The 72,089-nt window shown below is 33.0% G+C and overlaps 2 protein-coding genes and 1 long non-coding RNA gene across 3 annotated transcripts in view; 1 reads left to right on the plus strand and 2 right to left on the minus strand.

The window, feature by feature from the left end:
- The first annotated feature begins 8,826 nt into the window (after positions 1-8,826).
- Positions 8,827-10,741, plus strand: LOC127149310 (uncharacterized). The gene is made up of 2 exons (XR_007820753.1): positions 8,827-9,753; positions 10,389-10,741. It is a non-coding gene; the product is annotated as an uncharacterized LOC127149310 (long non-coding RNA).
- Positions 10,742-19,063: 8,322 nt separating this feature from the next.
- LOC103485917 (conserved oligomeric Golgi complex subunit 1) lies at positions 19,064-27,765 on the minus strand. Its single transcript, XM_008443702.3, has 6 exons — positions 25,378-27,765; positions 23,933-24,127; positions 22,776-23,056; positions 21,677-21,856; positions 20,762-20,939; positions 19,064-19,995 (listed from the first exon to the last, which is right to left on the minus strand). The coding sequence occupies exons 1-6, from the start codon at positions 27,541-27,543 to the stop codon at positions 19,822-19,824; spliced, it is 3,174 nt and encodes a 1,057-aa protein (XP_008441924.2). The 5' UTR covers positions 27,544-27,765; the 3' UTR covers positions 19,064-19,821.
- A 43,456-nt stretch (positions 27,766-71,221) lies between these two features.
- LOC103492006 (glycine--tRNA ligase, mitochondrial 1) overlaps positions 71,222-72,089 on the minus strand; it is a 4,020-nt gene continuing 3,152 nt past the window's right edge. Inside the window, exons 8-9 of the mRNA XM_008452162.3 lie at positions 71,774-72,089; positions 71,222-71,585 (exon numbers count right to left, since the gene is read on the minus strand). The exon at positions 71,774-72,089 is cut by the window's right edge and continues 90 nt beyond it. Of these exons, the coding sequence (XP_008450384.1) occupies positions 71,353-71,585; positions 71,774-72,089 (549 nt within the window). The 3' untranslated portion in view covers positions 71,222-71,352. The remainder of the gene's footprint in view (positions 71,586-71,773) is intronic.

Genomic DNA, 72,089 nt, shown 5'->3' on the forward strand with positions numbered 1-72,089 from the left:
TACATAAAGATAAAATTAAATAAAATCCTAACTCGTGCCCTATCTAGTTTTAAAGAAAAATAAATAAAATAAAATAAAATAAATGCATTTGATCAATGACATAAGAAGAAAGCAAAATGATCCTTATGGCTGGCCACGGTTACTTCTTGTCATTCACCAGCTTCCCTCTGCCCTTACCTCTACCTCTGCCTATAAGATTAAATAAGAAAGAGTGAGTATAAAAATATACTCAGTAAGAGACCCACTACTGCCTGTACCCAAAGGAAACACTAAGACAATCAAGCTGTGATTGAACCCCTCGAATCACTCATAATAATGTCTATGTCTATGCCATACTGGACTGGTGATCCTGTTAGACTACACAGTCATAAAAGGTGGTGATCTCGAGGGACATCTATGTGGGTACGACTCTAATAATTAAAGCTAACAACGCAACCTAACCATAACATGTAACATAACATACATCATCATAAATGGCATTAATGGCTTGGTCAAAGGAGGCTCGGCTCGACTGGAGGCAGAAAACAGCTTACGGATGTAGGGTGGCTCGGTAAGGATCGACTTGGCGGGTGAGAGATGGCTAGGCGTGAAGACACGCGCCCAGCTGAAAGGAAACGGCTGCGTGACTCGGCGACTTCGTGCGTGGCTTACAGAACGATTGGTGCGCGCGGCTAAAGGACGGCTAACAGAAAGCGACGAAACGTGACAGGGAGTTGTGGCGGACGACTGTAGAAACGCGAAGACGGCTTGACGACGTGGCTACTTGGCTGACGAAGCGGCGAAAGCGGCGAAAGCGGCTTGCAATGGCTGATGAAACATAAACGGCGACCAGCTGAGCTTCGACGGCAACGCACGAACGCTAAGGCGAGGACGGAGGAGAGGATTAGCTTCACGGACAACGCGGCAGAGACGGCTCTCGGCTAGGGTAGACGCGGGCGACTCAGGTCAGTGAAATGGCTGGCTTACAAAACCTGCAGTGTGGAGAACGGTCAGTCGGCTAGGTCATCTTGCAACGATCGGCGGAAGTCATGCGGCAGCGGTGGCGGCAGTTGAGATTAGGGTTTTTTTAGGGTTTCCTTGGGGTTGCTTGAGGAAGAAGATGAATAGTGCTCTTCCCAAGGAGCCTATTTAATGCATTAATAATAATAAATTATTATTATTATCATCTTTTCTTTTTCTCAAATAAAATCTCATACTCTCTCTCTTCATTTAAAACCCATCAAATCTTCTCTTTTAAATTCAAATTTCCCTCTCTCTCCAACCCAATCACCTTCATCTTTCAAAAATAAATAACCTTACCTAATTATATTATCCACATAATATAATTATTTTAACTTCAAAATCAATTAATTATACAATCAAATATATAATTAATCAAATTTTTTCAAATACAAAAAATTATATAATATCTAATAAGTCCCAATTTCTACCAATAAAATATTTCAATAATTAAATAACACCCACTGTCTGACTGATTATGCTCAGAGACTGGGCGTTAATTTCAGCTATATTTTGATGTGATTGCTGTAGACTGTTTAGAACGAACTGAAAGGTAATAGTTAGCTTTGTCTATGGGGTAGTGTACCTTGCAGGCACGATGTCCTACGGGATCACCACATGTTGTGTATCCTTCAAGATCACTAGATTGATATGTATATCCGACGGGATCACTAGACTGATATATGTATCCTTCAGGATCACTTGACTGATTGATGTGTGCATCTTATGGGACCACTAGACTGTTATGTGCAGGGTACCCCTTAATAGGAAGCTAATTGTTATTTCTCTAACGGGACCGGAAGTGGGTCCCTTACTGGGTATATTTTATACTCACCCTTTTATGTTTAAATTTTTCAGATAAAGGTAATGTACGAGGTAGACCGGCAAGGGGCGAGAAGGATGCGTGAAGGCCATATGGGAATGTCTAGTTTTAATACTTCCGCTCAATGTCTTTGTTGTTTTTTTTTTTTTTTTGAGGATTTTAAATTTAATTTTTGGTTAGAACATTTGTTTGTTTGTTTTGTTGGAAATTCTATAGACTAGGTTTTAAAACTTTTGAAATTGATTTGAAATAGGGCTCGAAGACCATTTTATTATATCTTGAAGTTTTAATGAATTTTGAACAGTGTCTTTATTGAGTTTTTATGTTGGATGTCATGTCTTAGCAATAAGTAATGACCTCAACTTTGACTAAAAGGTTGGGTCGTTACACTTAAGCAACTGTTAATTAAGTTATTGAACTTAGTATTTTTTTATCCTTACTGTTTAGGTTTTCTCTTGGAAAGCTTGACCTTACTGTTAGGATTATATTTTTTTTAGGTTAAGCTAATCTCCAGGTGAGAGATTCTTCTACTAGACCTTCGTACTGAAGTACGAGCTTGCATGTGATATTATGCATTGACTTAGCTAAAATGCATTATGTATGGTTGATAATAATGATATACTGATAGTTATGACAGAGTTTATGATGATGATTGATGATGTTAATGTTAATGAATGAAATATTAATCTCATGAATTAGAATGTTATGATTGATATTCATGTCATGCTTAAAGATATTATGTTATGCTACATGCTATAGATAGGGTGCTCAGTTAACTTTATCTATTAGAGTCCTACCCACACGGGTGTCCCTCGGGATCACCACCTTTTTATGACTGTGTAGTCCGACGGGATCACCACTCCAGTATAAGATATGTTTATGAGATGGGGTCACTCACAGCCTGATTGTCTTAGTGTTTCCTTTGGGTTCACTAAAGACCAGTTTGTTCTAGGTGTTTCTTTATGTTCACCGAAGACCAATTTTGTCTTAGGTGTTCCCTTAGGGTCACCGAAGACCAGAGATGTTCCTATGGGATCACAGTTTGTGCGTTTTTAGGAACGTGCCAGTTTAGGGGTACTACTTTATACGACTCTAATAGGAAGTTAACAGACACTTAGTGGAACTAGTAGTAGGTCCCTTAATGAGTATATTTCTATACTCACTCTTTAACGTTTAATTTTCCAGGTAAAGGTAGAGGTAAAGGTAGAGAAAAGCTGATGAATGACAATAAGTGACTGTGGCGTGCCATAGGGAAACGTTTTGCGTCCGTTGTTATGTTATCAGTTTGATTTCAATATTTTTCAGTATATTTTATTTTATTTTATTTATTTTATTACTCTTTTAAAACTAGATAGGTGAGCTAAGATTTTATTTTTTTTAGATATGTTTCTACATACATTAGTTATTTATAATTTTAATGAGTAGTCAAGGTTTTTAATTATGAAAAAAATAGTTATTTTCCATTTGGATTTAAGAAAGTTTTATTACCTTTTAAGTAGTAATGACCTCAGCTCAGTATAAAGAGTTGGGTCGTTATAGGTTGGGTTGTAGTTTCATCATGGAGTGAGTTTGAAGGGGGGGGGACTTAAACGTCACTTTCAAGGTTTCAATGGAATTGTTACGTTGGGTGACACGATGAAGTGAGTCTCCTGACGCACAAAGGTGTCGGAAGTTGTTACTCACGTCCAACGCTTCTAGTACTCATCGGGATAGACACACTCCCAATGTCGACCTAGAGCATTGGGAGTTCTTTACTCTCGATGCTCTAGGTACGACATCAAGAGTTAGGCACTCTTGATGCTGCTTCATGTCACTGTCGAGTAATTGTCTCCCGATGCATTTCTCCCAACCTATCTCCTGACGATCCTCTATGTGTCGGGAAATTCTTTCCCGATGCATTCTGATATAAATCCCAACGCTTTGATGCATCAAGTGAGCTACAATTTATTGTAGTGTATGTCTCTTCATACAATTCAAAATTCATCAAATAACTTTGGATATTTGTTTATTGGTTTTAGGTTATTAAGACAAAACTAATAATATAATTTATAACATTTTATTGGAATTATAATAATAATATTTTATTAGTAACAATTAATGAATTTCATTTACCATCAACAAGTTTTAGAACATAAGAGCCAACAAGGTCATCACTAGCTAAAGTGACAATTGAATCACCTATTTTTTTTTTTAGAATGAATTCATGGTTATATATGTAAACCCCTATTAGCCACCAAAGGAACCATTTAAGTATTTGTTGGTATTAATAGACACATTCAGCAAAATGGTCACACGTGTGCTTATTATCAAGTAGAAATATTGCATTAGATTACTTCCTCAAATAATTTAAGTTAAGGGCACAGTTTCCTGATTATATAATTAAGTTGGTTAATCTTTACATCATAAGCTTTTGATCAATATTGTATGCCAATTGGTATAAGGGTTGAACATTCCATAGTTCATGTTCATACATAAAATGGTTTAGTAGAATCATTTATAAAACGTCTGCAATTAATTGCTAGACCATTGATTATGATAGCTAAGCTTCCAACATCTGTATGGGGACATGCTATTTTGCATGTTGCATCACTTGTGCATATTAGGCCAACAATTTATCACAAGTACTCGCCATTACAATTACCATATAGCCATGAGTCAAATATTTCTCATCTGAGAAATTTTTGATGTGCAACATATATTCCAAATCCTCCAACACAACGTACTAAAATGGATACTCAAAAGAGCTTGGGAATATATGTCGAAATTGATTCCCTATCAATTATTAAATATCTTGAATCCCTAATGAGTTATGTATTTACTGGACAATTTGTTGATTGTCATTTTAATAAGATAAACTTTCCAAGATTATGGGAAGGAATTCAAAAGTTGGAAAAAGAAACTACATGAATCGTATCATTATTGTCTCATTTAGATCCTCATACAAATCAATATGAACTTGAATTTTAGAAAATAATTCATCTACAAAATATAGCAAAATAATTACCAGACGCATTTGTAGATACAAAGAAATTAACCAAGTTACATATAGAAATTGCAAATGTCTCGTAAAAAAATTGATATCCCAGCACAAGTTGTCATTGATGAATCTAGAACACACCAGAAACGTGGTAGACCAATGGATTCCAAAGATTAAAATCCTTGAAAAAGGAAGAGAGTTAATAACTCGATTAAGAATATCGATGCTTAAAAAAAATCCAAAATTTGACTCCTGACAATAATGTCAAAGAAGATAAAACAACTAAAGATAATAATGAGATTTCGATAAACTATGTCATGATAAGAAAACAATGGAGCCAAACTAATGTAGTTTTTACAACATTTTTGCATATAATGTTGCTCTTGATATTATATATGAAAATGAGGATTCTAAACCAAAATCTGTTAAAGAATGTTGACAAAGAAAAGATTGGTTTTTGTGGAAAGAAGAAATTGAGGCAGAATCAAACTTACTTTCAAAACGTCAAGCTTTTAAACCAGTAGTCAATACATCAGAAGGGGTCAAACCTGTGGGATATAAATGGGTATTTCTAAGAAAACGAAATAAAAATAATAAGATCGCAAGATATATGTAACGACCCAACTTTTTATACTAAGTTGAGGTCATTACTACCAAAAAGATGATAAAACTTTCTTAAATCCAAAAAGAAAAATAACAAATTTCTTAATTTAAAATCTCAAATATTCATCAAAATCATAAATTAGCTAAAGTAAGTAGAAATAAATGTAAAAGTAAGTTCCTAGCTCGAGCCCTATCTAGTTTTAGAAAAACGTAAAATAAATAAAAGTGCATAAATACTGAAATCAAAATCTAATAACATAAGGCGGAAGCAAAAGTGTTCCCCTGTGGTACACCACGATCACTTCTTGTCATTCGCCAGCTTCCCTCTGCTCTTACCTCTACCTCTGCCTAAAAAAATAAACATAAAAGAGTGAGTATAAAATATACTCAATAAGGGACCTACTACTAGTCCCGCTAGGTGACTATTAACTTCCTAATAGAGTCTTGTAAAGTGGTACCCTAAACTGGCACGTTTCCAAACATGCACACTTTGTAATCTCGTAGGAATATCTCTGGTCTTCGGTGAACCCAAAGAAACACCTAGGAAAAAACTGGTATTCGGTGAACACAAAAAACACCTAGGACAAACTGGTCTTTAGTGAACCTCGAAAGGAATACTAAGACAATCGGGCTGTGAGTGACCTCATTGAGGCACTCGTAACATATCATTTCATACTGGACTGGTGATTCCGTCAGACTACACAGTCATAAAAGGTAGTGATCCCAAGGGACACCCATGTGGGTATGACTATAATAGATAAAGCTAATAGTACAACCTATCCATAGCATGTATCATAATATAATATCGTAATCATGGCATGAATATTAACCACAACATTCTTAATCATGAGATTAATAATTCATGCATAACATCAACATCAACATCAACATCAACAGTCATCATCAATATAACTCATTCAGAACTAACAATTATCATAAGCATAGACTAGTGATGACCACCAATCATCATAAATCATAAACACATTATGCATATTAGCTACATTAGCGCATAATGGAAAAAGTTACATGCAAGCTCATACGTCAATTCGAAGATCTAGTAGAAGAATCTCTTACCTAGAAATTAGCTTAATCAAAAAATAATCCTGAAAGCAGTCAAGCTTCCCAAGAGTAAGTCCTAAACAGCAAGGGTAAATAGCTAAGTTCCATAACTAAATTAATAGTTGCTTAAAGATCCAAAAATCCAATTAATTCAACTTACCCAAAGTTGAGGTCAAATCCAATTTACCCTTAGTTGGAAAAATTCCACAACTCAACTCCTAGTTAAAATCTAACTAAATAAATAAAAAAAATTAAATATTTAGAATCCAAACTCAATATTTGTTGGGTATACCAAAAACCTAATTAAAACTTACCAAAAATATGTTAAATAGGAATAAAACTCAGTTGGCAGCTTGGCTTAAGAAAAACGGCTCGGGTGGTGGCTTGGAGGGGCGCACGCAGCTCACGGCTACAAGAGGAGAAGGCTTGGCTGGGTCCTTACATGTGGGGCTCGGATACTGGCTCGGGTTCACGCGGACAGCTCGGCAGCTTGCACAGGCACGCACGACTCAGACTTTGTGTGCGTGACTCGCGGCTGATGAATCGACGGAGGGTTGGATCGATGACTGACGCGGTTGGGCAGACGGCTTGATCTGACGTTTTTGGCAACGGCGGCTGCTTGGCAGACGACACGACATAAAACACCCAACTGCGATGGAGGGGACGAAACGGACGTGAAGCAAAAACAGAGAAGGTTCGACGAAGCTGCTTAAGATGTGACGGTCGGTGATCGACGAGGGAGGCTGGGGCTTCAAACGGACGAACAGCGACATGCGACAGTGGTAGGAGATGGCGGTGGCACGGCGTGCGTAAGGGGTGGCTAAAGCTTTCTTAAAGTTTGAGATTAGGGTTTTTCTTTTAGGGTTGCTTGAGGAAAGGGATGATGAATTGTAAAAGCACGCACTACGAGGCCTATTTAAACAAAATAATAATAATAAAATTATTATTATTTTCTTTTCTTTTCTTTTCTTTTCCCTAAATCTTTTCCAAATAACCAACTCCTTCTATCTCTTCATTTAAAACACATCAAAATCTTCTTTTCAAACTCTAATATTCCCTATCTCTCCAATCACAACACTTTATCTTCCCAAAAATAAATAAATATCCTTACATAATTATATTATCTATATAATATAATTATTTCACTTTCAACTTCAAATAATTACATAACTACAACTATAATTAATCAAAATTCATTTACAAACAATTCCACCAACACAAATAACTTAAAAACAAACAAATTCAATCATCAATTCCAAATTCAATTAATTAGATATTTTTCTAAAGTATCTAATTATTCTCATCTTTACAAATCAAAGATTTCCAACAACTAAATCAATTAACACCCAAAATAGTTCCATCATTAGTCAAAATTAAACTTAAGATAATTAAGAATAAATTACCTTAATTGTGGGTGTTAAATATAAAACTAGACTAGTTGCACAACATTTCACAAAGACCTAGTATTAATATGATGAGACATATTCTCCGTTGATAGATACAATCACATTAAGATTTTTAATTGGCCTGATTGTGTATGAAAATCTGAACATGCATCTTAAGTATGTAATCCAAACAAATTTATATGGATCTCTTGATAATGATATTTATATTAAAGTCCCATATGAATTTAAGATACCTAAAACATATAAATCAAGTTCTCGGGAACTATATTCAATAAAGTTATAGAGATCACTATATGAATTAAAACAATATGGACGGATGTGGTATAAGTGCCTAAGTGTATATTTTTTTAAAAGAAGAATATCAAAATAATTCAATATGTTCATGCATTTTTATAAAGAAATCACAGTTAAAATTTGTTATTATAATTGTATATGTTGATAATTTAAATATAATTGAAACACTTAAAGAGCCTTTAAAAAAGAATATGAGATCGAAAGATCTCTAAAAAATAAATTTTTCTTGGATTAAAAATTTGAGCATTTAACATATGGGATATTTTTCATCAGTCAACTTATACAAGAATTTTTTTGAAAAGATTGTATAAGAATGAAGCACATTCATTGAACACTTCATGTAAGTTCATTCTCTAAATGTAAAGATATATTTCAACCTCGAGATGATAACAAAGAATCTTTAGGTCCAAAAGTACTATATCTTAGTGCAATTGGTGCATTTATATATCTTGTCGATAATGTAAGACCAGATATTGCATTTTTAGTAAATTTATTAACTATATACAGTTCCTTTCCAACAAAAAGGCATTGGAATGGAATTAAGCATATACTCTCACTACAACAAATGTGCCTTTTAATAGCATCCAACCATAGCATATCCAATAACACACTATAAAAAATATAAGGAAAAATGTGGAAAATGAAAAATACTAAGCGCAAAAAAATATTTTTTTTTTAGGTTTTGCCCATGTTACTCTTTCCGGCCCCCAAATGCCCATTTTTCATTTTTTCAGACTCTCGATGAGATCTCTCCCTCAATTCGATCCTCATATCACACATTCACTCTTCGATTTCATTCATTCACACCCATTCACTCTCATCTCGCTATAGGTCTCAAAAATTTCTTCAATTTTGTTCACACCCAAGGTTAGAAAAATTCCTCCCTTGGTTTTCGTTCAAACTAAAGTCTCCAGCCTCTCTTGCTTTCGTTATAATCTCGCTTGCTGGTTTTCATTCGCGTTGAAGCCTTCCCCTCATGATTTGAGGTTCTAGAAAAGGAATTGAATTTTGATCCTCCTTTGTTGGCCAATAAGTGGCTTGGGCTAATAATTAGGGGATGCAATCTCCTGGTTCTTTAGCCTTTTGGGGCATATTAGTGATTTATGTGGAAAGGGGATGAATTCTGGTATGATAATAGACCAATTCAATCAAGGGATGAGAATCGAATAAAGGGTAAATTAATTCTTCTTTCTTAGCTCCCAGCAGGGGATAAGAGAGGGGAATAAGCAAGCCTTCAGTTGAATACTGGTCTTTTTCATGAGAGGAAAAGCCCCAGCCAAGTCACGTCACAGAGGATCGGAGGAAGTAGGTGCCTTACCTAAATTTGAATCTGACATTTGAGAGGCTTGACGAGTATCAGTCCCTGTTCTCGCTGAGTCGGTTGTTCATGAATCAAGCATAATGGCATGCTTCACTCTTACTCTTGGTTGTTTTTCCATATCTATTGATTCATATAAGTGTTGATTTGTGCGTTTTACTCTTCCTTTCATCATTTCTGATGGTGTCTCTAAAATCCAACACTTGTTTTCATATCTCTGAAAGTTTGAGCATATCGATTCAAGCATATGAAGCTCAAACATTCTGATTGTTAGGTAAATAGTTAGGTTTCTACTTTATCATTTATCGTTGGTTGCAATTTTATTTCCTATTTCGTCCTCCTATTGATATCAATCAAATGGTTATCTAAGTTTGATTGAAAAGAGTAATTGGTTTATTAAATTTTTAGATTTATTTTAACTACAAATTTCAAAATTTCATTGTCTCGTCAACTTGGGTTTAGATAGATTCAAATTAAAGTTCTTAGGAACTAGAGGTACACGAAGAAACACACTAACCAGATTGGAAAAAATGTTTATGAGGAACCGTAAACTAAAGTGCACCAAGTTTACAGTTTTTATGACTTATGGGTTCGAAAAGGCAACTTGGGTGTTGATGGGGGATAGAGGTATGATATGGGGGGGTCTCTCTATTAGTGGCTACAATTGTTCTTAACTTGTTGATTCACAGATTACATGGATTTGTTTTTATTCAGTTATTGTAACGTCTCCAAAATTAAGATAATTTTGAAGTTAATTATCTTAATCTTTTTTAATTAGATTTAATTTATTGAACGTTATTTTGAATTTATTTAATAAGAATTATTTAATTTAACCTGCAAAACGTCTTAAAGAGAGCGTGTTTTGCGACTCAACCATCTACTAACCTTGTTTCTGTTTTGCAATTTCAGTTCCAGTACCAATCTATCTTGCCATTGCTATTATGTTTTTTATGTACTAGTTTGCCAGATCTGAACGTGTCATGTGCTGAAGACCGAAGTGCAACAACATACATTTTTCTTCTTCCATTTCGTTCATTTTCATTTTAACTCGAGTGTGTTATCAAATAGGGTGTCTCATCATATTTTCTCCATTTGTCTTTTCATAAAATACAATCGTCATAAGAGTTGAAAATCTTGTGATAAGAGATAACAATGGGTGATTTCTTATTTTGTTACTTGTGTATGTCAAAGTATGTATAAATTGGACATGTTAGATATCATACTATTTAATGATATGGTGACATGTGGTATTCATGATTGAATATGTTGTTTGTACTAATTCATAAATTTAGTTACATGTTTATACTGTCATTTAACTTATTTTACGCTCCAATTTATCATACGTTAGCATTATTATTATAGATTGTGGTGTATAAATTTGTAAATTATTGTAAATATAATGATATATTATAAATGTAGATATTCATAACCTACGTAGGTTACAATTTTCATATAACTCTCACATTCAATTTCATATTGTAACATCCATCCCATTGAATTCCATAATGTAACCTATACCATAATATGTCCTATAAATAGAGGAGTGTGGTGCCTTTGTAAGACACACCACAATTGAGTTCAATTGTCTTCTTTTCTTCCTCTCTTCTCTATTCTTCTCTTTGTTTGTTTCATTATCCTTTATTTCATAACACGTTATCAGCACAACACTCTACAATTTTATTATTTGCAAAAGGTAGGTTATAATATTAGTTTGTTTTTGGTATTTGTGAATATTGCATGAAACAATCCATGTATACATCATGCATAGTTTAAATGTTTGAGAATGTAATATTTTATACCTATGCATGTTGTAATTTTACATATTACATTTACATGGTTATTGTTTGTTAAAAATATTTTTAGTTCATGATAAGATTATGTTTAGTTCATCTGTAATTTCTTTATGATTTATGTGATTGTTTATTTTTTGTTCTTATATCAATTATTTTAAGATCTATGTATAGTTTATGAGTTCTTTATAATTTGTGTTTATAATTTAGTTGTTTACTTTCTATTAGTATAAGTTTTGTAATTGCTTTTATGATCTAAATGCTTTTATCAATTTACTTAAGTATGTTGTAAAATTAACATTTTTGGTGTGTATTGTTGTTAATTTTCCATAGTATGTATATGTAATTTTTATTTGTAATTTTAATTATTGTACATTAACATGCATGTTTTGAATTATTATATATGGATCCCATTGATTTTTGTATCATGTGCATAATATGATATTTATCTAAGTTGTCTTAGAATGCATGTTTGACATGTTTATTAAATTTCTAATATAAGTTAGTTTATTTGTTCTTTATTATAGTTTTACCATGTCAAGTCTTACCAAATTAGAATTTCTAGCTCTTGATATCAATGATGATAATTATTAATCATGGGTGCTTGATGCTGAAATTCATTTGGATGCCATGAATCTTGGAGAAACGATTAAAGAAGGAAACACGACTTCAAGTCAAGAAAAGGCGAAAGCCATGATTTTTCTTCGACATCATCTTCATGAGGGACTAAAGATTGAATATCTTACGATAAAAGATCCCTATGAACTATGGCAAAGTTTAAAAGAAAGGTATGATCATAAAAAAAATGTGATTCTTCCTAAAGCTCGATATGATTGGATGCACTTAAGGTTGCAAGATTTTAAATCAGTAAGTGATTATAATTTCGCATTATTTAAAATTTGTTCAAAATTATTATTATGCGGAGAAAAAGTTACTGATGAAGATATGTTAGAGAAAACATTTTCAACATTTCATGTCTCGAATATGCTCCTGCAGCAGCAATATCGAGAAAGAGGTTTTAAAAAGTATTTCGAACTCATATCATGTCTTCTTGTGGCTGAACAAAATAATGAGTTATTAATGAAAAACCATGAATCTCGACCAACTGGAGCAACACCATTCCCTAAAGCGAATGTTGTATTTTTAAATAATATTAATGGTCGAGGTTGAGGTCGTGGTCGTAATCGTGGCCGAGGTCGTGACCGTGATAGAGGAAGAAGTAATTATACTTTACGTGGTAATAGTCATTTAGATTTTAAGAAAACCACAAATGATGATCATAGAAGGAGGACTCCACAAAATAAGAAAATTAAAAGTGGTGAAAATCAATGCTTTTGTTGTGGTATGAATGGTCATTGGACTCGTACTTGCCGTACGTCCAAGCACTTAGTCGACCTTTATCAAGCCTGATTGAAGGAAAAAGGGAAGAATGTGGAAGTAAACTTTACCTATCAAGATGATGTATTTGACCCTTCCAACATGATCCATTTGGATGTGGCGGACTTCTTTGAGTCTCCTGAAGAGAAAAATGATGTTAATGAAGGAGTAACAACTACTTCCTTTAATTATGATAATGTCCAAAACTAATATTTGCATTATGTTTTCTCTATTTAACATTTACCAGTTTATTTACATTATTTACATTTCAAGGTTAGTTTTTTTTTCTTTTACCAAGAGACTTATTGTAATCGTTTTTTTTTAATGAAGAGTTATGGACATTTCTCATATTTTGGTTGACTCGAAGATGAATAATGAAGACTTATGTTTGGCAGATAGTGCAACTATGCACACAATACTTAAAAGTAAAAAATATTTTTCTACATTGACAATGCTTGAAGCAAATACCAATACAATATCAGGTCTCACAAACTTGATTGAAGGTTCTGGTAGAGCAGTGCCTAAAGGAACAAAATTCACAATTAATAATGCTTTGTTCTCTAGTAAGTAAAAAAGAAACTTATTAAGTTTCAAAGATATACGTCAAAATGGTTATCATGTTGAAACTAACAATAAAAATAATATAGAATATCTTTATATTACATTTATTGTTTCACATGAGAAGCGTATATTGGAAACATTGCCTGCCTTTTCTTCTGGATTATATTATACTCATATACGAGTAATTGAAACATATGCCACCATGAACCCGAAGTTCATGAATTTAAATATGTTTACTGTTTGGCATGATCGATTGGGTCATCCCGGGTCAATAATGATGAGAAGAATTATTGAAAATTCTCACGGACATCCACGAAAGAACCAGAAGATTTTTCAATCCAATGAATTATCATGTATTGCTTGCTCTCAAGGAAAATTAATTATTAGGCCATCACCAGCCAAAGTGGGAGTTGAGTCACCTACATTTTTAGAACGAATTCATGGTGACATATGTGGACCAATCAATCCACCAAGTGGACCATTTAGATATTTCATTGTTTTAATTGATGCATCAAGTAGATGGTCACATGTGTGTTTATTATCAAGTCGAAACCTTGCATTTGCACGATTAATTGCTCAAATAATCAAATTAAGAGCACAGTTTCCTGATTATATAATAAAAAACATTTGGCTTGATAATGCTGGTGAATTTACATTCTAAACATTTAATAATTATTGCATGTCAACTGGGATAAATATTGAACATCCTGTAGCTCATGTTCATACACAAAATGGTTTGGCAGAATCATTTATCAAGCATTTACAATTGATTGCCAGACCATTACTTATGAGAGCAAAACCTCCATTATCTATATGAGGTCATGCTATTTTGCATGCAGCGTCACTTATACACATAAGACCGACATCTTATCATAAGTATTCCCCAACACAATTAGCTTATGGCCAGGAACTAAATATTTCTCATTTGCGAATTTTTGGTTGTGCAGTATATGTTCCAATTTCCCCACCACAACGTACTAAAATGGGACTTCAAAGAAGGTTAGGAATATATATCGGATTTGAATCCCCATCAATTATTAGATATCTTGAACCCTTGACGGGAGATGTATTTACTGCACGATTCGCTGATTATCATTTTAATGAGACAAATTTTTCAACATTAGAGGGAGGAATTAAGAAGTTGGAAAATGAAATTGCATGGAATGTATCGTTATTGTCTCATTTAGATCCTCGTACAAAGCAATGTGAACTAGAAGTTCAAAAAATAATTCATTTACAAAGTGTAGCAAACCAAATGCCAGATGCATTTACAGATACTAAGAAAGTGACTAAGTCATAATTCCAGCTGCAAATGCTCCATCTAGAATTGAAATCCCAACTCAGCAAGTTGATACAATTAATGAATCAGCGTTGCGCCAAAAGCGTGGTAGACTGATGGGTTCAAAGGATAAAAATCCTCAAAAAAGAAAAGTGACCAATAGTCGAAATGACTTAATTGACAATAGAAACATTCAAGAGAAAGTCATAGACACGACTAGTGGTAAAAATGTATAAGAGACTCAAGTATATGAAGATAATAATGAGATCTCGATAAATTATACCATGACAGGAAAAATGTGGAATAGAATTAATGTAGTTGTGGACAACATTTTTGCGTATAATGTTGCACATAATATCATTCATGAAAATGAGGATTATGAACCTAAATCTGTTGACGAATGTCGTAATAGAAAGGATTGGCCCAAATAGAAAGAAGCCATCCAAGCAGAACTAAACTCACTCACGAAACGTGAAGTTTTTGAACCTGTAGTTTATACACCTAAAGGTGTAAAATCTGTGGGATTTAAATGGGTATTTGTGCATAAAAGAAATGAAAATAATGAGGTCACTAGATATAAAGCACGACTTGTTGCACAAGGATTTTCTCAAAGATCAGACATTGATTATGAGGAAACATATTCTTCTGTGGTGGATGCTATTACATTAAGATATTTAATTAGTCTGATTGTATATGAAAATCTTGATATGCATCTTATGGATGTAGTTACAGCATACTTGTATGGATCTTCGGAAAATGAAATCTATATGAAAATCCCTGAAGGATTTAAGATACCTGAATCATATAATTCAAACTCTATTATGTTCAATCAAATTACAAAGATCATTATATGGATTGAAACAATCAGGACGAATGTGGTACAATCGCTTAAGTGAATATTTATTGAAAGAAGGTTATCAAAACAATCCAATTTATCCATGTGTTTTTATTAAGAAATCACGGTCAGGATTTGCGATTATAGCTGTATATGTTGATGATTTAAATATAATTGGAACTCCTAAAGAGCTTTCAAAGGCAATAGAATATCTCAAAAAGGAATTTGAAATGAAAGATCTTGGTAAGACAAAATTTTGCCTTGGCTTACAAATCGAGCATTTAGCCGATAGAATTTTTATTCATCAATCGACATATACAGAAAAGATTTTAAAAAGATTCTACATGGACAAAGCACACCCATTGAACATTCTAATGGTGGTTCGATCACTAGATGTAAAAAATGATATCTTTCGACCTCGAGAAGATAATGAAGAATTACTTGGTCCTGAAGTACCGTACCTTAGTGCAATAGGTGCACTAATGTATCTCGCTAATAACACAAGACCAGATATAGCATTTTCAGTAAATTTGTTAACAAGATATAGTTCTTCTCCAACAAAAAGACATTGGAATGGAGTTAAGCATGTACTTTGTTATCTTCGAGGGACAATTGATATGGGGTTTGTTTTATTCAAATAAATCAAACTTTGATCTAGTTGGTTATGCGGATGCTGGATATTTATCTGATCCTCACAAAGCAAGATCTCAAACAGGTTATCTGTTTACATGTGGAGGATCTGCTATATCTTGGCGGTCTGTAAAGCAAACCATGTCGGCCACTTCATCGAATCATGCAGAAATTCTTGCAATTCATGAAGCTAGTAGAGAATGTGTATGGTTGAGGTCAATGACTCATCATATTCGAGAAACATGTAGTTTGTCTTTCAGTAAAAATTTACTAACAATATTATTTGAAGATAATATCGCATGTATAGCACAAATCAAATGAGGGTATATAAAAGGAGATAGAACAAAACATATCTCACCAAAACTCTTCTATACGCATGACCTTGAAGAAAATGGTGACATCAGTGTTCAACAAATTTCTTCAAAAGACAACTTGGCGGACTTATTCACAAAAGCATTACCCACATCAACATTTGAAAAGCTAGTGCACAACATTGGAATGCGACGACTCAGAGAACTTAAGTGATGTATCCATAAGGGGAGTAGAAATATTGTCCTCAAGGAATGGGAGTACTGCACTTTTTTCCTTGACTATGATTTTTCTCATTGAATTTTCTTATCACGATTTTTAATAAGACATTTATTAATGTATAAAAATTATGTACTCTTTTTCCTTCACTAGGATTTTTTTCCCATCGGGTTTTTTCTAGTAAGGTTTTAACGAGACATTTATTTTTATATAATATGGATATCTAATGGGGAGTATTGTAAATATAATGATATATTATAAATGTAGATATCCATAACCTACATAGGTTACAATTTTCATATAACTCTCACATTCAATTCCATATTGTAACATCCATCCCATTGAATTCCATAATGTAACCTATACCATAATATGTCCTATAAATAGAGGAGTGTGGTGCCTTTGTAAGACACCACAATTGAGTTCAATTGTCTTCTCTTCTTCCTCTCTTCTCTTTGTTTGTTTCATTATCCTTTATTCCATAACATAAATAACTAAATATATTGTTTTAGCATATATATATTATGTAACTTAATTACCTAAAATTTGTATACATTTGAAATGAAACTTGTATATAGACATGAAAATGAAATACATATAAAACACATGCATATGTTGGAATATACGATCTATATTTTTTTAAGTGCACAAAAAGTCAGTCCACTATACCATATCTTATATAACACTACATCTTACACACAAGATGATGTATTCAATATATATTTGTATTTTCAAAAAATATACTACGGTATATTTTCAAGGGAAACTTTTATAAATATAATAAATTATTTAAATATTTACGATCCGGGTAACAAAATCCATAAAATTAACCATTTTTTAAATATTCTAGGTTTGACTTTCCATCTTTCTTCTCCACGAATCGTCTTTCTTCCTTTACTGTTCATTTTTTTCCACTGCAAATCGTCTTTCTTCTTTTCCTCTCTTCTTTTACGTCCCAAATCTTTTCTTTTTCTTTCTCTTTTTTCGCTACGTGCATCGTCTTTCTTTTTTTTTTTTCTCTTCTTATGTCATTTTTGGGTAACTAAATCTGATTTCTTCCTATCATCTTTTTTTTTTCTGCGTTCATTCGGGGTAACCAAATCTATAAAGAGAATATTGAAAAAAATTGTTCCAAGAGAATTGAAAAAAATTGTTCCAAGAGAATTAAAAAAAATCATTTAGTCAAATCTATCGTGTACCAAAGAATGTTGAAAAAATTAAACGATCATGTAAATAAATGTAAACATTCGTGTACCAAATTAAAAAAAAAAATCGCTTAGATTTAGGGTAGCCAGATCACGATCGTGTAACCTAATTAAATGACTGTGTAACCAAATTAAACGATAGAATTGAAAAAAATAAGTCATTTAGATTTTGTTATCCAAATCTAAATGATCGTATATCAAACAATAATCAAATCTAAACGATCATGTACTAAATATATTACGCACGTTGTTATGGGGTAATTTTGGTATTTTCCATTGTAGGCCTAATTTTGGTATTTTTCATTGTAGGCTTATAGACTTTTTTTGTTTTTGAAACTGTTCTATACAGTATAAATATTTTGTCGCTTTGTTATATTTGTTAAAACACTCCTATTTGTGAAGTGCATGAACATGAGAATTTTACACTATATAATCTTATAATACAAAATAATATATAAAATGTATATTTCCATTTTCCAATAAATTTATTAACGCACAAATATAAATCAACATATATTTTAAGAAAAAAAACTATAAATCTAGAGAAAAAATGAAAAATGGTAAAATGTGAATACAGATGTACAAGCCTCGAACGACATTAACACATGGAAATGAAAGAAAAAAAATGAGAAAATTTCATATGAAAAATCACACAAACAATGACACGCACGATGAAAATAAATGAAATTTAGAGGTGACAGAAAAAATAAGCCAGATGCCTACAATTAAAAATAAATAAATGTGTAAATCTCTTATGATTAATTAAATGCATTTGCATTACAACTAAAATGAATAATACCACAGTCAAATTCGTAATTAGGAAATTATTTCCATTCTTTTTTTACACATTGTGCCATTACGTATTTCTACTTTTCAAAATAAAATGGCTAAAAATTAATAGGAGTGTTACAGACTTTTAGGCTTGATTTTTAAATAAAATTGTAACTTACTAAGTTATTCATGAAAATAATCGTAGATTGCAACTTGTAATTTGACCTATTTTATCAAAATCGAATATAGCTTAATTAGCATAAGAACATATTAATATTCTTGAGATTTGTACCTCAAATCCCCTGTCCTACTGGAAAAGGACAATAAAAGAAAAAACAAAAGAAAAAATAAAACATGAGATCAATCATATAATTTCACATAAAGAAAGGAGGATGGCAGATGGTGTTTGTGTGAGTGTGCGTGCAGCTAGGGTGGCCCCCATATTGCTAATGCTATAGGTTGAACACAGAAATAGGTCTCGTGGGAGAGCTTTTAAATGACAGTGGACCCATACTTACCTTGTTCAGATCCCCTATCAGACTTTTTTTTTTTTTTTTCCTTTCTGATAGTGAAAAAAGTACAAGATAGAAGATCGAACAGAAGGAAGATTGTGCTAATAACCATTAGGTTAAATTCACAGACCTTTGGAATACACCATTAACTTTAAAACAACATATAAGAGTTGGCTAAACATAAAAACAAATTACACATACTTTCTTTAGAAGAAATGAATAAAAGAAAGAGAGAGAGCAAGAAATAGAGAAGATTTTTTACCTATACATATGGAACGAATCCAAAACAAATAAGAAACCACACTCCAACAATGTTCTTCACCTTCCAATCCAAACGCCAAAAAGCCTGGCCTTTGCCTCTGTGAACTGCCAGAAAGAAAATTTGCATGTACAATACATATTTCAAAGTACTCCCTTCCTATAGACATTATTCTTTTATCCCACATATAATTGATCTTTGGCAAAATTTGTTCAGAAAGGATCCATCAATCTTATCCACACTACATATGGTACACTTATTTGTAAGAGAACACTCAGAAAAATATAACTCGGAAGATCTTGCTGGAGACTTGGTACCTGTAATTTGCCTCTCACTGGGCAATAGACAAATGTCGTAGTGTACTTCTTATCAATTTTGTCTCTGTCGGTGGTCAATCAAAGTTTGGTTTCGTAACACCGGAAAAAAGCTTGTCTGCAGGCTCTACAGTCCTAATTCCTCATCTAGATTCTGGAGTTAACCTTCAAAACTTGGATTGATATGTATCTCTTCTTCGATTCCCGTGAATGTTTCATTTCTTTTCGGCGGTCATTATAACCCGATTTTGATCGAAATTATGTATGCATAAAGAGAAACATCAAGAATCTGATCTGGAAGCAGTGAAGGAAGAAAGAAGACCTGCAGCTTGTGCAGGTAGAATATCACCAAATGTAGACATTGCAGCTGCTGATCTATCTTTAAATATGCCAACTTGGCTATCAGTCAACATGGACCCAAGTTTTAGGGTGCTCTCACCAAATCTGCTTCCAACCTGGAAGCCAAAAAAGGTAAACTTAGAAACTTTGCTATTCCAGATATAATTCTGATTTTATTATATGTGAAACACAAACAGGTTGATAACGAGAATCCAAAAACTTTATGTCTAAACCTTTTACACTTCTCAATTCATCACTGCTGAGGGGAACAAAACAAAAGACAGTAAATAAGAACCAAATATTAAATAAGTTGAAGGTCATGAAAAATATTGATAGAAATGGTATTTGAGGGATATTAAGGGCATATTAGTAAATAGTTAAGAGTTTGTTTGGGAAGTTTGGTTATAAATAAAGTGGGTCGGGAAGAAAAACAAAAAGCATGGTACACGTCTGTATTCCAATGCATTTCTCCCTCTGAGTCAAAATAAATATGTTTTCGGACTCTCTTTTAAATTAAGAGTGTATGTTTCCACGCAAATCTCAACAGTTAAGAAATTCTTATTCTACACATCGATCATTTTGAACTAAAAGTAAATTGTATGCAATATTTTGGTGAAAGAATTGGGACTTGAGAGTGACCTCATCATCAGGGGTCCAAGTACCTCGAACACTTGGTTTATCTTCTATTTTTGTTTCCATTTATATTTCAATACTTTCAGATTCTATCAAATATGAACTCCGAGTATATCAATCTAATGGACCAATATCATTATCAGTTCTGGTGTAATAGGGCAGAAAGCAGGTTGCCGACAATATCAGTGTAATAATTGGAACAGTGGTTAACTAGAAAAACATATTCAGAAAAGTGATAAACGGTGTTACCTGCATGAAAGATTTAAATAACGGAGCTGCTACCCCAAAACTGGAGTTATCATTCAAATCCATTTTTTGAGGAAGATCCCCGTTCGTAAAAGCTTTCCAGGAGTTTCTTGAGGAGATATCATCCGAAGGCGTTGGAACAGTAGCCTTCATTCCTCCTTTTGAAGACAAGACTGGAGCACTGGATAAACAAAAAACACATCACATCACATCACATCACATCACATTAAATTCATTCAATATTAATCACCAAATCAACATTATTTTTGTAACCAGTGCTTTCAAAATAAAAAAATAAAAAAAGAAAGAAAAAAAAGACAGAAATTTCAGCAGGCTAGGTTAATTATTAGCCTTCTTTTATCATCATATAAGCCAGGCATTCGTACAACTAGGAAAGAATACTGAGATACATTGAGCAATCCAACACATTCAATAATAAATATTTTGGGATTTAACCATCCATTTTGCTTCTAGTTGGTCTACTTCTAAATTATTTTGTAATTATAGTTATCTAGTCATCTCAAATTTTCATCAGTTGGACATCTTTTTTGTAACCCTTTGGAGCTTTAGAAATATCACACCTCCACTTCGTTTTATAATGAAAAGCCTGTTTCTTATCAAAAGAATAATAAATGTGGCTCCTGAGGACACATTTAATACATTCTCCATCAGAACAAGGAAAAGCAATTGACTAACTCTGGTTTAAGATGATTGAGCGTTCATTCCTATTTAGAGAAGAAATACCAGACAAAATTCTTTTAACATATTTGTCAGCCAAGTTCAGAAAATTATTTTTTTAGTAAAAGGTCAATTTAGAAAATTATAGTCATGCCCCACCACATCTTTAAGTTGCAGTATTCAGCTGGAACAGGAGGTGTGTAATTGTAAAATTTTAATAAGAAGTCCACAAAGAATTACCTGATGGGAAGATATTTAAAACGAGGAACAGTCAAGCATCTCATGATATTGGATTCTGAATTGCTTGGCAATTTCTGAACAGTGTCTGTATACATCCTATTGAGCTGCACAAAGAATCCAAAAAGGACAGCATGTCGAAGATATGTCTGTCTTTCATTTTCCCAGAGATATGGCTCATACCTAAAACAAATTGCAGGAACCGTTAGTCATCTTATCCCAAGTAGTTGCTACAGATATCACTAGTATATGCATACATTAGCTGTAAAGCAAAACAATAGCATACAGAAAAGAACAGCATCCAAACAGATATGGCTAATGAACATATCTATAGAAAGAGCACACCCACCCATACATGAGAATCAGATTTGTACTTACCACACATCTTATTCTCTTCTATTCATATTTGGTTTCTAATTAAATGGCTACAGAGATTCCCTATGGGAAAGCACCCCATGGCATAAAGGAAGATATCGGGATAAAGCCTGGTTGCTGGTCCTCTACTACCTCAATGGCTTACTAGGTTGTTTAATATTTTAAACTCCAAAATCCTATCCTGAACACCAGTGTTGTAATAAAAGGCTTGCACTTCGAAAGAGAACTCTCTAATCAAGAAGATGAAGAGCTTACAGCAGTCACTGAGAGTATCCACCTCTCTTTAGAAAGGACACTAAAATTTTGGATCCAAAAATGTTCTTTCAGCTTATCCTACAAGTCTAGTTTAAATAATTTGAGAATTCTATAACTTTCCTTTACCAGCAAGATGGTCAAATTTATTCTGAAAAGTCATAAGATTCCACACTTCTAAGCAATCAAATAGTAAAAATATAAACAACTACCATTTGCAGACTGATTATTATTGTTAGTTTCCTAAAGACAGGCCAGTATGCTACAACCTGCTTCTAAGTAATCCATAGATATCCGTAGAAGAAAAACAACTTCTAAGTAATGCATAGTAATCCATAGTTTCCTAAACCTCCTTCTAGCTACTCCGCTTTCAAAGTAATACATAGAAGAAAAACAACTCAATCAACTCAAAATGATAATTTGTCACCATCGGAAAGCTTCCAACGAATACAGTAAGGAATATAACTAAACTTACGTTTGCCAGTCAATAGGATCAAGCCTTCTTGAAAGACGATCAGTTAATGCATTCACGCGGTCTCTAATAACTGATTTTTCCTCACTAATATCCTGCTTCCTTCTGAGGGCATACTTTACCCTGGGGTTTTTGGACAACTCTTCACTCATATTAGAGTGGCCTCCACATAAAATATCAGCAGTGAACCTTATATCTAATAGAACCTGCAAGACACCTTTTTCTGACACTTGAGGCCCACCAACTTCCATAGATGAAATGAAGTCCCCATAAATACCTATAACCTGCAAGGAACCATAAGATATAACCCCAAATTAACATATATACTTGCTCATTTATTCTATATTTTTCAATTTTTACTCATTTATCCATTCTATTCCACAAGTGGTTGCAACCAATTTCATCGAAAAATGTATTCTCACAGATATTCTAATACCAAATTGAAAATTAGAAAACTCACGTGGAATTGTAAATACAGCATATGTGGATCGAATGTATGAGTTTCCATGCACTTCAAATAAAAAATGATTAACAAATGAATGCTTGGACTAATCAAGAATTTTTATTCATTCACTAATTGGCATCAGATTAATGCAAGCAGAAGTCTTTATGGGCTGGTTCCTTGAGGAGGATTAATAGAATAACAAATTTCGTCCAGAGACCATATTAGACTTCAGAACCTCAAGATACATTTCATGCAAAAGGACGTTGGTTGGAAGTCATGGATCATGTTTCATATAGGTCCCCTTTGCCACAACAGTTTTGGGAGGATTTTTCAAGATTCTTTATCGGTGTGGCTCCAATCAAAGTTATCAGAATATGATTGAGAAGGTAATTTATAATCACCCTTTAAAAACAGAGGTAAGCTTCTATGAGAGGCAGCAATCTTTGCTAATGTTTGGAACATCTAGTTACAACGAAATAGGACAACCTTTGAGGATGCAGAAGGGTCTTGGGAGGATGAATGCAGCGCTGCTCATTTCCCACCTCCCTTTGGGTAAAATCTATAAAGCTGCCATTTTCCGTTGTTTTTATTCTTAACACCTAGAGTGCTTTGTGTGGGATCTGAGTTGTCACCCTCTTTTTTTGTTTTCATTTATCTAAATGAAGATTTGTTTTCTATTAAAAACAAAAATTATAATTAAAATCAAACAAAATACCTTTTCCAGGAGGGTTGTCGCAAATTTTCGAATAATTATCTTCTCAATAACGTGACCTCCAATTCTGTGAATTTCTTCACATGCACGGAACAGAAAGGAAATTATGTAAAGAGAAGGCATTGATGGAAGAGCAATTTTCATATCTGATTGACTCTCAGAAGATTGTTCTTGCTTGATTATCGTCTCTTCCCAGCCCTGTCAATTACAACTAAACTATTACCATGTACGCATAAACTATAAACAACCAAATAAGATCCGTTTTAAAAAAATTATAAACAACCAAATAAGCAAAAGATAGAACTAAAGGAAAACAAAAAATAGTGCAATGCTTAGATAAGAAAACCAGTAAACTGGTAGGAAAACTCTAACTATCCATCAGAATACTAAACAAAAATATAAAATGATACGATTTCAACAACAATGTCAAGTTAGGTTTAGGGTTTAGCATCAAGTTAGGTCATGTTCTCAGACACTTAATTCAAAAATCATTTGGTCTTTTTTTAGAGAGATAGAGAGGGGGAAGGGCATATGCTCCATGCATTTTCTATTTAAAAAAAAATATTGTGGACTATTATTTTTTTATCTTTTCATTTCTGTTTTTAAACATATGCAAAAAAGAAATGGATGGAATGGTAGTTTGGATCTTCCCACTCCTTTTGCTTTTGGAGTGAAGTTAGGGAGAGGAGGTGCATGAAGCCTTTCCGTGGGATCTTGACTTAGGGTGCTCATACCCATAAAAGCAAGGGACCCCCAAAACGAAGTAATACAAATTTGGAAATAAGATCAATCACTTGAAAACACCACTCTTCCCGTTTCCTTGTTTTAACGACATTTTCTGCTAAATGAGAACTAAACTTCCAAGTTGTACTCCTAAGTTTTGCAACCTTAGCCTCCATGTGGTTTCACTTCCTGACCATGACTCCCTTGACCTTTTTCATTCATCAACAATGAAGTAGGATCATAAGTGTTTCAACATGCAATATTTATTATCTACATTTGCAAAAAAAAGATTTTATAATCTAAATAGTGGAATATATTTGTACTAAACAACTAAATTACAATGCCTCCATTACCTAAGTATGCTAACACCATCACAGGCCTCTTACCACAACAATCAGGCAGTAATATCAAGAAATCGATAATAAACAAAAAAACAGAAAAGCCTATCAAAAAGACAAAATCAATTAAAAAAAGTATCACAAAAATAAATCAACATTAATAAAGACGAATATGAATAAAGTTTCAATCTGAAACATAGAAGATATTTTACCTAGCCCAACTTTTTATCATTTTCCTAGTTGAAATGCAAAAACCATATAGATGAATCTTACAAGTAAGTGTTTTGGCTGTGAGGAAAACAGTCTCTGAAGGTCTCAATGCAAAGGTACTAGGTTGGGCTTTGACAGAGAGAAATAATAAAATAATATAAAAAATATATAACTTACCCTCAAGGGAGTTGCTGACAGTAGGGCATCATCTCGGGCAAGATCTCTAGAGAGAATGGCAGAAAGCTCATTACACAACCATAACATCCACAAGCTGTGAGACTTTACAGAAAGATCATGAGTAACTCTATTTAGTTCTTCTAGTTTTGAGCTGGCAGTTTCTTTAGTTCCAAGCAACGCAGCCGTTGCTAGTGATGTTTGTCTTCTAAAGTCAGTAGACATCTGTCTTCCAGGAGAATTAACATATAGAGGAGAATCGGGAACCCCTTTGGATTGTCGCAGTAATGAAGAGTGCTTGTCAAAAACAGAGGATGGCGTGTCATTGACCCAAAATTTTGGTGAACCAAGGATGAGACCAATGTGCTTCAAGTGATTTTGAAATGCAAATAGAAGACGACCAATGAAAATTGATCTCTCAACAACCGGAGCAAGACTAACAGGCTGACTAGCAGTCCTACTATTTTCCATGTTACTATATAGATTATCAATCTCTTTTTCAAGTTCCACCAATATGGTTGACATGCTTTCATAGCACTTATTCTGAAGATAAGGTGCCAGATCTTTTAACCTTATTGATGCCTTCGGAGATTCTATGAAACTTAAGAGATCCTTAAGCACACTCTGACAACAGCTCTCAAATGCATCTCTGATACGACTGACTTCTGGACCAAAATAAGCATTGATGCAATTATTAAAATCACTCTCTTCTACAGATGCTTTTGCCCCCACAGTTGGACAGGTTTTCTTAGCATTAAACTCTACAAACCAAACACCACCACCAGTAGAGGCTCTATTTAAGTACCCATGATTACTTAAAACATCCTCAGTTAGATGAACCGATTCTGCAATATTAACCACTTTAATCATTTCCATGAATCTTGAGTCAATAATAGTTTTCATCCTGCGAGCAAATGCATCTTCAAATATATCATCCCATAGGTCTGAGTCATCTTCCAAAACAAGCTCCCTCATTCTACTCCACGGCAACTCAATTTCAGACCCGAAAACACTTTTTAACCAATCCAAACTTCCTTCCAAGACTTCCTTACTTTCCATTGTCTCTCTTATTAATTTCTCAGCAGAAGAGAGATCCTGGCCACTTCCAAAGGCATCGATCAAAAACCTTCCATTGATCTGGCTGACGATTTCTCTTCCACATTCTCTTAGCCAGCTCGAACAAGTCTTAGCAATGTAATCTTTCTCAAGCATGACCATTACAGACTCTAACGTATCCCTGAATAACTTCCAGAGCCTAACTTCCTCATCCGGATTGGGAATTCCACCAAACAATTGCGATGCAGGTGGTGAACTTAATATAACTTTGTAAAACAATGGCATATCATTCAAAACTTGCAAAAACAATTCACCCACCTGTCCTATACTAACCTGAATTATAGCCAAAATCTCGCAGAACACAGATACAACAACAGACCAAGCTGCATTACTCCCACACGTACCTAATTTTTGAGAAATCCAAGACTTCCTCGTATCAAGAAACAAACTGAGTACTTGCTTCGGCTCAAGCTCATCAATAACCGCAACAGCAGCCAGAGCGTCCGCATAAGCTCCAACCCCAAGTCCACGATCAAGCAATCTCTCCCGGCTACGCTGTGAAATCTGAGATTTGAAGCTCTCCACTATCTGCCAATGGTGCTGAAGCAGAGGAAAATTGGAGAGAAACTTACGGTCAGAATCAGCATTATGGGTCGTCAAAGCTTGTTGCACATGCTTCGCACGGAGATGACGAACAGCGGCTTCGAGAAACATGGACTCGTCAAGACAACCCCAAATATTCTCAGGGGTATCAACAAGATACTTAACCCGACAAGCAATGGCGTAAAGGGTAACACGAACATGATTATTAGAAGGAAGATGCGTGAGCAAATCAGAAGATGAAAGGGAACGGATGGAAAGATGAATGGAAGAGAGATTGGAAGAAATAGAATGAGAAGTGGACTTCATAAGAACGATGGAGTCGGCGGAGTCTATCAGATCTCGGTAACGATTACCGACAAGTTGCCGTAACTCTTCTTGCTTGGATTGGATCTGGGCACGGGTGGAGGATTCAACCTTACGAATTTCGGAAATGGGTTTCGTTCGGAAGAGAGATTCGGCATCTCGGTAACCTCCTCCTCCATCAATAGAGGAAGCTGAAGGTCCTCCCATGGCTGCCGATTGTGATGATTTTGGAATTGGTGTGGATCGGACACTATGAAGATGCCAATGTCATGAATCAATTGTTAGGAAATTTAGACTTCGAAATGGAAATGGATTAGATTAGAACAACATTTCTTTGATTTTGCTTCAGATTGGGATTAGCTTTGGAAGACACCAAATTTTCCTAAATCTTCAAGCTTTCTCTAAAATTTACTCAAACTAGACTGCTCTAAGCCTAAATTTTCCTTGAATTTACCATTTTGCCCACATAAGTACACAAATTTTAATTTTGGGAAATTTTCATTTTACACCCTAACTTGGTTGGAAACTTGGAATGATGATAGGCATTACCCAAAAATTATTAGAGTTGAAATGTCAAATGACCTAAGGTTTTAAAAAAAATCTCGAAGGATCTATTGTTGATGTTATAGACAACTAAAGTTTTTTTCGATCAAAATTCATAATATTTAGTTAATGAAAAATAGAATTTCAAAATGTTACAATCGAGACCTCCCTAGAAATATGAGGAGCAAGCCAATTTGGTGCAAAATCAATTGAAACACCTCCAACAACATTGAAAATAGACTTACTTGCAAGGAGATGAGCAATCAAAATACAAGAGCAAGGTATAAAATCTACACTTTTTGGATTCGATCTCCCCTAACCAATCACAAATCTCCTTCAAAATGATTCCAAAAGGGGAACGAGTTTGAAAATTGTCATAACTGCTTTGATAAGAAGTTGGAAATCTAATTTAATGCACACATTGCGAAAGCCATAAGCAAAGGCAACTTCAATCCGGTGACAATTGTTAACTCTTCGGTAGAGAAAACTTCCAAATCTATATCAATCACCTTGGAGAAAGTTATCACCATTTTTCATTGAGAATCTCTCAAAATACCTCCCAGTCGAATTCCGATCATTCCAAAGGGATCAACAACCCAGCACTAAAAATTCTCATCTCTATGGAAGACAGCTACTCCAAAACTCTTATAAGCATCTTTGAACTTGAAAAACTAGGCTCAAATGCAAAATTAACCAACGACAATAAAAGCTTCCATAAATCTTTCTCGCTTCTGCATTGAAAAATGTATGCTTCGTTATTTCTTTATCTTTTTCACACATCTCACACCAGTGACAAACATCAATGTTTCTCTAGAAAAGAAGGATAAACATCAAGTAAAGTTACAATAAAGTTATGATATTGTCTTCTCTTTATATTTTTCTGTTATTTCTTCTTCTCATATCGTTTCATCTTCTCGAAAATGGTTGGTATTTTCTTTCTTCTTTTTTGTTTTCACGTCGTCTTCTTCTCCATATTGTTTCATCTTCTTCCTCCAATTGTTTTTCTTTCTTCTTCAAATTGTGAGTCTTCTTCTTCTTCAGCATTGCACCACACTGACAAGTCAACGCCACTAACCTAAAGAATAATAGACGAGATCGAGATTATGTGAGAGCAAGAGGCCCATTATGAGAATCCATTTGGTGCGAGAGTCTAATATTTCATCTTACTACTAAAGAAGAGCAAGAGAATGAGAGAGCAAGCGGTCATTATGTGTGTACGAGGGCTTTGTTTTCATAATTTCACACAGATTTGATGTTAGCATAGGGTCAATTGGCATTTCTATTGAAATTTTGAGTCATTTGACATTTTGGACCCAGTTTTTGGGTCATTCGTTCTCAAATTGGTTCCATAACAATTTTGTTTTTAGTTTTCTATTTGAAATGTATGATTGTTTTCCCTAAATTTTAGTTAAATTCTAAAACCAAAAACAAGTTTTTGAAGTTATTTTTTTAGCTTTCAAAATTTGTTTTGTTTTTCAAATTTTGATGTAAAGTGAATAACCTTTTGAAACTTATATGTAGAAATTCGAAAACAAAAATAAATTAAATTGTTACCAAATGGACCTAAAAGTTTGTGTAAATTTAAACTCTAAACTAATATTTTTATTAATTTAAACCTTGAATTTCCGAGAGTGTTTTAATTAACATCATCCTTGAGACTTGACAAAAATATCTTGTGAAATATTTAATATAATTCTTTTCCTTAAACTTTTAAATTGTGAAAAGTGAATAAGTTCAGATCTTTTAAAGAATTCGTTTAAAAGTTGTTCATCCATTCAATAATCGCAGTGTATAAATTTGTTCAAGCGTTAAAGTTAATAAAATGGACCATTATAATTTATACATAGATAATTTTCAAACAAAATCTTAAGTAAAAGTCTAAATTGATTCGTTTCTGGACTTTTTTTTCTTCTTAGAGATTCAATTGACAAAATAATAAATCTCACGTGAAGTTTATATTGGATTTTATATCATAAAACTCGTAGATAGTAAATATAATTCATTAATCATTATTAATAATGTGTTATTATTATAATTTCAATAAGTGTTATTGATTATATTATTAGTTTTGTCTTAATAACCTAAATTTAATAAACTGACATCCTAAGTTGTTTGATGAGTCTTAAACAATATGCATAGACATACATGGATCAATGTTCTAGATACAATTTAAAAGGCCTATAGTATAGGGATAAGGTTGGGTACCTTATCTTGGTAACATTATGGATACGACTCACTTTATATTTGATATAAACGCAATGATCCAATGTCTTCGTGTAGGTGACATGTGAGTGAGGGTATCCTATGCAATGAGTTTACATAAGACTGGACCACGAAATAGTAACCACTAGATGTAATTCCGTTAACTAGTTAGGTTTCTATTTCACATTAGGATGACCTAGGTAACTTAGTCTTAATCCTGAGTATATTATGAACTCTTATTCGCGAGAGATTGTCCTTTGATTTGTACGGGTGAGAGTAGCTAGATTACCAACTCAATATGCTTATCATTTTGGGGACAAGACCGAGTGTGGAGCTGGGAATATAATCACACAAGATGGAATTCACTTTTTCCAGACTTTAGGGTAAGTAGTTAAGTGTTCCCTTAAACGGTATCCTCAAGACTTGAACAAAGGGTCTTACCCTCTCTATGGCACGAGAGGGGTTTCTATTTAGTGGTTGGACCATAAACATGTTGTTTATTAGAGGAACATTGGTATCTAAGGACTATAAGTAACCTAGGAGCAAAACGGTAATTTGATCCAGCATGTGTTATGAACACTTGTGAAGGACTAACTTACTGATATTGGTCTATATCCATGGGCATAGAAATATATCTACAGTGAGAAGAGTTTAGATGTGAGTCTTTAGTAGAGTGTACACAACTAACGAATATTTATTAATGTGGTTAATGAGTTTACCTAATTAATCTCATATCGTTGTAGTTTTTGATCTGTAGGTCCATTAGGTCTCCTTTCTAGTTCGTGAAGGGTAATGAGTTTTATTTATATTGATTGTAGTTTGAAATGTTCAAATCTACTAAAACTATAGGTTAAAATTTAATGTGTATATGACACACATTAAAACTATAAGTTATGTGAGAGATATTCATTTAAATATGATTTAAATGAAATATTAATTAAATATGATTTAATTTAATTAATTAATTTTTGTATATATTAATATTAATTTAATAATAGTTATTAAATTAATAGGGAACGTTGGTGGTTTTCCAACGTTCCCATTTTTTCTCTATGAAGAAGAGGGAGATATTAGTGTAGCATCTCAAAACAGTTTGGGGATTTTATGCATACTGCAATTTTTTCAAAAAGAAATTCTCTCTAAAAAATTTCATTTTTTTCAATTTTGGTTCCCACAAACCAAAAATCTCAACTCGAATAGAGAGGTTTTCTAGTAGTGGTGCCCAAAATTGGCATTTAGTAGATTCAAAGTCATCAACATGCATAAGTTTTCTATTATATTTTCTCTATAATCTCTAGTGTTTAATTTTAATTTTGAGAGTATGATTAACCTTAAAATCTAGAAATTAGTTTACATATAATTTTGTTAATGTATTGGTATTTTTAAATCCCAATTAAAATTGAGTCTATGATTCTGATTAATTCTTCTGCTGCAAGGTCTCTCATCCCTACAATTTATCCAAATAAAACATAGTGGAGTGTGTAAACGATTCATTTGTGAAAGTTCAAAGTTTAAATTGATATAAATATAAGTTCATAGTTTAAATTGATACAACCACCAGGTTTAAAAACGTAAAATACTATTTTTTCTATACTCTTTAAAAAATATCAAATTATAAGTTTAAGGTTTGTATTTATTTGATCTCTAAACTTTTAAAAACGTATATTATAATTTTAGGTCTAATATGATAATTAACATTGAACTAAGTTTACTTTAGCTAGATGTTAAAAATAGAAATGTTGAAAACCAACCCAATCCAAACCGACCCTGATTTGGTTTGGTTTAATTTTTTAAAGTCAAATTAGACTTCTTGATTTGTGTTTGGAGAAAACTAAAAAGTATTGGTTTAGATTGGATTTTTGTTGGAAACCCCAGTAGAAAAGCAAAAATCTTATTCGAACCAATGGTATATATACCCTTAAAAAATAAATTTTTAATAGGTATTTTTTTTTATTTTAATTATTATAGTGCATATATATTTTGCTAAGAAAAAACACTAATTGTTATATAAGTGAACGTTTTTTATTTAGAAAATTGCAAAAAAAAAAAAAAAAAAAAAAAGTCAAATTGCAACTGATAAGATAGACCAAATTTTAATTTAAACTTAGCAAACAAAGACCAATTCAAAACAAGGTAAGAAGTAAGAATAAAATTTTGGAAGAATAAAAGAAAATACCAAAAATCAACAACCAAACCAATAATAAACCATCCAAATAAAACAAATCTATTGATTTTGTTCTTTATTGAACATTGTGTAATGTCCCAAATTAAGATAATTTTAATCTTAATTATCTTAAGTTTAATTTTGGAAGATGTTGAAATTTTTGTGTTAAGTGATTTGTAATTTAGGAAATTTTGATTAATTATATATGATTATATAATTAATTGAATTTGAAGTAATTATATTATGAAGATAATACAAATAAATTAAGGATATATTGTTTTGGGAAAGATAAAAAAGAAGATTTAATGGGAGGAGTTATTGAAGAGAGAGAAAATTTGAGTTAAAAAGGGGATTTATTGGTTTTAAATGTAGAGAGAGAAGATTTGGTTGGTTATTTGGAAAAGAAAAATCATAATAACTTTATTATTATTACTTTTCTTAAATAGGTCTCGAGATGCGCATTATGACTATTCATTTTCCCTTTCAAGAAACTCTAGCCTCACAAAACCCTAGCAACCAATTCTACTGCCGCTGCACGCCATCGTTTAGCCTTGTCGTCGCAAGTCGCACATCTTCTTCATCGTCCATCGTTTGAGCCATCTCGATTTCGTTTGTCTTCTCTCTCACCGTGCTCTCCTTAGCGTCGACTATCTCGTGCACCGACCAGCGGCCGCGATCGACCAACGTTGGAGAACCGTTGCTAGTCAAGTTGTTGACCGTTATCAAACGTCAGTCGAGCTGCGAACGAAACTCGAACCCACGCAAGCTGCCGCATCTCTTAGTCAATTGTCGTTTCGTCAACCGCTGAGTCAACTCGAGCCATTTCTTCATTAGCCATCCGCCCGAGCCACATGCACCTGAGCGAGCCACCCCTACCTAAGTCGATTCCTTCCTTCAGCCGAGCCGCTGCGTCTGCCTTCCACTCTAGCCAAGCCATTTTGAGCTGAAAAGCTTATTTTAATCCTATTTAATCTATTTTTAGTAAGTTTTGATTGGATTTTTGGCATACCCAACAAAAATTAATTTCAGATCATAAATAATTTAATTTTGGATTAAATTGGTTAGATTTTAACTGGAAGCTGAGCTATGGATTTTTTCCCAACCAAAGATAATTTGGACTCGACCTCAACTTTGGGTAAGTTGAATCAACTGGATATTTAGATCCTTAAGCAACTGTCAGTTAAGTTATTAAACTTAGCAATTTACCCTTATTGTTTAGGATTTATTCTTGAGAAGCTTGGTCTTGCTATCAGGATTACATTTGGTTAAGCTAATCTCCAGGTAAGAGATTCTCCCACTAAACCTTCGGATTGAAGTAAGAACTTGCATGTAAATTTTTTCCATTATGCATTGAGGTAGCTAATATGCATAATGTGGTTATGTTTATGATGATTGATAGTCATGACTAGTCTATGCTTATGATGACTGATGGATCTGACTGAGTTATGTTAATGATGATTGATGATGTTGAAATAATGCATTAAACATTAATCTCATGTTTTAGAATGCTATGATTATTGTTCATGCCATGATTATGATGTTATGATATGTACATGCTATGGATATGGTATGTTGTTAGCTTTATCTATCAGAGCCGTATCCACATGGGTGTCCCTCAGGATCACCACCTTTTATGACTGTATAGTCCAACGGGATCACCAGTCCAGTAGGAAATGATATGTTACGAGTAACTTGACGGGGTCCCTCACAACCCGATTCTCTTAGTGTCCCTTTCGAGGTTCACTAAAGACCAGTTTGTTCTAGGTGTTCCTTGTGTTCACCGAAGACCAATTTTGTCCTAGGCGTTCATTTGGGTTCACCGAAGATCAGAGATGTTCCTATGGAATTATAGATTGCGCGTGTTCGGGAACGTATCAGTTTAGAGGTACCACTTTACAGGACTCTAATAAGAAGTTAACAGACACCTAACTGGGCTTGTAGTAGGTCCCTTACTGAGTATGTTTTTATACTCACTCTTTTATGTTTAATTTTTTTTCAGACAGAGGTAGAGATAAGAGTAGAGGCAAGCTGGTGAATGACAACAAGTGACCGTGGCGTGCCATAGGGGAACACTTTTGCTTCTGCCTTATGTTATCAGATTTTGATTTCAATATTTATGCACTTTTATTTATTTTACTCTTTTAAAACTAGATAGAGACCGAGCTAGGAACTTACTTTTAGATTTATTTCTACTTACTTTAGTTTATTTATGATTTTAATGAATATTTGAGTTTTTAATTACGAAAATTTGATATTTTCAATTTTAATTTAAGAAATTTTATTTTCCTTCGAGTAGTAATGATAAGCTTAGTATCACTACTAGAAAAAGAGTCTTTCTTGACGGTTGCAATTTTAATTTCTTGACAGTTTAAAGAAAACGTCAAGAAAGGGGTGATTTAAAAGAAAAACCGTCAAGAATTTTTGTGAAAAGGCGGAGGGTAGTCAATTTTTAGCTTTCTTGACAGTTTTGAAACGTTATGTAATATGCACTTTTTCTTGACATTTTAAAACCGTCAAGAATTTTTATCAATTCAACATTCTTGATGTTTTTTAAACGTCAAATGATATGTACTTATCCTTGACGTTTTAAAAATATCAAGTAATATTAATTAAATTCTTGACGTTTTAAAACGTCAAGAATTTTTATGAAAAGGCGGAGGGGAGTAATTTTTAAAATTTCTTGACAATTTTTAAACGTCAAGTAAGATACTTTTCCTTGACGTTTTAAAAACGTCAAGAATTACTAAATAATTAAAAAATAAAAACTTAATTTTTTTTATAAGAAAGCCTAATTTTCCCCTTTCTTTTTACTTTTTCCCTTTCCCTCCACATAAAACACAAATTTCCCTCTTTCTTTCTCACAACCCACACGATCCCAAACTCACCCATCCAGAACGTCGACAACCCGAACATCGTCGGACGTCGTGGAACGTCGTCGACACCGCCAATGCTTCCCGTGCTCACCCATCCCGAACGATGTCGAACACCGAATGTCGAACGCTAACTTCCATTTGAACGCCTAATGCGAACGCAAATGTCGTTCTCCTGCTCGCCGAACGTCGGTTGTTTTCTGTCAACTTCTACATATCTCCGTTCTTCCACCAGCAAAGTTCTCCATAATATGAAAAGATAGAAGTGAAAAGTAGATTGGTAGACTTTTCATTAAAAACTGACGACTATTAGGATGATGTTTAGCCATGTTAATACTCAAGCAAGCTGAAGGCATATTTGAACCAATTGATGATGTTTTGAGGATTAGCTAGTTACCAAATGCCTTTTGTGTACCTCATAACAAGGTTGATTGTTTTGTAAAATAGGTGTGACTGTTTAGGTGATGGGCAAGAAATGTTTGATGAAATGTCCTAAAGGAATGTGGTTTCTTGGATTACGATGATTTAAGCTTATTAGCAAAAAGATTTTGCCTTTAAAACCTTGAATCTGTTTGTGGAAATGTTAAGATCAGGTACTCTTTATTTTGCTTTCATTTTATTTGTGTAAGTGGGTTTGTGAGTGTGAACATCTGAAAGGTAAAATCTAGTTTCCATTCCTTAGAATTAACATTTTGTACTCCTTGTTATATGGATTGCACAGAACACATGTTAAATATGTTGATGTTGACAAACACATCAATTTTTCCCTTTTGTTTCTCACTTGTTAGGCCTAACATATATTATTCCACTCCTAACTTTCTCTCTTCTTTACTTACACTGCAACTTGTCATCCATATGTTTTGTGTACTTTGGCCAAGTGTTATTTTCAATGCTACATTATATGTTTGCATTTGGTGTATTCTTTTATGCTTTTTCAAAAATGTTCAGCATCTTTTTTCTTCTTTTTCTTTTCTTTTCTACTTGTTTTTATATCTTTGACTAAATTACCATTATAGGACCCAAATTTTCTAGTCTTTATTTAATAAGTTTTCAAGTTCTTTGAGAATTAACATCCAGCTCAGACTTTAAATTTTCACATTTATATTAGGTGATGGGGTTTTTAATTTTGATTTTGTATCTAGTGACTATTAGCTCACTCAACGTTTTCTTTTTAGAATTCACGACACATAAAATTGAAATTTTCAATGTGAAAAGAAAACTTACATTGAAAATTTAGGTTTATGTTTAATAAAATCATTAAATTTTAAAAGATAATGAATATATATATCAAGAAAGCCTGTTTGATTGACTATGTGAAGTTGATGAAGCTCATTTTTGTGTGTCTTCCTTTATTTCTTGATGGAGATGTTCTGTGATTTCTCATTGCCAAGTGCCATTAGTTTGAATTTATATTGAACTAGAGTAATTAGTCAATTATTATCATGGAATTATTTACCTGATAGGGTGTATTTATTTGTTTTAAAGTAGCACCAATGAGAAGTTAAGTTAATTGTAGTAAGTTCATCACAAAACAAATCTTTGTAATCAAATCTATTATTTCATTGACTTTTTACATCATTTTTGTAGGGCAGATGATGTGGCTATGGTGTGTTTATGTTCTTAGCCTAAGTTTACAGGCTCATTAGTACTACTTAAGGTCAAATTTTTCTACCTTTCTTCCTCTCATATATGTTCTTAGCCATAAAACTCTTGAAGTATCTCTTAAGGATTTGTAATAGCATAATTTGGATAAATGACCTCTCCAAGTAGACACTAATGATTCTAACTTCCTTATTGAATCTTTTGTGAGGCATACTAAGTTGAAATTTTTTTGTGACTAATGTCTACAAGCTCGTTCAAGCAAGAGCATGATTTTGGTATATTCTTGAGCTTTCTATGGAATCCTGTATTTTTATAATCTCTTTTTCAAATCAAAATAATATATGTTTTGTTTTTTTTTTTTTTTTTTTTTTTTTTTTTTTTTTTGCAGAAAAGAGACATGCTGAGGCGGCCTAGATTAGAGAAAAATACCCAGACAAAATTTTGGTAAGATTTATGACTTTTCTTGTTGGTTATTATGTATTCAGTTTAGATTTTTTTTTATGTTTGTGTACTAAATTTAATGTTGGTTGACCTTCACTGCGTAATCTTTTAGTGTATATGATTGTATGCATGAGTGTTTATGTGAATGTGTGCTATGTTAAATGGGATTTTTCTCAGCAGAACAAATAATTTCACGATTGCTATTAGTGGCTTATGCTTATTGATTCTCATTCCTTTATATTCTTGACATATTCCATTTATAAACACTATTAACTTAATATCTATCTGCATTTAAAAAAAAAATCTTTGTAATGCACAAATTTTGGTTGTAAAGTAGATATTATTGTGATTTATGCATATTTTTTGTTTTGATTTTTTGTTTGATTGGTTGAAAGAAATTTATAGCTCGAAGTATTAGAGGTTTGACCACCTTAGATTTGCAATTCCATTTTGTCTTACCCTCCCGCATTATAATTTTAATTGTGTAGAAAAACGTGTGTTTGTTTAGTTATACAATGCTAACATTCCTCCTTTAGCTATTTGAGGTATAGGTTTGGAGCTTTCATTTGTGTTATGGTTGAATCTTCTTTTTTCATTTCTATTTTGTTTACCATTTGAATTTTGAAATGAAGATATAATGCTTAAAATACTGAACAGGGATCAAGCTAGGTAATTTAGTTTGTTTGGAGAGCAAGAGTGTCACTTAAACACTTTTTAGGAACCTCTTTTACATGAATTATATTACATGATGGGTTTTATTTCGTTGGTGGATTGTGTTACTCTCTTTAGTTTTTGGTTCTCAAGCTTCATTTTGATCATTTTAATCTCTTGTAAAGTGTTGAACCTACTTTGTAACTCTTGAAAACTATTGTGTTTTTATTAGGTCTTGCACTAATATCCAATTGATCTACTGCAGTGATGAAGTTACCAAGAAAGTGATTGATGTTTGGTTAGTGACAAGGACTTGTTGTAATTTCGTTATTCACAACAATACCTCGTTGTATTTAGTTTCTTTGTAAAAATATGTTTGCCAAGTTTCTATTTTGCTTGTATTTGTCCCTTTAGGAAAATTCATTAGATTTTGTGTACTCAGTTTCTTTGTAAAAATGCTATCTATATTATTGTTATATATGAAAGTTCTAATATTTTCAAAGTTTTGGAAATGATATGGTGAAAGGTTTTATACTTGATGAATATTGTCGTTTATATCTATTTATGGAACAATTGTTGGACCACTATACAGGACAAATGGGAGCATAATACAGAAACAAAAATATAAACAAATTACAATTAAAAAACATGGAAAATTGTGTGATGGTTTAGAAATGTCATGAACAATAGCTTTCTTGACGGTTTTAAAATATCATAAACAACGACATTCTTGGCTAATACGGTCCTTCGTCACTCCCCAGGTATGCTTTATGATTTATGATGATGTTTTGTTTATAACCTTGCCTGAATTAAACTAGATAAAGTATGAATGTTATGATTGTTTTGTGAAAAACTTCTACTGGTGGAATTTAGGAAAAATGCAATCATGTAGAGATGTATGTAGAGGTGGTTGACGAGACAGAGGAGCTGGACGTATCCAGTCTGGAGAGCAACCTGCTGTGCAAACAGCCAACCCTACTACAACTATCACTCAAGCAGATCTCGCATGCTAAGAGATGCATTGGCACCGTTGCATGCTGCCCAATAGACCCCGCCAGCCCCTGCTTAGACCCCGGTGGAACCCTAGGTCATGCTAGACCAACTGTCAGCAGAGGCTAAGCATTTGAGAAACTTCAGAAAGTACAACCCCAAGACGTTTGACGGGTCCATGGATGATCTCACCAAGACTCAAATGTGGTTGACTTCTATAGAGACCATCTTCAGATACATGAAGTGCCCTAACGACCAGAAAGTTCATTATGCAGTATTATTTTTTACAAATAGAGGCACCACCTAGTGGGAGACTGCAAAGAGAATGTTGGGTGGTAATGTTAACCAGATAACCTAGGAGCAGTTTAAAGAGAGTTTTTATGAAAAATTCTTCTTTGCCAGCCTGAGGTATGCTAAGCAGTAAAAGTTTCTGAACCTGGAGCAAGGCGATATGACTATGGAGCAGTACAATCTAGAGTTTGATATGCTGACCTGTTTTTCCCCTGATGTAGTAAGGAATGAGGTTGCCAGGACCAACAAGTTTGTTAGCGGTCTCCGACTAGATCTTCAGGGCTTCGTTTGAGCTTTTAGGCCAACTACCCTTGTTGATGCACTGCGCCTAACAGTCGATATGAATCTGCACGATAGAGCTGATCCATCCAAGACTATAGGAAGAGGGTCAACCCTAGGTCGAAAGAGGGTCAACCTTAGGTCGGAAGAGGGTCAACCTTAGGTCGGAAGAGGAAGGCTGAGTTGCAGCCTACTATAGTGCCACAGAGGAACCTGAGGTTAGGTGGTGTTTTTCAGCGGCATAGTGAGGAGATTATTGCAGCAGGAAAGACCTTGAGAGAACTACTTGCCTGTCGTAGCTTAGGAGATCTCATGGAGGACGTTGCTTGGCAGGAAGTGGAGTTTGTTACAAGTGAAAGAAACCAGGGCATATAGCTGACTTTTGGCTTCAGAAACTGTTTAAGACTACATTGAACCAGACTCTCACTTCCCAGCAGGGAAGAGTATTTGTCACTACTCGTCAGGAGGTTGAGCAAGCTAGTACTATGGTGACAAGTACGTTCCCAATCTTAGGGCACTTCGCATTTATGTTGTTTGACTCTGGGTCATCTCATTCTTTCATATCCTCAGTATTTGTTCAGCATATGTGTTTAGAGGTAGAACTATTGAGTGGTATACTATCTGTTTCTACTCCATTTGAAGAAATTATAAGGAAAAGATAAAAGCATGTCAAGTAGACATACCAACCCATGTGTTAGATGCAACTTCACTAGTTTTAGACATACCAACCCATGTGTGTATTTATCGATATGACAGGTATAACAATTTTAAACTTACAAATATTAGGAACAGAAAAAAAAAATACAACCCAACCCAACCCATATTTTAAGGTTGGGTTGGGAATAGAATTTGGATTATTCGGGTTGCTAACCCAACCAACCCGAAAATATGGGTTGGGTTGGGAATGTTCCCTAACCCAACCTGTTACAAGGTATCATATTGCCTCATGCTCAATATCTCAGTCATGTAGTTGTTAGAAATCTTAAGAAATCACATGACAAAATTAAAACATGTAAGCTTATCTTTATCTTTCGTAAAACTCAAGCTGCAGCTTGTCCATGAAAAACTGTAAATCTTAAAACAATACTTGCCAATACATAATTTGCTTAAAACGATATCATTTTTCAACTACTTTTCAGAAACTCAATAGTCATGTGCTCACATATAAATTTCATTAAGAAATCTAAGTTCGAAACTCACACTTGAAACTAATCATGGAAATTTTATATCAATCATAAATTCAAAATCGAGTATGTAAAAAATTTATTCGTAAATAACAATTTTAGAAATCATTTTCGAAACTTGTTTTGTTACTCACGGTCTTGATATAGTTCCCTAGTTTGTAAACTCGGCCTATTTCCTCTCGGCTTGTCAAACAAACCAAAACTGAGCATCAGAACCTCGATATTCTTCTCTTTCTATGATAAGCCTAAAATGAGATACTTTAGTTAGGATAACGTACTAAAGATTGTCGCTCATGAATTCCAACCTTAAGAAATAAAATCACATTTTCACACTTTTTTACCAGAATTTTTCAAGATTCAGTACACAAACTCAAACATTCATAACTTCCTCGATATTTAACCAAAATGAGTATACTTTATATAAAAATATTTAATTTGAAATTCCCTATAACGTATTTGAAGGATTGAACATCAGATTGCCAGTGGATTTGCCCTGAAATCTCAAAAAACAAGCTACTCCAAAATTGCACGTTTTGCAATCCTTTATCTTCTTCTTGAAATAAAACCTATTTATAGTCATAATTGACCCGTGTGGTCTTCATTAAAGTTGTAGAAAATTGAAAGTTATTTTCAACTATACTAAATAGAGCTTCTAATTCAACTTGTACTCTCTGGACTACTCGAAAAACCAGAGGCTTCCAGGATTCACGTGATATTCCTAAACCATGTCTTCTCCTTCAAAAGTCATCCACTTAATATAAGAATTAACTCATGCTTTCTTCACAAATTTTTTTAGAAAATGAGCTAACTTTCAAACCTGACAAACCCCACTTTCTAATTCACTTTGTGTAGCTTGAACTAGAACAAAAACAATAGATGTGCAGATTGAATCAAGATTCTACCATGGATGCACTTTGCTTGAGTTTTTCCCTCTCTTCTTCGACCTCAAAACTCCAAATTTCTCTCGCTATTGCTTTTTCTCATTCTTTTGCTCGAAATTCTCTGAAATTGTGTGAAGAATGGTGGAGAAATGAAGTCAAGTACTCCTAAGCGATGGGTGGATCTAACAACATTTTTTTTTCTTTCTTTCTTTCTTTTTCTTTATTCTCTAATTTTATTTTATTTCCTTTTCTTAATTAACCTCACTTACTTTTTTTCATTTATTTCTCAATAAGTTAAAACAATCTAAAACAAAAGCTTCGTCAATTTTCTTCAATAATGAAACGACAACAACTTTAATCTTACTTCCTACAATATTGACATGAGCAAACAATCCATGGAAAAATCTCGAGTTTACATGTATTGTGATAGACTTGATGGTCCACAACCCTTTGTTCGGGTGGTCTATCGTGATAGACTTGATGGTTCATAGCCCATTGTATAAGTGGTCATGAGATGGACTTGACGAATTATACTAAAACTTTTTTAATGATCCACACCCTTTTATTTGGATGGTTTGACATGGACTCGAAGGATAATGATGAATTCTTCCTAACTCAATTTGAGTGGTTATTTTTTATAAACTTAATGAAGCATATAACGTAATAATGAAGGTATGGTCATTTTTCATGAAAGAGTTTAAAAATCTCTTTCTAGTGCTTTCACGATGATCCGAGGTTTAAGTCCATGGTCAAAATAATCACATCCTATATCGCATAATCAAGAAAAGACCAAGGAGTAAAGCATATTGTGGGGGTCTCATCAGGTGTTATTGAAAGTTCAAGAGGTAACTCACTCTCTCTAACAAGGTTGTTGTCTTGCTTCACTACACATCAATTCAAATCATTAGATATTGACGCTTAAGCTTCATTTCCTATCTTAGCTTAGAACAGATTTCTTAAAACTTATGTTTTCTTTTGTTTATGTTGAAACACTTCAATAGAGCTATACGTTAAAAGAATAAATCTATAAAATAAAAACTCGTTAGTAGTATGGCTGAGTCGTAAATCTTGATTTCTTTAAGACTATTCACGACTCTACTCACTATGCAAACAATTCATCAATTGCCACATCATTCCCAGGATAAAACAACCTCAGAGTTGCACCAAAATTGAACAGAAAACAAACACTCTAATGAATACTTACTCGAAATTCAAAAAATAGAACAAAGTAAAAAGGAAGATAATATTTTTTATTTTTCGACTCGATGATCTCAAATGAGAAATGAGGTGTGATGTATATAGTGGAGGAAATGTAACTTTGGTAACGGTTCAATGGAAAAAAACGTTGTTAACAGTTCAATAATCAAAAAATTAATTAAGAAAAACAATTCAAAATTAATTTAGCAAAAAGATGCGTCTATCATTATTTTATTCCACCATACTATGCCTCGCCTCCTTGCCCAGACAAATAGCGGCTTGCACGTGTGGAGATATTGGCAATGCCACATTTATCTATCTTCTCACCCTCTATAAAACTTAGGTACCCCTTTAGGGCTCAAACCCACAATGATTTAAAATATTATAAAGTAATCCTTGGTTTTGAAGTTTACATCTAACAACATTACACGCACAATATTATTCGAGTGAAGTTCTAAATGGTCGTGGTTTAAGGCCTTGCACATATATCCCAATTTAGTGGATGCTCTAGAAAATTTGCCTAAAATTCCATAGGAAGCAACATTCACTTCCACATCCACAAAGATGAATCTATCAGGAGTACTCTTGTAGCTATATACTCCGCTTGTCATCAAGAATAGAATTCATTAAGAACTAAGTTCAGTCTTTTCATTTGCTTCAAGATGTCATGCTAATCATTGTATCATAAGAATGAAACTCCTAGTTATTTTAGCATGATTCTCTTCATATAACTTATGATCAGTTATTATCCATTGAACTTGTTTCTTGGGATCTCCAGTCTTTCAAGTTGGGTCTACTTCACAAGTGACAAAATTTTCTATAGGCTTGAGTCTCATTATTTCTGAGGTTTTGAAAATATTCTCTCTAGCTAACCCTTTCGTCAAATGATCAGCTGAGTTATCATCAATTCGTATATAATCCATCATTATTGCACTAGTAGTGAGAAACTTTCTAATGGTACTGTGCTTACGACGTATCTGCTGTCTCTTATCATTGTAATAATGGTTCTAAACTTTTTTGATAGCTACAGTACTATCACAGTGGATCAAATCAGTATGGTTGGTACTAGACTTTCCCATACGGGAATCTTTGATAATAAGCTTTAAACCTAGCTTGCTACTTGAGTAGTAGTAGTAGGTAGTGCTATCATTTCTGACTCCATCGTAGATTGGGATAAAATAGTATGTTTCTTGAATTTTCAAGCAACAACCCCTCCTACTATATTGAAGATATAGCCACTTGTAGTCTTTGAGTAATTTGAGAGGGAGATCTAGTCAGCATCACTATTGTAACCTTCTAGGACGACACAAAACTTATGGTAATGTAATCCTAATTTATAGGTTTTCTTAAGGTATCTCATGACTCTTTCGACAACATTCTAGTATTCTAAATTAAGTCTACTAGTAAACCTACACAGTAATCCTACAACATAAGTTATATCTAGTCAAGTGCAATCAGCAGCATATCCCAAACTACCCATCATGCTTGTATATTCTGATTGGTTAACACTGTCACCAATATTTTAGAACAATTGAACACTAGTATCATAGGGGTGTTGTCAAACCTCCTCCCGAACTACCTGCTAGCTTAGCTCGAAAAATGGCGTGAAGCTGACCGACATCACTCTTCTCTAACGATATCTATCGACTCTGCTGAACTCTTGAATGTGATAAACTTGCTAATCTAGTATATAAACTATTATACGATACATGCAACAAAACACATCGAAACCTAGACTAATCATATATATACATGAAGTGTAGCCCGAAAGTAACTGATTTTGCAAATAAACTCGGAGACACCTTAACCAACACATAATCAACAAAGGTTTACACAACTACAACTCCTAAAGCTTACACAAACTGTAGAGTATCTATATCGTACAAAGACATATACAACATAACACAAAAGACTCTATGTACAACTCTAACCATGTACTGGCAATCCATATTGGAGCTCTAGCAGACCAAGGTAGTCTATTAGGCACCGGGAACTCGATCTCTACCTGGAAAGTGGGTAAAACATTTTGGAAGGGTAAGCTATAAAGTTCAGTGAGTGACTCAGTTTAAAACTATAAATTTAAATATAAGAGCACGTGAAAGCTTACACATATAAATCTGTTTATTGAAATCGTAAATATAAACGTATAGTAGTAAGAATAGTTTTCTCAAATACTCAGTATGTACATCATTGAAATCTAGCAAGGTATATCAAGTATATCAAAAAAATTTAACTAACATGACAAGTCTATGTTGTGTAGGGCACGTCCAGTACAACCAACTTTTACAAGCTCTAGGATGTAGTGGAACCCGTCCAGTACTTCCATCGTCTTTGTTGTAGTGGGGCCCGCCCAACACTCACGACAACATTGTTCTTACGAAGTACACTAAATGTCAATAACGGAATCTAACATGTGTGCACACGGTACTATATAGCCTTGGGCTCAACATCTCAGTCATGTAGTTAACGGAAACATAAAAAAATTATACGAAAACATTAAAACATGTCTACTATATTTATCTTTCATAAAGCTCAAGCTCACTTAGATTATTTGTGAAAAACTATAGTTCTTAAAGCAAAACATGCTAACTCATGCTTTGCTTGAAACACTGTGGTTCAAATATTTTCCAGACATTCAATATTCACGTGCTAGCATAAATTTTCATTAAGAAATCTAGTCTCAAAACTCATAATTAAAAAAAGTAATGGAATTCAGATGACTTTCATAACTTCGTAAATAAATGTGTAAAGCGGTCAATCATAAATAATAATTAGGGAAAAGATTTTCAAAACTGATTTTGTCACTCATTGTCTTGAGCCAGATCCTTGGTCTGTAAGCTTGGTTTAATTCTTCTCTGCTTGTCAACAACGAAACCGAGTATTAGAATCCTAAATATTATAGTTTTCTAAAGACATACTTAACATGGCACACTGAAGATGACACTCACAAAATAAAAGCTTAAGAAATAAAAATCCTATTTGAACAACTATCTGCATTTTCCAGATTTCTAACACAAACATCAAATGCCCATAACTTCTTCAATACTTAAACCAAAATGTGTTTTCTTTATGTTAAAATCTTCTTTTTGATGCCCTCTATAATTTACGCATGTAACCCCCATTCTCAGTCGAAAAGTTCAAAAACACCGAAACAAAATCACTCTGAAATCACGCACTCTACAGACTTTCAACTTGTTCTTGTAATATAACATATTTCAAGTCATAAGTGGCTCTCAGCATCTTCATAAAAAGTTATAGGAAATTGAATAAGCTTTTCAACCATATCAATTAGAGGTTTTAACTTAACATATACACCGAAAAACTAAAAAAAAAACAGAAGATATCTGATTTCACGTGGAAAACATCTGCTTTGCCTTCTCTGTCAAATATCACCCAATTAAAAACAAAATGGACTCAAACATCCTTCACAAAAATTGTTCAAAAATGAACCAGCTTTCAGAGAATTCAAATCTCACCTCTTAGTTCTTCTTAAGAAGATCAAATCGAATAAAAAACCAGAAGTGTGCAGAGTGGGTCAAAATCTGCCATGATTGAAGCTTCTTTTGAGTTTTTCCCCTTCTTCCTCAATCTTAGAACTAAGAAATCTTCTTCTTCTTCCTCAGGTTCTCTCTAATTATTCTCTCAAAACAAAGTTCTAAAATTTGGATGAAAATGGTGAGGAGTTGCATGGCGATGGAGGGAAAGAGAAGAAGAAAAAAAATGGAATTCCCTTTTCTCTTTTCCTCTTTCTTCCCTTTTTATTCTTTCTTTTCTTTTCTTTTTTTAATAAAACCTTTAATTATATAAAAATATTATATAATTAATTTCCTTTTTTATTATTCCTTTTATATTAAAAAAAATCCAAAGAAAATCTCAGTTTTACAGGTGTACACAGGTTGATTTACTATCTAAGTAATTATATTTCTTCAAAACCTCCTCTATGTTATGAAACTATTATAAACAAATTCCCTTTTCAGACCTAGTACCTTTGATATACCTAAGATTATATTAGCCTCTTCTAAGTTTTTCATGTCAAATTTTACGCACATAATTGATTTTACATCATTTATGACGTACAAATTTGATCAAAAGATTAACATGTCATCTACATATAAGAATATGATAGTGCACAAGTCATTTTTAGACTTATAATAGATGCATTTATTGCTTTGAATCCCTTAGACATGATTAGATTATCAAACTTTTTATGTCATTACTTAGGAGCTTGTTTTAGGCCATAGATAATTTGTCTAGCTTACAAACTTTAAACTCTTAACCATGAACTATGAAACCTTCAAATTTTTCATATAGATCTCTTCTTCTAAGTCACCATTTAGAAAAGAAGTCTTAAAGTCCATCTAATGTACTAAAAAATTGTTTAGGATAGTTATAGAAACCAACACTCTAATTGAGGTAATTCCAGTTATAGGGGAGAATGTATAAAAAAAGATATGTTTTCTCTCTGTCTAAATTCTTTTACTACTAATCCATCTATTTTGAGTTTCTTCCTTAGAACCCATTTACAACCTATTGCTTTGCAGCTATAGGGTAGGTCAATTAAGTACCAAGTCCTATTGTTTCAAGAGAATTCATTTCATCTTCAATAGCTTTTTTCCATAAGTTGACATCTACTGAGGATAAAGCTTCTCTCAGAACTTTAGGATCTTCTTCTACATTATATATTTTGAAGCCTTCTCCTAAGTTTTTAGTGGTTCTCACTCTCTTGCTTCTTCTAGGTTCATAATCTCCTTCCTTATCTTGGTTTTGGATCCTAATAAACTGAAAGCAAGCTACTAGAACTTAAGCCCCCTACTCGTCTTACTATTACCCCTACTCGTCTTACTATTATTGCTCCCTCTATTTCTAGATTTTAAAAGAAATTTATCTTTAAAAAAATTAGCATCGTTCAATTTTATGATTATCTTATTTTGTAAGTCAAAGAACCTATAGGCTTTACTGTTTTCAGCATATCCTATAAAGACATACTCATATGCTCGACTAGCTAGTTTTGTTTTCTTCTTTTAGAATCAAAAATTCTAACATAGACTAGACAACCCCATGTTCTAAGATAAGACAAGTATGATGTTTTATTCTTGAGGACTTTGTAAGGTGAAGTTGTGTTATTTGTTTTAGGAATCCTACTAAGGACACAATTGACTGTCTTAATTATTTCACCCCACTAAGATGGTGCTACTCCCGAATCTAGTAAAATAACAACTATGAACTCAATTAGCGTTCTATTTTTTCTTTTAGCTTTTCCATTCATTTCAGGAGAGTAAAATGCAACTTTTTCATGTATTATCCTTTTGAGTTATAAAACTCATTAAAGGCAATAGAATCATATCTCGTTCCTCTATCACTATAAAGTCTCTTAATTCTCTTATTAAACTAATTTTCTACCTTAGTTACAAACACTTTAAACATGTCGAATACATCACTTTTATTCTCAAGCAAGTAAATAAAGGTAGAATCAAAGCAATAATCTATAAAGGTTATAAAATACCTTTTATTATTTCTAATTATCATGTCATAAAATTCACATAAATCAGAATAAATCAATTCTAGAGGTTCATTTACCCTAGTTATAGATTGATGTGAAGTTTTAGTTATCTTAGTTTCACTCCAACATGCACATTTATCAGATTCATGCAAAGATAATTTCAGAATCATGTTTAACCTCTCATGTTGCTAATTAACCTTTTATTTACATGACAAAGCCTAGCATGCCAAATATTAAAAAAGATAACATTTGAGCAAAAGATAAAATCTTATTCATTTCTAAATTCAGTTTAAACATATCATCGGTTGCATAACCCTTCCTCACAAATACATTATTTTTTGTCGAGGTAAATAGATTTGATCCTATGGTTTGATTAAAACCCACTTTATTGAGGAGATAGCCCGAGACCAGGTTCTTTCGAATTTCAGGAGTATGCAGAACTTCTTTCAAAATGAGTGTCTTCCTAGAGGTGAATTTCAACTCCACTTACCCAATGTCAGCTACTTTAGTTATGTGATGATCCCTCATAAGAATATTCTTATCCTTAGTTTCATTATATTTTCTAAAAAGACTAAGGTCAGGATAAACATGGCATGAAGCATCGGTGTCTAGACACCAACCTTCAAAACCCCCAATCACATTAGATTTGTGATCATAGCTATTAAATCTTTTTCTATCAGGTTTTCATGCGCAGCAAGATGATTCATGTTTCTATAATAGTCATATAATTCGTCAGTAAGTCCATTCATGACTAAATTCTTACATATAAAATCTGACTCTGTCCATGCGTCGAGACTCCGGATCTGCTCCTTATTTGGATCATCTCTTGGAATTGTTGGTTTTTCGGTAGTGCATGCAACAACAACCTTTTTCATGGTTAGGAAGAACAACATTTTTTGCTTCCAACGCTTGAAATGAGCTCCTTCGAAGTAAAATGGTCGGTTGAGATCTGAAGACATCATATCACTCTAGATTGAACCAACCATTGCAATAGAATCATAACATCTTTAAATTATTGAAACACTTCAATGAAGCCATACGTTAGAAGAATAAATCTGCAAAATAAAAACTCATTAATAATATGGATGAGTCGTACTATTTAAGCAATGGACCACACTATAACTTCCCTAGGATAAAAAATGTCAAAAGAATATAAATTTGCTTCGTTGTCCCTAGGATAAATTAGTCTCTGTTCATCGATCAAAGTGCACTAAAACCGAACGAAAAACCAACACTCCAAATGGATACTTACGTAGAATTCAAGAAACAGAATGAAGTAGAAAGATAAGTTTTTATTTTTCGATTCAATGATCTCAAATGAGAAATGAGGTGTAATATATATTATGGAGGAAATGTAACTTTGGTAACGGTTCAACGGTAAAAAACATAGGTAATGGTTCAATGGTCAAAACGTTAGTACTAGTTCAACGGTCACAAAATAATATAATAATATTTTTATTTAAACAATTTTCATCAACAGTTTACCTGTTAAATCTATCGTAACAATCACTTGTGGGGTATTGTTGGAAATGACTTGTGGGCTTAGGCCCTAAACTCTAAAACTTTTGTCCCATATTGAAGAGTTTAGTAATGCCTAGAGAGTATAAATAACAAGAAATGCTAGTTATGAGACTAAAATGTGTTGTTGGTGATACTATAACCCTATCAACATAGACGTATTATCGTTTGTTTGAGCTAGGTTTGGGTAATTGTGCTTGCATAGAAAATTTAAATTTTTTTATTACTTATCCATTTAGTTTTTTGTAGCTCTTATTAAAAATTAAATGCTTTGATATTAATTAATGTTACCATTTTATACTCGTTGGAAACTCTAGTCATTTTCTTTTTTCCACCTTTTATTTCCGTCTCCTTCAGCTCCTTCATAATTTTCCTTCTTTCTTCTTCTATTCTAAGAATTTTTTAATGATTTTATTCCTTATTTTGGCAGGTTCACGTCTGAATATGGGAGTTGTGTTAACCTTCCTAATTAGTTTTAAGATAGTGGTTCATCACAGTGGAACAATTCTTTTCGACATCTATTCTAAAAGAAGTGTACACCGATTAAAATATAGTTTTAGTATAAAATTGTTTTGCTACTTCATATAATATACAATAATTAGAAGTAAACATATCCTTCAATATATCTATATATACTTAAAAAATAAGGTTTTTCTTTTTTCTTATAACATTTGATAAATATGATTGGCTGACAATTACATATTCTTCCCAAATATAAAACTAGGAATTTTTAAAAAAATTATTTTTTTATAGTATATAATATCTCTCAAGATTAGACTTTTATTTTATTTAGAAAGTTATGGAAAATTTTGTAGCACAATGACCTAAAATTTGGGAAAAAAATGAAATTTTTTACCCTTAAGTCACATCCAAGTGAAATTACCAAAATATACTTCTGCCGGGAAAAAAGCCCATCTCATTTTTGCTCTCGCTCTCTCTATCTCTTCTTTTTCGCACCCACATATCACTCTCCTCTTACTCTCTATTTGATTTTCTTCACTCACGGATCACTTTTTTCTCTCTCCTCTACCAAACTTGGTGTTGGTGCGTGGCTTTCACCGAAAGGCGGTCATGTTAGAGAAGTAAAAGAAAAAGGAAAGAGAGGGAAAAAGTTTACTTGAAGTTGGTCTGTCGAAGAAGGGTCGAGGAAGAAAGAAATTTGAATAAATGAAAAATTCGTAACTTAACTCATCCATGATATCAGCAGAAGATCAATTAATAATGTTTTCAAATTGATCAAAATGTAGGAAAATTTCATTTTGGATCTCTAAAATAGGTTAAGTTGTGCGATTATTCCAAAATTATGTTTTTTAAAACCAATTATTCCAAAATTTTATTTGTACTATTTAATGCAAACATAAATTCCTATTAATTTGTATTATTTAATGCTAACATAAATTTCTATTAATGACCTTTAAAATGAATTGATTTTTTAACACTGAAAACTTTTGATGAGAAATATCATCCTATGAGCCCTGATTGCGTACCACTAACGTGATAAAGGCCCTATGGTAGAGATGTTGTACAAAGAGATTTTTGGCATTAGAACGTGTTTCGCAAAATTTTTTGTGATGTAAGGTCGATATGCACAAAAAGGGTATACGTGGTGAACAACTAGGGCACTTGGGGATACTTCACCTGGGAACAGTGATGTGTCCCTGAGGTCAGTAGATTAGCGATTGATTGGACCCCGCCGCCAATCCAAACTCAAGATAAGGGTTGGACAAAGACACATGGAGCTTCGAGATTGGACCACATCCCACGGCCAGTAAGGGTAATCATTCCGGCATAGGAAAACTCATCGAAGAGACCTATAAATAAAAGAATTCATATTAGTTTGAAATTTCTTTACCCTGAGCTCACTTAAGAGAGAATTAAGAAAATCTTTTAGGTTTTCATAGATCCAAAACAAGCCTGAATCCAACAAGAATTGCAGGAAAGTACAAAGGAAACTTTTGGCCGAGGAAGCTAGGCTAAGAAGCTAGTTGACTGTGACTGTGAGTTGTTCATCTTACACATGTTTCCAAATTAAAATGGATTTCTAAAATTTTTTTGAATCCTTGAATGTATTTCTATTGAGACCATGAATTGTATGATTTCCCTTTTGCTTTCAAATTCTTAAAATGCATATGACTTAAAAACGTATAGAATTTATTGTACAATGGAATGATGTGATGAAACTATGTGTCTTGAAGAATGTATGAGAGCTAGTAAAGGTTGAAATGGAATAATCTTTATACCTTATATGATGTAATGCCTCACAATTACTATGTGTCCTGGTGTAGAACGTCTTATTCTTGTTGTTGATCTGGTATAAGATACTATATTCCTACTGTGTGATCTCCAATAGACCCTATTCATGTTGTGTGGTCTTGAATAAGATGCCTCGTCCTTGCTGTGTGATCTGGTATGGCATGGCCTTTGTTTGCTATGTGATTTAGCATTGGAAAACGCGTTAAGCTTAGTGGAATTAATGGAATTTGCTAAATGCATTGAGATTACTCCGCATAGCTACAACTTGGCAAAAGAGTGTGGTAAATGCTTGAGCTTTGGAAATGGGGTAAAAGACGTAATTAAACATGCGGAATGATTCTACAAGATGATTATGTGGTACGCGAGAGGCATACGACACGATAGGTTTTACAACGAAAGAATTAGAAAGACACGATTTTTCTATATGATTTGTGAAGAGTGATAAAATGAATGATTCATTCTCCTTTTAGATTTGTGAATTGTTGATAAGATGGAACTGTTGAGAAATGCTTAACACCCTGGAATAAGTGTTTTAAATTAATGTTGAACTTACATGTTATTTATATCGGGTGTTTGGGTACGATGTTAGATGTGTGAAGGCGAACTTGATTTATTAAAGTGATCATAAAAAATCCCACTCACTAGACGTTCTGATCTAATATTTCAAATGTTTTGTTTTATACCCCCTCCCCCAAGAAGCGAATGACATCGCCTACTATACCTCCTTGATCGCATCGTGTTGGTACTGGCAACAATCTATTTGCATATCCTCGTCTTGTTCCCCATGAGAAAATTTATGGGGATGGGGAATGGGATAGAGGGCGGGGACAAGGAAGGGGAGTGGCATCTCTATCCCCACCCTACCCCGTGAACATCTCTAAAGACTATCAATATCATCATTTCTAACATTGAAAATCTCTACAAGAGGCTTATCGTTAATTTTAGAGATTGTGTGTCACACCCCACCCCATCATCCAATTTATAGCGACTAAAAGGAGGCATGTCGCCTAGACACCTAGCGTGTATCTCTCAGCGAGATAACAAGTTGAACGCCTATGTATGTGGAATTCTCCATTAATCTTCATAACTTCGAACTCGAAATATTTTTCCAACTCATCGTAGCAGAAAACACTAAACTGACCAGCTTAACTTAATCGCCTAGCCTTTAGCTCTTAACTCAACTTTTAAGCGATAAGCACCATAAAGATACAAACATAACATAGTGAAAAAATAAAAAATAAAAAATAAAAAAAACACACACTCTAATTTTATTATTTGGTCCAACACTTTACAAATACATTTTCTTCCTCGCAAAGCCACTCAAATAAAACTTAAGTTCTAAGCTCCATGGCTTCCTTCACCCATTGGATTGCTACTCTTCACGCCAAGGTGTTCAAGAGTATAAGAATTCCTTTCTTATCCTTCTCCTTGCATAGCAATCGATCTCCAAGACAAGACTAAGTCAACACACAAAACTGTGTGTTGGCCCTCCTTCAACATAATAACTTTAAACCATTTGAAGACTAGAGATGTCCATTTAACCCGCAGGGACCCAATCCGAATGGGGCAGAAAATCCTCGAATACACGGAGAATGGAGAAAGGAATGGGGTTATTTTTCCCCCTCCCCGACCTCGACCCCCGCCCTAGCCCCGCCCCGCCCCAAAATAATATAACTATATAATTATATATGTATACATATGGAAAATTTTCATAAATATAACAAACTACTAAAATATTTACAGTTCATGTAACAAAGCTCATAAATTTAGCCACCTTTTACATATCTCAGGTTTGCCCTTTCGTCTTTCTTCTCCTCTTTGCTGCGATTTTTTTCTATTGTCTTCCTTCTTTTCCTCTCTTTTTTTTTATTGTGATTTCTTTTCATCTTCTTTCTTCTTTTTGGTATTTTCCATTATGAGCCTGTAGGCTTTTTTCGTTTTCAGAATTGTTATATAGAGTGTAAATATTTTGCCGCTTTGTTATAAATATATATAATTATATATTATTTATTTAATTAATTAATTATAAGTTAAGAAAAATTATAGTACGTCAATGACCCTGCTTTTCTTCTATCGCATTTCCCTTTCATTTTTCTTTTATCTTCTTTCTTTTCTTTCTTCATCCTCTCTGTTCCTTGTTAGAAGATAAGGTCGATCAGAATTATTGCTGTGCCGTGACGAACCACTGCCCTGAAAGCAATTTCGGCTGACCGTGGTGCTAATCGTTATGTCGTTTGCTCCCCAAGGTTAACACAGCTTCCCTGGTACGAACGTGCACTCGTAAGTACAGGGAATAGAAACAGAAGGCTTATAAGGGCTCAGAACACAGGACGGATGAGAGGAAGAGAGGATTGAAGTAAATTGTGTTTTTGATGGATGAGTGCTCTCCAATTTATAGAGGGGTGAGGGAGGAAGTGTATGGATGAGAGTCTTTAACAGGAAGAAGGGGACGAGAGTGAACTTCGCAAAAGTCTGGTAGAACGTTGGACACGTTTCACGTACGTTTGAACCGCCTAAAAGTACGCCACGTACGTGAATGCCTTGACTGTCTAAAACGGTTACACGTGTCCCTTAGCTGCCAAAGAATAAAAAATAAAATTATATTCCCATCTTTCGTGCAAGCACGGTTGCCCTTGCCCTTGCCCTTGCCCGAGCCTGCCCGTCCGACCGGACGAACGGCGGCGGCGGTGCGCGTGTGTGACAGGGTTATGCTATCACCACTAAACTTGGTTTGTAGTCCTCTTGAAAGATAGGAGTTTATATTTCCTCATCCTACTTCAAGATTTATCCATGTGGGACAAACTTGATGGTTTTGCTATTTGGGCCAAGCCCAATAAGTCATTTCCAATAATCCCCCACAAATGACTGCTATAGCAAAAGTTTTCGGGTAAGTGAAAAGAATGAGATGTGTTCTGAGCATAGAGGAGATATTAAGCTTAGGCACCAATATCCGAAGATTTGAATTGATGCGTAGTGAAGTAAGGCAACAACCTTGGTTAGAGGGAGTGAATTATATCTTGAACTCCTTGTAACCCTTGGTTGAGACCCTTACGACACGCTTTATCTCTAGGGAAAAGCCTTTGTTTCTGCAATCATAAACTTGTGCCTTTTGGCCATGCACATAGACCGAACCTCGGGTCGTCGTGAGAGCTCTAGAAAGAGACCTTTAAACTCTTTCATAGAAGGCGGCCCCACCTTCACTGTCACGTTATATGCTCCATCAAGTTTGTCAAGTCAAACCACTCAAAAGAGCTATGGAGACTTCATTGTCCATACTGATTATGAACTCACAGGTTTTGGATTATCCATCTAGTCCATTTAAGGACTGTCCACACCATGGGCTATGGACCATCAAGTCTATCGCAACAGACCACCAAATAAGGGGCTATGGACCATCAAGTCTATCGCAATAGACCACCCTTTTGTCAAGTGCTATGGATCTCCGAAGGGCTTCAGGCCCATGTTCACAGAGGAATCTAATACCATTTTCCTTGTTAGTCCTTTGGTTAAAGGATCAGCCAAGTTCTTCTCAGATCGAACAAATTCCAAGGAGATGGTTCCTTCCTTTAGCAGTTGTTTTACTACTGCATGCCTAAGACGTATGTGTCTACTTTTACCATTATAAACACTGTTCTTGGCAGTACATATCGCGGCTTGCGAATCACACTGTATGGATACCGGTACAGATGTCCCCCACAATGGTACATCTCCTAGTAGATTTTTGATCCACTCAGCCTCCTGTCCTGCCAACTCTAGTGCTATGAACTCGGATTCCATCATGGATCTGGCTATACAAGTCTGTTTTGTAGACTTCCAAGATATAGCTCCACCTCCGAGTAAAAATGCATACCCACTAGTGGAGTTAACCTCATCATTGTCTGTGACCCAGTTTGCATCACAATATCCTTCTAGTACGGCAGGAAATTTCTTGAAGTGTAGACAGTAATCTATCGTTCCTTTAAGATATCTCAACAGATGGCGCAAGGCATCCCAGTGGTATCTATTAGGATTGTGTGTATATCTACTCAATCTACTGACAGCATATGCAATATCTGGTCTAGTGTAGTTCATTAAATACATCACACTGCCGATGATCTTTGCATATTCTGGTTGAGACACACTATCTCCTTTATTCTTCTTAAGATGTTTACTAGCGTCAAAGGGAGTTCTCACAGGAGAAACATCAAAGGAGTCAAACTTCTTTAGTATTTTCTCTACGTAATGAGATTGACATAGAGACAAACTGGTTTTGTTTTTCCTGATTTTAACACCTAGAATTACGTCTGCTTCTCCCAGGTCTTTCATTTCAAAGTGTGACGAGAGAAAATACTTAGTGTCAGTTATTAGCTCCATGTTTGTTCCATAAATTAACATGTCGTCAACGTATAGACATATTAATATGCAATCAACTCCAACCATCTTTGAATAAACACACGTGTCAGAGGAATTTATTTTAAATCCATTGGTTATCAACGTGTTGTTAAATTTTTCGTACCACTGTTTGGGAGCTTGCTTGAGACCGTATAGGGACTTTCTCAGTTTACACACTTTGTTTTCTTGCCCAGAGATTTTTAAGCCTTCTGGTTGTGTCATATAAATTTCTTCTTCTAAGTCACCATTTAAAAAGGCTGTTTTTACGTCTATTTGATGAATAAGAAGATTATGTATTGCGGCCAAAGCAATCAAGGCCCTAATTGTGGTTATCTTAGTTACAGGGGAATAGGTGTCGAAATAGTCAACACCTTGTTTTTTCTATGTTCTATTCTCCATTCTTCTTCTTCCTTTCTCCATTCCATTTTTTTCTCCACGCTATCGCCTCTTCTTTTTTCTTCTAAGTTTTACCCACCACCCAAATCTAGACACGGACAAATCCAGACTGTGAATGATTTATCTTTTATATGAATTTTTTTTATATGAGTGATTTGCAAGTTAAGAAGAAAGTATTTATTGGTAATTGATTTATTTCTTCACACTCTTCTCTTTTTTTTTTTTTTTTCACTTTCCTTTTTATCCAAAATGAACATTTGTACTGCAGATTGAATAAGACAAGGGCTATATACATTTTCTATATGTTTATATATGTTATTATTGTGATTGTTGATACACAGCTTGTTATGTGAAAGTTGAAATGGAAGAAAAATTTTAATCATGTAAATACATATTTATGGTTCTTATAATTATGTAAATCTATACAAACATTTTGAGATTTTCATTATGTAAATATAACTATCTATATTGGATGCTTAGGCTTCCTTTTAGAGGCTTTAATTTTTTTAGTTATTTTTTTTAGATGAAAAACCTATTTAATATTGGTTTTCCATTGAAGTAAAACAAAACTTATTTGGAATTTCCATTGAACCAATTAGTTTTTAAGTAAAATTTTTCAAAAAAAAGAAAGTTTCTACTATCTTTTCTTTAAAATTTGGGAAGCGCATTCTTTTTCATTAGAAATTAAATCTAATGATGTTTTTTGAGTAATGATCATTTATGCCTTGAAATTAGGCTAATCTACCTTATTTTGAGAGTACATTTTGACTATTTGTAGGTGAAAATGACTCTATCTAATGATAATGAGTTAGAACAAGGTGGTTCAACTCCAACATCTATGAACTTGAGTGAATCAACTCCAATGAATAGTGCTTCAAGTGGTCATGATCGATCTACACCTATTATATTAGATGGTGATGATAATGAGGAAATACTAAAAAGTAGTAGATTGACATTGGTTGTATGGAATCATTATAAAAGACAAAAAAAATGATACCATGAAAGCAATATGTATGGAAAAAAGTTAGGAAAATCTAGAAATGGAACAAAACATTTACATGATCATTTCAAAATTTGTCCATTACGTAGACAAAGAGACATTAGGCAGTCGTGCTTGAAACACACTAAAACCAATGAGGGAAATTAGTGTTAAATTCAACCCTCTTTGATTATGGAGCTTCTAGAAGAGACCTTGCGTGTGCCATAATTTTAAATGAATATCCTATAAACATGGTTGAACACAAAGGATTTAGAAAGTTTTTTAGTGGTGTTCAACCAATATTTAAGATGATTTCAAGAAGCACTATGAAGCGAGATATAATAAAAATTTATAAGAAAGAGAGAATTAAAACAACGAAATTTTTGGAAAGCAACAAAAGTATGATTGCCCATACTACGGACATGTGGACTACAACAAGCCAAAATAAGGGATACATGGCAATCACTACACATTTTATTGATGATTATTGGGTCCTACAAAGTAGACTTTTAAGGTAATTTGATTTAAATAAAAATCTTATAATCTATTTTTTGTTCAACATTTAGTAGTTTCCATTTTAACGTATTATTACGTAATAATATGTTTGTACATGTGTCGCATCCACTTACTGGACATTTACTTGCAAAAGCATTAATAGAGTGTATATTTGATTGGAATATAGATCATAAACTATCCACTTTAACAGTAGATAATTGTTCAACAAATGATGCAATGGTTGACATTTTATTAAGAAAGTTAGATTTAAGGACACTTTAGTTGCGTGAAAGTTTGTTTCACATTTGTTGTTGTGCACACATTTTGAACTTGATAATGAAAGTTGGTTTGACCGTAAATGTTTATGGTATAGAGAAGATTAGAGGTATGGTTCACTTTTGGACCATTTCTCTAAAAAATAAAGAAAATTTTGAAGGAGTTCATCAATTACAAATTTCATGCACTAAAAAACTATGTCTTGATTGTGTTACAAGATGGAATTCAATATATGTGATGCTAAAAACTGCTTTGGAATACAAGGATGTGTTTCCTTGTCTAAAATAACGTGAACCACTATACACTTGTCTTCCTTTAGAAACATATTGGGATTTTGCAAAAGAAATGTATGATAATAGCTACAATATTAGATCCTAGATTCAAGATGAGATTGATCGACTTTTATTTTTCTCAAATTTATGGATCTCATTATAATGCAGAAATTAAACGTGTTAGAGAATTGTGTTATGATTTGATGAAGTTTTATTAGTTCAAAATTAAGTACAATAGAAGAACCTCAACGTTCTACATCTATATCTTATTCGACTTCGAAGTGAGATGGAAGTAGTAGTAAAACTTCTCTTGCTAATAGGAAAGATCGCCACCTCGAGTTTAAAGAGTGTTAGTAATTTGGAGAATGATGTTGACAATGTCATATCAGAGCTTGACCATTATTTGGATGAGTCTCCTTTACCGCGAACAAAAGACTTTAACATTTTGCAATGGTGGAAATTGAATGGAGTCGAGTATAATGTTTTGTATCAAATTAAAAAGAATGTTATAGTTGTTCCCATTACTATTGTTGCTTCTAAATCTGCATTTAGTATTGGTAGTAGACATATGGGTCCACATCATTCTCAAATTCAATGAAAACTTATTGAAAGCTTTGAAGTGTACTCAAGATTGGCTATGGACCGAAGGTATGAGTTAATACTATTGTTTAGATTATTTAACAAACTTTTACTAACTACGATTTGAGATCTTTTTTTTTTTTTTACATGGCTCACATAGATAAGCATACTCCAATTGATGCTAATGTAACGACCCAATTATTTATACTAAGCTGAGGTCATTTCTACTCAAAGGAAAATAAGAACTTTCTTAAAACAAAAGGGAAAATAAAACTAATTTTCATAATTAAAACCTCAAGTACTCATTAAAACCATAAATAAACTAATGTATGTAGAAATAAATCTCTAAAATAAAATCCTAGCTCGGGCCATATCTGATTTAAAAAGAGTAATAATGAAAATATATATAAAAAATACTTAAATCAAACTGATAACATAACGGTGGAAGCAAAACGTTTCCCTATGGCACGTCACAGTCACTTCTTGTAATTAGCCAGCTTTCCTCTACCTCTACCTCTACCTTTGCCAGAAAAAAATTTAAACATTTAAATAGTGAGTATAAAAATATACTCAGTAAGGGACCTACTACTAGTCCCGCTAGGTTTCTGTTAACTTCCTATTAGAGTTCTATAAAGTAGTATTCCTAAACTAGCACGTTTCCAAACACAGGCAATTTGTGATCCTGTAGGAACATCTTCGGTATTCGGTGAACCCAAAGGAATACCTAGGATAAAACTGGTCTTCGGTGAACACAAAGAAACACCTAGAAAAAACTGGTCTTTAGTGAACTTGAAAGAAATATCATCTCATACTGGACTATTGATCCCGTCGGACTACATAGTCATAAAAAGGTGGTGATCCCGAAGAACACCCATGTGGGTACGACTTTAATAGATAAAGTTAACTAAACACCCTATCCATAGCATGTAGCATATCATAACATCATAAGCATTGCATGAATATTAATCATAGCACTCTTAATCATGAGATTAATATTTCATGCGTTAACGTTAACATCATCAATCATCATCATCATCATCATAACTTAGTCATAACTATCAGTCATCATCATCACATAAACTCAGTCATAACTACCAGTCATCATCATCAACATAAACTCATTATGTATTTTAGCTACATCAATGCATAAGAAGAAAATCACATGCAACTCTTACTTCAGTACGAGGGTCTAGTAGGAGAATCTCTTACCTGAAGGTTAGCTTAACCAAAGATAATTCTAACCAAAGATAATTCTAACAACAATAGCCAAGCTTTCCCAAACAATGAAGTCTTAAACAGTAAGGGAAAATACTAAGTTCAATAATTCAATTAACAGTTAACTTACCCAAAGTTGAGGTTGTATTCCAATTCAACCTTAATTTAGGAGAAATTCCATAGCTTAAAGCTTCCAGTTAACTCTAACCAAATTAATCCAAAAATAAATATTTAAGGTCCAATAATTAATATCTCATGGGTATTACCCAAAACCCATTAAATACTTACCAAAATATAGGCTTGCGGCTTGGCTAAGGGGATCGGCTCGGGTGGCTAAAGAAATGGCTTGGTGGCTCACGAAAGGGGTGACGGCTCGCGTAGACAGCTTGCGCGGCTTGCAAGGAAGGATCGACTCACGTGCGGCTTGCATGAGGCTTAGCTGACAGCTTGGAGATCGACTCGGCCAGACGACTGATGAACAATGGATGGCTCGCGTGCAGCTTACGAAAATGCAACGACGAGTTGGACAACGATTCGAATGATGGCCAACAGTTGCTGACCGGTGTGCGAGATAGAGATGAATGAAGAGCTCGGTAGAAGACGCAAACGGTGCGGTGAGAGGCGACGGATCGACGAAAAGAATGGATGGCTCAAATGGCTGACGGCATGCGATTGGCTTCGACTACAAGGCTAAGCAGCGGCGGATTTGAAAGGCTAGGGTTTTGTGAGGTTAGGGTTTCACAATGAAGAAGATAAAGCGCACAATTCCCTATAAGGCCTATTTAAACAAAATAATAATATAACTATTGTTATTTCCTTTTCTTTTTCCTTTTCCTTTTCCAAATAAACCAACTCCCTCTCTCTTCATTTAAAACTAATCAAATCTTCTTTTTAAACTCAAATATTCTCTCTCTTCATTAACTCTTTCCACCAAAATCATCGCATCTTCTTTTCTCTTCTCCTCAAAACAATATCCAATTTCCTTAATTAATTATATTATTCTCATAATATAATTATTATCTTTACTAATCAAATTAATCATACATCCACATATATAATTATCCAAAATTCTCTAAACTTCAACCATAACAATCAACCAATCATATTCACCTAAATCAAATCTTTTCACCAACAGTTCCAAATTTCAAATAATTAATTAAATATTTTTCCAAAAATATCTAATTAATTCTAATTTCTACAAAATCAAATAATTTCAACAATTAATTTAAATAACATCCAAAATAATTTCAACAGGGTCAAAATTAAGCTTAAGATAATTAAAATTAAAATTACCTTATTTTAGGACGTTAAAGCTAAAGTGTTGAAATATGTTTTTCATGATCGAGGCTAAGATGATGATGTAAGTAATAAGTTTGCATATTACTGTTATTTTTTAAATATTTATTCATATTAATTTGTATAATATCTTTTTCATGAACCATTTTCTACAAAGTTGGATGAAATTCGTTGATGGTTTGACTTGATTTTGGCTATGTTATAAACCTTTTCCTACCATTTTTTAAAAAGTATATGTATATGTTGCGCCTTGGATTGTTATTTTGTAAACTTCTCATGAAAAAAATTGTTGTAATTGAACACTTAGTTTAAATAGTTATGGATTGATCTTTGAATTTTTTTTTTATAGATTTTTTAATTTTATGAATGGATTTCTAAATGCTTCTTTTAATAGTTGAATTTTTATTTTTATAAAAAATGAGAATTTGACATTTTAATTGTCTTAAATAAGAAAATTCATAATATTCTATCGAAAATAAAACATTGGAAATCTATGCATATTTCAAGTAAATGTGGAATGAAAAATGAGATTCAAACTTTTAAAAAAAAACTATGCATATTTCAAGTAAATGTGGAATGAAAAATGAGATAAAAACTTTAAAAAAAAACAAAAAGATAAAAACTTTAAAAAAAAAGGGGAATCTTTCCTCGTAGGGAACCCAATTCACATGGAATCGCCCCATTCCCTGTGGAGATATTGGTGGGGATGGGGAATGGAATAAGGGGCGGGGATAGGGATGGGGAGTGTCCCCGGCCCCGCCCCGCCCCATAAACATCTCTACTGAAAACGGGTAACTTGATCAACTTTTTCGCACCACAACTCATCTTACCTCTTTTTACTTGGCCTCAACACCTGATAACCTGAGGAAGGAAAATTTAAACACATAAGTCAAATACTTAGCAAGTGAGAGTCTTAGAAAACCTTTTTGGGAGTATAAGTCGATCACAAAATATTTTCATTTCTCAAACGCGTCTTCTAATGCCTCATTTCATAAATCACAAAAATCTCACATTAGCTCCTCTTATTCCTTTCCACCAAGAATATGAATCCTTCCCATCGCCAAGCATACTGCGATTCACTCTCGCCAGTATCTTGCAATTAAGCTACTGTAATGTTCACTCCATCCACAACCTCTTAGAAGTTTTCTGATTCACTTCTTTCTTGTTGCATTAGTCGTCCACACGACAACATTCACATTATGCACACACCGCATAAGCACTGCTCACTTAATAGGAATAAGGTTAATGGTTTGCATGCATTCATCACAATCAGCACATAGAAAGCAATCATTTTCTCTTTTCAACAACAATAGAAATAATAATAACACAAAGATACAAAACGCATTATTCATAATTCAGACACATAAGAATCATTTAAGAAAACGTTTACAAAATATTTGCTTTACAAATCACCCTCAGAGGAGTGTAGAGTTTAAGAAGGTCACTCACGCAGAAGTGTAGAGTTTAAGAAAGGTCACTCACAAAAGCTTTTGGTTCGTTTCTTTCTCGAATATTTCTCCTCATCTAGAACTCTCTTAACAACAACTCAACTCCTTACACTCTCTTAACGAAACTTTCAAATAACAACACTTCTCTTAGGTCTTTGCTCCTATTTATACTAATCCTTTGGATCAGTTACTTTCTTCTTGCTAGTTCAAAACTACAACTTTACACGCGTCACTTATGTTAATATTATATATAGAAAATTAAATTAGGATATTTTTTTCCTTAACTAGATTGCATTCTTCTTGACAAGTAATATTGTGGTAATATTTATCTTTTATACATTAAGATTACATTATGTTAATATTATCTTTTATATATCAAATATAAGAATGAATATTTAAGATTATCTTTAATATTTTATTTGTTTGTCAGGTTTACAATAAAACTTATATGATTGTTGAATATTTAAATTATTCTCATGTAAATTTTGTAAGTCTTAAAATTTTATATATATTTATTATATCTTTGATTAAATTCTCTCATGAAAAAATTTATGAATGTTATGTATGATAATTTAATTACTTACCAAAATAAAATTTTAATTTAATGCACCTGAAGTTGCATAAATCAGTTAGTATTCATTGTTTTTGTCTTGCATTTGCAGTTTATACACATATTTTAAACTAATAAATGCTTATAAACTAATAAGCATATATCAAACGCCTTTGTGCTTGCATTAACAATTTGAGGGAGAAAGTTTGAAACATTGTATTAGATTCTTATCTAATATCTTTTGAGGTTAAATAAAACATATTAGCATATGTTTCAACCAAATAATTTAATATTATAATTACTTAAAGAATGTTGTGATATTTCTAATTGAGATCGAAAATTATGTTAATAGAGGAAGAAATAATTATTGTATTAGAATCACACATATTGATAGGACAATTTAATTTTTCAAATGTGATGCAAAAGATACAATAAAGTCTGTACCTATCATACATTAAGAGTCTCTTTAGAAAATTAAAATCCTTAACAATGAAAAGATAAACGATGTGTAGAAGAAAACTTTGAAAACTTATTTGTATCTCTCGAAGAGATCACAACTTTCATTTTAACCCCTAAATATGATATTATTTGAATGTTACAAGTTCCTTACAATCTCCTGAAGAGATGATTATTCTATTTTACCTAATTGTATATACATGAGATATTTGGATTTCTTTGGAACCTCTTAAAGAGAATAAGAATAATTTAGTATCTATGCTTTGCATATGATACATATATGCATATTATACTTAAAAGTAGACAATACGTCCAAAATTCAAATGCTTGAAACGAAAAATCAAGTATAATATTAAGTTCCAAAGACTTGATAGTCTTGATTAAAGATTTTTGAAAAGAAAATATTACTTTTCTCGTATGAGCAAAATTTACCACTGCTATACCTTATTCTCTTCTAAATCAAAGAGAAATTGAGTAAATTTGGTAGGTATATGATATCATCCGGAGAGATCGATAATAAGAATAACATACAATATTCATATACTATATGTAATCTTCTAGGAAAGTACATATAGAAAATTTGTTTACATTTACTTCTAAATTATATTACACACATATTCGTGTAATTGACATATATACAACAATGAAGTTGAAGTTCATTTATCCAAACATAATTTTACTTGACATGATCATGATGAGTCATTTTGGGTCAATAGTAAAACTAATCATTGAAAATATACATTAGCATCCATAGAGAAACTAGAAGATTCTATCATGTAATGAATTATCGAGATGTCTTGCTTTCAAGAGATTAATTACCAAACTCTCTCCAGAGAAAATTGAAATTGAAATTAAAATCTCTCATGCTTTTGGAAGATTCGTGGTTGAACCTTTGAATTTATTGATCAACAAAGTGAAGCATTTAAATGTTTTATGATTTATGATTTTCGTTGGTGCATCCAATGGTCACACATATGTTTATTCTTTTGTTCTAATAATGCTAGAGAGTTTACATCTCACGTATTTGATAATTGATTAGGATAAGTGTTATACATCCTATAGCTTATGTTCAGATAGCAGAACGTCTAAATCTCTAACCTCTGATAGGTGATGTATTACACAATTTGCTATGTCTCATTAATGAGACATTTTTTCAATATTATGGGGGAGAAATTAAGAAAAAGTTGGAAAAACGAATTGAATGAAATGCATAGATATTGTCTCATTTTGTTTATCATATATATTACATTAAACTAGAAGTTCGAAAGATAATTTGTAAAATGTTTCAAATCAAATGTCAGATGTATTTACAGAACATTTACAATTGTAAGAAAGTGGCCAAATTATGTCTAATGGTTGCAAAGACACCATCTAAGGGTGTGTTTGGATTTGCCTAGGAAAGAAAATGTTTTTTAAGAATACATTTTTTTTAAAATACCTTTTTTATAAAATGAGTTTAAAAATACTTACATGTTTGGTTTGATCTATTTATAAATGTTTATACGTAAAATTGTGTTAGGTTTGTTCTATACTAACAATGTTATCCCTAGGTTAAATTACCATAAAAGACTATTAAACATTATGAACTAATTTAATAAAGAAATACACACATTTTGAATCTTTTTTTTTACAAACATATTTTAAAATTAGTCACATGTTATCTTGAAATTATTAATTTTTTATTTACTTGAAACTAAACATTAATTTCATAATCTCATTTTTTAAAAAGTTATTTTAAACCATTGCCAAACACCTCAATTTATCTTAAAGTGAATTATTTTAAAAATTAAACACTCCAAAAATCAATCCAAGCACACCCTAAGATTGATATCTCAGTGCAACAAATTGTCATTACTACATGCCTGAAGCGTGATAGACAAATGATTCCTAAGATAAACATCTTTGAAAAGAAGTAGTCAATTAATGACTCAATTAAGAATATGAATATTTCAGAAGAAATCATGAACATGAGTTGTAACGACCCAAACTTTTAAACTAAGCAAGGTCATTACTTAAAAAATAAATATCAAAAGGCACTTTCTTACAAAGAGAAAAACTATGATCCTTATAAAATTAATATCGAATCAATGTTCAAAAGACATAAAATTGACAAAATCAGACTCATGGGTTCTAATAGTTTAAAAGAAAACAAAAACAAACAAATAAGATAAAACTTTAAATACAATGTCTAAAAATCAAAATAGTGAAAAACTGCGGAAGCAGAACTGAGTCTCATATGACATGTCACGAACCCTCCTGTTGTTCTCCAACTTTCCACATCTTTTATCTTTGCCTAAAATATTAAATATAGAAAAGAGTGAGTATATATAATATACCCAGTAAGAGAGACCCAATAATGGTTCTGCTAGGTGATCTGTTAACTTCCCGTTAGGAACATAATAATAATGTTGTGTGTCCAATGGAGTACACCTAGGAGAGTGAGATTATACGAACACCTCTAATCGTGCAAATAATCCTATAAGAATATCTCTAGTTGTACGAGTAATTGTAGGTACACACTCCTAAACATGTCTATGATAGGTAGGTACACCCCTAAACGTGCAAGTGATCTCATCGAAACACCCCTAGTCGTGTGAGTGACCTTATATGCACAGTATAATTAACCCCTAATTGTGGTTGTGATATGTAGTTACACCCCTAATCTTGCGAGTGGTCTCAAAGAAACACCCCTATTTGTGCGAATGACCTCATGAATAGGAACACAATACAGGTGGAGTAAAAACCTTAACAACCAAAGTTAACAGACACACTATAGTCCAAAGCATGTAACAATTAACATAAACATGGCATGAATCATCAGTCATATCATCTGTAAAACATAATAGTTCATGAAGCATGGAATCCATAAAGCATGCTTAATCATCATATAATATATATATAAGTCGTGCTTAATCATCATGTAACATTAGTCAACATTTATATCAACCAACTATGCATTTTAGCTAACATCAATGCATAGTCCATAAGCACATGCAGTCTCTTAATTTTACTTTAAATGTCTAGTTGTTACCTGAGATATTAGCTAACAGATATTCCTTACTAGTTTCCCAACAAACCAATCCTAAACAATAAGAGAAAACCAATAACTTGATTAATAAAACTACATATATATATATATACACACACATACATATTCACATATACATATTTTTATCAAATCTCCAGCAAACTTTTCTCTTTAATTAATTAAATAACACCCATAATTATTTTATTTAATTCAATTTCAACAATACCAAAATCCACACAACTTTACTTAAACCTCGTAACATTCAATTTAATCAAACTATCAACAAACACCACAAGTCAAAACCTCTAATTAATTAAATATTCATCCATCAAATATTTAATTCATTTTAATTTCCACAAAATCAAATAATTCTCATTATATAAACTCAAAATAACGCTCAATCTAATTAAACAAATCTAGGATAATTAACTCCAAAATTATAATTTTAGGGCATTACATAATCTCTCCTCAAGGAACTTTCATCCTCAAAAGTTCTAATCCTCAAACAGCTCTGGTTATCGAGCTCTCATGCCATAATTAATAACATTTTTTACCAAATTTCAAAATCTTTAATTAAATATACATACCCATGTATGTATATTTAATTTATCCAACACATTACACCCATCAAATTCTTTAACTTCTAATTCCAATTAATTTGAACACAAAAAAAATTCTAAAATTTTTGGGGTGTTATAAGAATCTTAAGTAAATTATATATCATGACCCATGACAAGAAAAAGATGAAATCCAACATAGAATGTTGGTTACAATATTATTTATGAAAAAATGTATTAAATACTCAAAGATATATATTGAAAAATGCCATGACATTAACTTATGTGGAAAAAAAAATCCAATAGAAATAAAATCATTTTCTAAATCGTAAGAATTAGTAGTCAAACATTAGAAAATTTGTCAAACACCTATGGGATTCAAGTGAGTATTTGTAAGAAAGGGAAATGGAATGAAGGCATAGTTTATAAAGCGACACAAGTTCCACAATAATTCTCTTGAAGAACTAATGTTGAATCTTTTAATAATTATATCCTCCAAAGCTTAAAAAGGTACCAAGACCATATAAGTCCAAAATTAGAGAATTATATATATATATATATATCATAAAGATTCTTATATAAATTCCTGACAAATGTGATATAATCTTCTTATTAAATATTTAAAATCATTTATATATATGTCGATGATTTTAGCATAAACTTCTAAAGAGATTTCAAAGGCAAATAAAGTTTCTTAAGGAAGAAATTGAGATGACACGTTTTGTCCTAACTTGCAAGAATTGCATCAATTTATACACAAAAGATCTTATATTCACTAGTTCCATCATTGAACATTCCTAGAGTGGTTCATTTACTTTAGATCCCGAAGAACCATAATTTTGCAAAATAAGTGCACTTATATCATTATTAGTTTATATGATGTTAGTTGTATTTATAATAATTTTCGTTACATAAATATATTATTTCTCCAAGGATAGATATTAGACTAGAATTAAACATATGTGCTATGTTTTTATTTAAGAATTAGTTTACATGTATTTATTTTTATTCTTACATAATTTAATTATAATCTAGTTTGGTGTGAATATGCAAACTACTTATCTCACCCATAAGAACTAGATCTTAAATAGGTTTTCTAGTAGTTTATATTATAACAGTTTGTGAAACATATTATAATAATTTTTACATTAATTCATGCTAAAAACATGATGATTTATGAAGCTAGCCAATAGGTGTTCTTATGTAAAGATAAAAAAAAACATCAAATGACAGCATCAACCTTCGACAAATTTTCTCAAAACACAACCTGACAAACTTACTTACAAAGGTATTATCAACACCAACATTTGAACTTGAAAAGTTGACGCACAACATTGAAATGTGACGACTAGTGATGTATTCATGAGAGGAGTAGAAATAGTGCACTTTTTTCCTTTTAACTATGGTTTTTTTACATGAGTTTTCCGGGAAGGTTTTTAGTGAAGCATTTTTTGAAATATATAAAATAATGTACTCATTTTTTTTCTTATAGTAAAGTTATAACGTAGCATTTATTTTAGGGGATTTTTCAAAAATATAACAAACTGGAAAACATTTACATTGTAAAGAACAATTTTGATAACAAAAAAAACCCACAAGCCCACGATGGGAAATATTAAAAACGCCCCAGTCAACACGTTATTAATCAACCATACGCGCACGTGTAGTTCTTCTTCTAAATGATCATGATAGGTGATCATGTAGGAAATGATATATGATTCTGTAGTTCTTTTCAACTGATGGGAAAAATGTTTCGTTAACTCTTCTTTTTACGATCACGATACGCGATCGTGTAGTTCCTTTTATCGATGAAAAAAATACTTCGTATAATTCTTCTTCTAAACATCATGATACGCGATCGTGTAGGACTTGTAGGAAATAATACACAATCATGTAGTTCTTTTTTAATAATGAGAAAATGCTTCATGTATTTCTTCTTCTAAACGATCATGATATGCAATCATGTAGGAAATTATACTCGTGTAGGAGAGAATACACGGTCGTGCAGTTCTTTTCAACAATGAAAAAATTGTTTCGTGTAATTCTTTTTCTAAACGATCATGATACGCAATCGTGTAGAAAATGGTATATGATCGTGTACGATTGAGTACAAAATGGTACACAATCATTTTAAATGATCTTGATATTCTAGAATAGAAACGGTAAGAAAGGAAGAGAAGACAAAGAAAGAAAGAAAAAAGAAATGAATAAAAATATAAGAAAGAATCTTGGAAGAGATCTGTATTTTATTTATCCCAAAAGAACATGAACGAAAGAGCTGAAGAAATCTAGAACAAAAATAAAAATAAACAAAGAAGAAGAAAGAAAAGTGATGAGCGGTCCGCAATATCAAAAAAAATTTAAAATTTATGAAAAATTTCTACCGTTTTTTTATTTTGTTAAACGGACCATAAAAATTTTGATGTTTTGTTATATTTATGAAAATTAACCTTTATTTTATATAATATGAATATCTAAATCAGAGTATTATAAATGTATTAGTATATTGTAAATACATATTCAATGTAAATATCCATAATTTAGGTATGTTACCCAAATTTCAAATTTTGTTGAATTACATGTTGAATGTACACACCTATTGCATCCTATATTGTAATCTCATGACATGTTAGAAATAGTGGTATATGGTATTTTTGCATGATATACCACAATTAAGTTCGATTACTCTTCTTTACCATCTCTCTTCTCTACTTTTTTTTCTCTTTTGTTTTGCCTCATTTGTATGTTTATACTGTTCTTATTTCATTGTAAAAGTAAAAATAAAAAAAAATGAGAAAAAAAGAAGAATTAGCTAAAGATTCAAAGGAGGGGAAAAGTCATTTTCACGGGCAAATCAAACGGACAAACACCAATGAATCAATGGGCAAAATATTATCCACAAAGAAAATAGAAACAGAACAAAAGGAAACTTGTCATAAACCAAAAACAGGAAATGAGAAAATTATTCAAACCCTAAACAGTCGCAACATCATCACTCTCATACCAGGCTGCTCTCAAACTCTCAAGCAACTCCAAATTATCCAAGCAATCCTTTTGAAAGCAAACACAAATGTGAACTCATAAACACACGTAAAGCTTCTTGATACTCACCACAATCACAACATATCCAGACATCATAACGCCAGCCAAAATACAGAATTCCACTCCATTTGATCAAAAACTTCAGCCTCAACAACCATTCGAGAATTAGCAAGATCCAGTAACAACCTGATTCCATAACACAACATTTCTCACTTTGGAAACTTCAAATCATCAATTAACATGCGAAACTTTCCCGCTAAAGCTCTACTCATGAATGGCCTCGTGGCTAGCAGCTAGTTTATAAATTAATCAGTGTAAAATTGCTTCTTTCTGAAGTTGAAAGAATCTTCCAAGTACTATTGATTGTAATTACTTTTATAGATAAAGAGAAGGGTCCTGAAATCAACTACAAAATGTATCCAATGCTGTTTTCTTTCAAATGTATAGCAAAAATTAATCAAACTGGAGAACCTGCTATAGGTTAATTCAATCAATCTTCTGCAGATGCAGAGGTGTGATGAGGAAATGTAGACCATACATCTTCCCATGTTCTCAGACCATCCGTAACATCTTTCACGACTGTGGCTGCCTCTTCCACGCTCACACGAATTTGATCTTTACTATCCCTCTCTCGAATTGTCACCGAAGATGCTGAATCGACAGTGATTGCAAAGGGAACACCAAGCTCATCTGTTCTTGCATATCGTTTTCCTATTGATGTGCCTATCAACATTTTTTAACAAAGAACATATAATTAGTAGCATATAATCACTTGACGGTAGATAAAGACAAGTATAGTGAATTCTGTGATCAAAGGCCAGTTGAGGATTGTGAAATTAAACCAAACAAGGACTAAAATCAATTTTACATCAGAAGAACAAGAAAACAAAGTTGAGAGTTCGTTCAATTACCTGTGATGTCAATTTTATGGGAAATGCCAGAAAAAGTTAATGACTTGGAGATAACTTTAGCAACTTCCTCGTACTGTTGATTCTGAACAAGTGGGAAAACTGTGCACTTGATAGGTGCCACAAGGGGAGGAAATCTAAATACATTTAATTGTTCATCCCCTGCTTTGCTTGGCCTCATGTAGTAAGAGTGTTCAAAGAGGCAATAGATAATCCGACCGATACCAAAAGAGGGTTCAATCACAGATGGTGTGAAAACCCTCTGATGTTCCTTCTTTTTCTCCTTGGAAATTGCGACCATACTCTTCTTGATCAAGAC

Source organism: Cucumis melo, chromosome 5 (genome assembly GCF_025177605.1).
Source record: "Cucumis melo cultivar AY chromosome 5, USDA_Cmelo_AY_1.0, whole genome shotgun sequence".
Taxonomy (NCBI): Eukaryota; Viridiplantae; Streptophyta; class Magnoliopsida; order Cucurbitales; family Cucurbitaceae; genus Cucumis; species Cucumis melo.

Bases quoted from the DNA above. Each gene is read 5' to 3' on its own strand.
- LOC103485917 (XM_008443702.3), bottom strand. From the start codon at position 27,543: ATGGGAGGACCTTCAGCTTCCTCTATTGATGGAGGAGGAGGTTACCGA. The intron at 24,128-25,377 runs GTAAGTTATATA...TGTAATTGACAG, and splicing joins TGTCAGCAACTCCCTTGAGG to GGCTGGGAAGAGACGATAAT. The intron at 19,996-20,761 runs GTAACACCGTTT...TTTGGCTTCCAG, and splicing joins TATTTAAATCTTTCATGCAG to GTTGGAAGCAGATTTGGTGA.